Source organism: Coregonus clupeaformis, chromosome 4, assembly GCF_020615455.1.
Source record: "Coregonus clupeaformis isolate EN_2021a chromosome 4, ASM2061545v1, whole genome shotgun sequence".
Classification (NCBI taxonomy): domain Eukaryota; kingdom Metazoa; phylum Chordata; class Actinopteri; order Salmoniformes; family Salmonidae; genus Coregonus; species Coregonus clupeaformis.
In genome coordinates this window covers 4,588,182-4,654,390 of record NC_059195.1, presented here as the reverse complement: position 1 = coordinate 4,654,390, position 66,209 = coordinate 4,588,182, and the positions used below count along the sequence as shown (strand labels likewise).

General features: G+C 43.0%; 2 protein-coding genes and 2 long non-coding RNA genes across 4 annotated transcripts in view; all 4 read right to left on the bottom strand.

Annotated features, from left to right (window-relative positions):
• The window catches only part of LOC121555677, a 1,797-nt gene extending 626 nt beyond the window's left edge, over positions 1-1,171 (bottom strand). Inside the window, exons 1-2 of the long non-coding RNA XR_005997980.1 lie at positions 448-1,171; positions 1-222 (exon numbers count right to left, since the gene is read on the bottom strand). The exon at positions 1-222 is cut by the window's left edge and continues 130 nt beyond it. This is a non-coding gene — a long non-coding RNA (uncharacterized LOC121555677). The remainder of the gene's footprint in view (positions 223-447) is intronic.
• Positions 1,172-1,593: 422 nt separating this feature from the next.
• On the bottom strand, positions 1,594-2,858 carry LOC121555683. The gene is made up of 3 exons (XR_005997981.1): positions 2,818-2,858; positions 2,665-2,688; positions 1,594-1,700 (listed from the first exon to the last, which is right to left on the bottom strand). It is a non-coding gene; the product is annotated as an uncharacterized LOC121555683 (long non-coding RNA).
• A 19,953-nt stretch (positions 2,859-22,811) lies between these two features.
• LOC121550775 (COP9 signalosome complex subunit 8) lies at positions 22,812-48,625 on the bottom strand. The gene is made up of 7 exons (XM_041863136.1): positions 48,513-48,625; positions 44,451-44,521; positions 44,297-44,345; positions 42,675-42,807; positions 27,280-27,387; positions 26,977-27,039; positions 22,812-23,284 (listed from the first exon to the last, which is right to left on the bottom strand). Exons 1-7 carry the CDS (start codon positions 48,582-48,584, stop codon positions 23,205-23,207), a joined length of 576 nt encoding a protein of 191 aa, XP_041719070.1. The 5' UTR covers positions 48,585-48,625; the 3' UTR covers positions 22,812-23,204.
• Positions 38,560-40,927, bottom strand: LOC121550766 (E3 ubiquitin-protein ligase TRIM63-like). The gene has a single exon (XM_041863128.2). The coding sequence runs from the start codon at positions 40,159-40,161 to the stop codon at positions 39,109-39,111; it is 1,053 nt and encodes a 350-aa protein (XP_041719062.1). The 5' UTR covers positions 40,162-40,927; the 3' UTR covers positions 38,560-39,108.
• Positions 48,626-66,209: the final 17,584 nt, after the last annotated feature.

Genomic DNA, 66,209 nt, shown 5'->3' with positions numbered 1-66,209 from the left:
TTTGCAATGAAGCCCCCTGTTGGTTCCGGTCACTAAAATTGCAATATTAATCTGAAATACAGCCTAGATACAGACAGCTTTCTTGCGTGCCTGGTTTAGTGGTTACCCGTGAGTCTCGGTCATCTCTGCTGTGAGAATATTAATCATCTTTCGTCTGGTGCCATGAGTCAGCCCTTTGGTTCGAGAGTTTTCTTTGATGACAAGATCGCCACCAAATTTCTTCTTCAGTATGTTATGGATTAACAATGAAAAGAAAATGATCAAGGACAATCTAGAACCTCCCTTACCCGCTCTTATCGGACACTGCAGGTAAAAACGTATGCACTGGATTACAGCTCCCAACTATCAGGGGGGTAAGCTAATATACGGAACATTAGTTAAGAGAAAGAGAGGTTAGCAATTAATTATTCTAAACAGAGGCTCATTACATTACACTCAGAAACATACATGTTTAGCTTCATCCTCAGCTCTCTGTCGTTTTCTTGAAGGGCTCCCATCATCGCTCAGAATGACAGTATCATCCGACTCAGTGGACGAGATCTCCAACAAGGAACTGGCAAAGGAGGAAGTCATCTGGGAAGATACTGTCCCACAAAGTGGTTGATTATTGCAAAGGTTTTTACAAAGACAGACATTCCAAATCAATGTGATAAAGCAACACAGCTCTATGCAAAGTGACTATCCCCAAGGGAGAGGCTGACAGTTAAACCCTCCTCTAACTTTAGTACTGTGAAAAACCAACACCAGTATCAGTATCGTTGTCCAGTGTGATTGTAAAAACACCAGGACTTGGTGGTGTCAGCACCTCCTCAAACACTTCTCCAACAACTTCAGTTCCCGACTCATCATACAGCTTTGTATTCGTTTGGCTGGCGACTGGTACGTCAAATTTCACGAATGCTGAGACAAAAAAATTACCGTTAGTGGGGGAATTACACTCAATTGTTCTGTTCGTTGTTCTCCAATCCATTCTATAGATGGTTTCAAAATAATCATCACTATGTGAGTTAGAGTTTAACAGCAATCCTATAGCAAAACTGTGAAATGTTTGCATTTGATATTTTATTGATCCCCAAGGGAAAATTCTGTTGTTATACCGTCAGTTAAAGGGGAAGTTAACACATTTTTACATGTTCTATTTTCCCCCTTTCTGTGCTTGTAGTTGATTACCCAAATCGTTTTTTGATATGGTATTTCTGAAAATTGGTTGTCACTTTTGCTGAATCATCACTTTCCATTGACTGAATGCATTATGAAAATGTGTCTATAAAACACTCCAAAACCACTAATATTACATATTTTGTTTCCATTGTCCTATAACTCAATATTTGCATATTTAGGTTGCATCTTTCAAGCATGGATTAATGGCACAGTGGAAATAACATATATAAAGTGAAAAATAAGGCCACCCAAAATTCAAATGGGTGAAGTTCCCCTTTAACATCAGCATTAGGATGGCTGTGAAACTCATATAATGATATGAAGCCATATGGACTCAAGAGAAACAGAAACATTTGTGGAATTCCCCTTTAACGGAGAAATGAATCTTTTGCAACTACAGTGGTAAAAGACAATTCAATTTTAATGGTCAACTTAAAAGCTTACAGTACCTTCATTCAATAAGTCACTCAGCCTCAGGTCAGTGAGTTTGACACATTTTTGTTCACCCTTCAACTTCACTTTGATCAGCGTTGTTGGATCTGAGGATAGAGACAGAAAGAGACATTGATTTAAATATTCAAACAAGTCAAGTTCTGTTGATTCGTTTTTGAAGATAGGCTACCATGAACATAGCGTCTGCTAAATGACGTAAATGTACATGTAAATGTAATCCATAACCATAACTGTATGAGATTAACTCTACAGCACAACAATATTCAAATACTGATTTGTGACTCACAATTGGCCTACCTTGTGAGTCACAAATTGGCCTCACACCAACTTCACTGAAACAGACAAACTGGTTCAGTACTGTAAACTAATTAAATTTACAAGAAAGGAACTAAAATAGTCTAAACAACCCATTTCACATTAAGCAGCAATGAGGCTGCATATATGTGACCTTGTTTCAAAACTCCATCCCTGGCAGAATCCATCAAACCTCCTTCTGGGAGTTAGCCTAGGTCTAACATTAATTCAATGCTTTGATTCTCGTTGGTGAATTGACTAATGTTTATGTTAGGCTATTACCACATCATTAGCACCCTGCTGTAGACCTATGGCTATAGAAAGTGGACGGATTAAGAACTGATTAATTAACATAGCTAGGCAACAAATCATTAAGTCTAACACAACTTTCTATGAAGGACAGAGGAACAGCTCTGCCAATGTCTGTTTCCATCCACACAGCAATATGCACTGAACTACCGCAACAACACACGTGTCCTTGCGTTTCCCCTCACCCATCGGTGTTGTCAATGAAAGCAGTTGAGAGCTGCCAACCCGGAGCAATACAGTAATTTGACTATGAGGGGCACGACAGGTGGAGAGGAGACAAGCATAATTTTTTCCCTCTGCACACGGCTCAAATTAGCACGTTAGAAAGAAAATAGCTTTGATTCTCTTCAAACGGGACAGCCACCAATGGCGGTTGCCATGTACACTTTGTCACAGCCCCCCACTGAATGATTAGTTAACATTGGAAATGAACAGCAGACACATTACCTTTAAGAAAGACTGCCAGAGAAGCTGAAATTACAAAGAAGTTGCATTATTTAGCTAGGCTAGCAAGCCAGTCACTGACTTGACATTATTGCAGAAATAATTAAATTAACTAGCTAGCCAATGCTATTATGCAAGTTGTCTATAATTACTCACCTTTATCAGATTAGTCCGCCACATAAAAGGAGCTGGAATTTAAAGAACAAACAATGGCATTCACATGAAGTCTTGTTGGCTAGTTAGCTAATTTGGCCAACAAAGCATAGAAACTGTGGATAGTCGTCGGCAGCGAGCTGTGCTAGATAGAGTGCACTGCACGTGGTGGCAACGGCTAAAGAACGCAAGGTGGTAACTAGCGAAATTCACCAGCACAACACTCAAAATGTATTACAAATTAGTTTTAAGAAGCATTAGCTCGCTAGCTTGACTAAATAATAATTTAGTCACGTTTGTTTGAAACTCATCTTGCTGCAAAGTACTAGTGCTGCCTTCTGTAATGGCATCCACAAGAAAGTAAATCTTGAAAGCGTCAAATAAAATTGGTGGGTGGAGTTACAATGTTTCTTACACTAATTAGAGTGAAAAATTACACCTAGCATTTAACTACAGTTATCAACACCAACACTAGGGGTCGTTTTACACTGCATGTTGTTCAATCAAATCTAAGGGAGTCAATCACTTTTGACACTGCAAATTTAACACTGGTGATTTTACTGTTTATGGTTTGAGTATAGTCAAATAAAACATTACCAATAATCCCAATCTGTCCTTTCAAGACCTCCACTCTAGATTTCTCTTGCAGTCGGGCCAATGGCCTGATCTGACTAGATACTAATGAACTTGGCATATGGCCGTCTTGTTCACATTAAAGTCAAACACGTCTCTCCATGAGAATAAAACAAACCGATGTTATGCTCACTCAAAAATGACTACTTTCATTAACTGCAGCAGGTAGCCTAGCGGTTAAGAGCGTTGGGCCAGTAACCGAAAAATTGCTGGTTTGAATCCTTGAGCTGACAAGGTGGACAAATCTGTTTTGCCTTTGAGCAAGGCAGTTAACCCCCAACAACTGTTCCCCAGGCACCGATGACCTGTGACGTCGATTAAGGCAGCCCCCCACTCCTCTGATTGGGTTAAATGCAGAAAACACATTTTGGTTGAATGCATTCAGATGTGCAACTGACTAAATCAAATCAAATTGTATTGGTCACATACACATATTTAGCAGATGTTATTGAGGTTGTAGCTAAATGCTTGTGTTCCTAGCTCCAACAGCGCAGTAGTATCTAACAATTCACAACAATAAACAAATCTAAAAGTCAAAGAATGGAATTAGGATATATATAAATATTAGGACAAGCAATGTCAGAGTGGCATTGACTAAAATACAGTAGAATAGAATACAGTATATACATATGAGATGAGTAAAGCAGTATGCAAACATTATTAAAGTGACTAGTGTTCCATTATTAAAGTGGCCAGTGATTCCATGTCTATGTATATAGGGCAGCAGCCTCTAAGGTGCAGGGTTGAATTGCCGGGTGGTAGCCGGCTAGTGATGGCTATTTAACAGTCTGATGGCCTTGAGATAGTATCTGTTTTTCAGTCTCTCGGTCCCAGCTTTGATGCACCTGTACTGACCTCGCCTTCTGGATGATAGCGTAGTGAACAGGCCGTGGCTCGGGTGGTTGATGTCCTTGATTATCTTTTTGGCCTTCCTGTGACATCGGGTGCTGTAGGTGTCCTGGAGGGCATGCAGTGTGCCCCCGGTGATGCGTTGGGAAGACCGCACCACCCTCTGGAGAGCCCTGCGGTTGCAGGAGGTGCAGTTGCCGTACCAGGCGGTGATACAGCCCGACATGAAGGTCTCAATTGTGCATCTGTAAAAGTTTCTGAGGGTATTAGGTGCCAAGCCAAATTTCTTCAGCCTCTTGAGGTTGTCTGTGTGGGTGGACCATTTCAGATTGTCAGTGATGTGTACGCAGAGGAACTTAAAGCTTTCCACCTTCTCCACTGCGGTCCCGCCGATGTGGATAGGGGCGTGCTCCCTCTTCTGTTTCCTGAAGTCCACGGTCAGCTCCTTCGTTTTGTTGACATTGAGGGAGACGTTATTTTCCTGGCACCACTCCACCAGGGCTCTCACCTCCTCCCTGTAGGCTGTCTTGTCATTGTTGGTAATCAGGCCTACTACTGTTGTCGTCTACAAACTTGATGATTGAGTTGGAGGCGTGCGTGGCCATGCAGTCATGGGTGAACAGGGAGTACAGGAGGGGGCTGACCACGCACCCTTGTGGGGCCCCTGTGTTGAGGATCAGTGAAGTGGAGGTGTTGTTTCCTATCTTTACCACCTGAGGGCGGCCCGTCAGGAAGTCCAGGACCCAGTTGCACAGGGCGGGGTTCAGACCCAGGGCCCCAAGCTTAATGATGAGCTTGGAGGGTACTATGGTGTTGAAGGCTGAGCTATAGTCAATGGTATCCCCTTTCCCTTAAATAATCAAATCAAACTATTGTTAGAATAGTACAGTATGTAAGAATATTTAATGGGTTTGGAAATGACTCTGACCTGTTCAGGAGGAGTCCTGGATGGACCGCGTTTGATCAATTACTGACGTTAATTTTCGAACTCAATGTGAAGAGACTCGAAAGGACCAGCCTGGACGTGAATGGCGATTGGCAGGTAACTGGCCTTAATCTGTCTTGGCAGAGAACACTACCACTTTAGCTTCTCCAACTCCTGAAGGAAATCTCCTGGACTTGAGATGTGAGGGTGCGGAGCCCATGGCAATAGCAATAGCTTGGAACTCTTGGAAGGAGACTCACAACACAGAAAGACAGCTGGATCTAAAACTGCATCTAATTCTTTCTCCTTGAGAATTTAATCTTGAGTTGGGTTTCGGGTTCTCTGACCCTTGTTTTGGCATGCAGCAGGGACTGAACTGGTGAACATATTTTGTCCTGATATTTTCCTGGGGTTTTCATGAGCAGCTCTAACTGCAGTATTTCCTGCATTAACAGGTGTTATCTCTTTATGGCCCAGTACACACCCAGTTTCTACAAATGATGTACAACATATTTGACAAAACAGTTGTGATCAAATGACTGGGTTGTCTGTACAAACGTTTACACAACCATTGTTGACAAACCCTCTGTTGCAACACTAAAATATTTGTTGTATCACAACCATTGTGTCAAATGTGTTGAATATCGGTAGTACAACCTGAGTGTGTAGTCTCGTCTCTCACTTTGCATGGGTAAATAACTGCTACAAGCCTTTTTTCAACCCAAACAGTGTAAACGTTTTCTTTATACACCAGTTGTCAGGTTGTTGTAAACCACTAATGCGCGGACAAACATTTACAGGGCCTTACAGGCTATTAGGTAACCTACAGGTAACTGCCAAAATAAAGGAACACTGACATATAGTGTCTTAATAGGGCGTTGGGCCACCACGAGCCAGAACAGCTTCAATGCGTCTTAGCATAGATTCTACAAGTGTCTGGAACTCTATTGGAGGGACGCGACACCATTCTTCCACAAGAAATCCCATAATTTGGTGTTTTGTTGATGGTGGTGGAAAACGCTGTCTCAGGCGCCGCTCCAGAATCTCCCATAAGTGTTGAATTGGGTTGAGATCTGGTGACTGAGACGGCCATGGCATATTGTTTACATCGTTTTCATGCTCATCAAACCATTCAGTGACCACTTGTGCCCTGTGGATGGGGGCATTGTCATCGTAAGCGGGCATAGCTGGGGAGAACGAGTGCCCGCTCCCACAGAAGTTCAAGGCCGTCCGCGGTACTGCAGGCATTGTTTCCAGAAAAGAGGATCCCCCATGATATTGAATGGAAAAATGGCAATCTTCGTGGTCAATCTTCGTGTAAATAAAAAAGTTTTCGAAGACAATCATGGTACCAATAATTGTTTCTAATAGATCATATGTACAGTGCCTTCAGAAAATATTCATACCCCTTGACTTGTTATACATTTTGTTGTGATACAGCCTGAATTCAAAATGAATTAAATCATTTTTTTTCTCACCAATCTACACACAATACCCCATAATGACAAAGTGAACACATGTTTTTAGAAATTTTAGCAAATTTATTGAAAATGAAATACAGCAATGTCTCATTTATATAAGTATTCACACCCCTGAGTCAATACTTTGTAGAAGCACCTTTGGCAGCGATTACAGCTGTGAGTCTTTCTGGGTAAGTCTAAGAGCTTTCCACACCTGGATTGTGCACATTTTCCCCATTCTTCTTCTTCAAGCTCTGTCATATTGGTTGTTGATCATTGCTAGACAACAATTTTCAGGTCTTGCCATAGATTTTCAAGTAGATTTAAGTCAAAACTATAACTCCGCCACTCAGAAACATTCACTGTCTTCTTGGTAAGCAACTCCAGTGTAGATTTGGCCTTGTATTTTAGGTTATGAAAAACTCCCCAGTCCAAAACGATTACAAGCATAGCCATAACATGATGCAGCCACCACTATGCTTGAAAATATGGAGAGTGGTACTCAGTAATGTATTGGATTGGATTTGTCCCAAACATATAACACTTTGTATTCAGGACAAAATGTTTCTTTTCTGAAATATTACTTTAGTGCCTTGATGCAAACGGGATGCATGTTTTGGAATATTTTTATTCTGTACAGGCTTCCTTCTTTTAACTCTGTCAATAAGCTTAGTATTGTGGAGTAACTACAATGTTGTTGATCCATCCTCAGTTTTCTCCTATCACAGCCATTAAACTCTGTAACCGTTCCGAAGTCACCATTGGCCTCGTGGTGAAATTCCTGAGCGGTTTCCTTCCTCTCCGGCAACTGAGTTAGGAAGGACGCCTGTATATTTTTCTACTATTGATACACCATCCAAAGTGTAATTAATAACTTCACCATACTCAAAGGGATATTCAATGTCAGTTTTGTTTTTACCCATCTACCAGGCATTGGAAAACCTCCCTGGTCTTTGTAGCTGAATCTGTGTTTGAAATTCACTGCTTGACTGAGGGACCTTACTGATAATTGTATATGTGGGGTACAGAAATTAGGTAGTACATTTTTACTCCTGAACTTGTTTAGGCTTGCCATAACAAAGGTGTTGAATACTTATTGACTGAAGACATTTCAGCTGTTAATTTTTAATTAGTTTGTAAAACATTTTAAAAACATAATTCTACTTTGACATTATGGGGTATTGTGTGTAGGCCAGTCACAAAAAATCTCAATTTAATCAATTTTTAATTCAGGCTGTAACACAATAACATGTGGAAAAAGTAAAGGGCTGTGAATACTTTCTGAAGACACTGTCGTTTTTTAAATCGCACACAGAAGAAGTTGTAAGGATAATTTAGTTGCTAATGGCAGCCTGCAGTACCCCCGGTCAGTCTTCAACTTCAGTTACTCAATGAGAGGGGTCAGCACTTAGCTAGCCTGCAACGTCACTTCCTGAAGTAGCTCAAACTGCACATGTTATGTCTCCATGAGACGCCATCTTAACCGACTTAATTTGGCTTCAATGCGCTACTGAGTCTTCACATAGGAATGAATGGTGTCACGTGATCGATAGATTTGTCCATTCATATATACAGTCATCGTGGCATAGCCATGGTAGCCAAAAATAATGGCCTGCACAGCCTTTTTATACATGACCCTAAGCATGATGGGATTATTATGATTGCTTAATTAACTCAGAAACCAAACCTGTGTGGAATCACCTCCTTTCAATACACTTTGTATCCCTCATTTACTAAAGTGTTTACATTATTTTGGCAGTTACCTGTATGTTGTAATGACCAAAACTATATAAGAAAATGCCTCTCCAGTGAAAATCACTCTCAAGAGTTTGGAAGTAAAACCTGGTATTTCAAGGCCCTTTAGCGAGTCCCTCATACTCACTTGTTGTGCTTCTACCGGGCTTCTACCCAAGATTGTGCTTCGTTACCCTGTAAACAATGACTACAGATGTTAATTTGGGATAAGTAAAACAAAAGTAACAAGGCAAGGCAGTTTTGGCTAAAAACAATTTATTTTTGTTTTGCTTTGTGCAACATCTGCATTGGTTAAAGTGGAAGACTTCAAAGATCCTGTTACACACAGTGCACAAATCTCCCCAGCCAGAACCAACTGCTCCCTTGGATTACGGCCATATAAAACTGCCCCAGTTGCAGCTTTGAGGCCAATGAAGTCCTGCTACTCCCACTCCCTCTCTCTCCATCTGTCATTCTCCTTCCACTATCCCAATCAGTGACAGTCTCTCTCTCTCTCTCTCCCTCTCTCTCCCTCTCTCCCTCTCTCTCCCCCTCTCTCCCTCTCTCCCCCTCCCCCTCCCTCCCCCTCTCTCTCTCCCTCCCTCCCTCTCTCCCTCCCTCTCTCCCTCTCTCCCTCTCTCCCTCCCTCTCTCCCTCTCTCCCTCCCTCTCTCCCTCTCTCCCTCTCTCCCTCTCTCCCTCTCTCTCTTCTCATCATCTCTCCATTTCCAAACTCCCACATCCTCTTGGACTCTTTGTGGTCCCAGTCTCAGCATAGCCTATGACTCACCATCCCACATGGAAACAGTTTCACTTCGGATGTGCAGGGTCTTTTTTCTGATTAACAAAAAATTCAACAAAACCTTCCACTCAGGCAGACCTAGGGAAAACACAAAAACAGTGCTTTCATAGGCTTGCTCCTCTTACAATGGGGTCAGAAATTATTGACAGCATTGATAAAGGTGAGAAATAATGACTGTATAAAATAAATAATTCAAATAGTGAGCTATATTGTGTGCAAAAAAAAGGGTGACATTCTATTATTTTATACCAATACAATTGCTCAGAGAAAGAGATTTGGTTTAACAAGTGATAAAAAATGATCTCAAAAAGGTAGGGGTCAAAATTATTGACACTCCTAAATATTCTTATAAATAAAGTAGTCAAAAGTGTAGTATTTGGCCCCAAACTTGTTGGATGCATTTGCAGTTCATTTTGGTTGTGTTTCAGATTATTTTGTGCCCATAGAAATTCATGGTAAATAATGTAGTGTCATTTTGGAGTCACTTTTATTGTAAATAAGAATAGAATATGTTTCTAAACACTTCTACATTAATGTGGATGCTACCATGATTACGAATTAACCTGAATCGTGAATAATGGTGAGTGAGAATGTTATAGAGGGTCAAAGATAATCCTGAATGAGGGTCAAAGATCATACCCCCAAGACATGCTAACATGTTATTGGTAATGGTGAGAGGTTAGCATATCTTGGGGGTATGATATTTTTTCCCAATTTCGTGATATCCAATTGGTAGTTACATTCTTGTCCCATCGCTGCAACTCCCCTACGGACTTGGGAGAGGCGAAGCTCGAGAGCCATGCGTCCTCCGAAACACGACCCTGCCAAGCCGCACTGCTTTTTGACGCACTGCTCGCTTAAATCCCCATGGATAGATGATGATTTGTTACATTAAATCATTCAGCAATTCAGGCCCAAATCCCCGACAATCGAAGGAGGAAGAGGCGGCGTTATAGAGACCAGCGTTCGGGATACCTGACAAGACTACATTGGCTGAGTGGATGAACCATCTCTACCCTCCGTCCTTTTGGCGAACGTGCAATCATTGGAGAACAAACTGAATGAGCTCCGTTAGACTATCCTATCAACGTGATCTTAAGAAATGTAATATTGTTGTGGCTGAAAATATAAATCTAGCTGGTTTTTCTATACATCGACAGGACAGAACGGCAGCATCGGACAAACTCAAGGGGTTGGTGTGTGTCTCTTTGTTAACAACAGCTGGTGCGCAATCTCTAATATTAAGGAAGTCTCATGGTTCTGCTCGCCTGAGTTGGAATACCTCATGAAAAGCTGTAGACCGTACTATTTACCAATATTTTTCGTAGCTGTTTACTTACACCACAAACTGATGCTGGCACTAAGACTGCACTCAACCGGCTGTATAGGGTCATAAGCAAACAAGAAGATTCTCACCCAGAGGCGGCGCTCCTAGTGGTCAGTGATTTTAATGCAGTAAACTGAAATTAGTTTTACCTAATTTCTAACAGCATGTCACCTGTGCAACTAGAGGTGGAAAACTCTAGATCATCTTTACTCCAAACACAGAGATGCATACAATGCTCTCCCTCGTCCTCCATTTGGCTAATATAACCATAACTCTATCCTCCTGATTCCTGTTTACAAGGAAAAACTAAAGCAGGAAGTACCAGTGACTCGCTCAATAAGGAAGTATTCTGATAAAGTTCATGCTAAGCTACAGGATTGTTTCGCTAGAACAGACTGGAATATGTTACGGGATTCATCCGATGGCATTGAGGAGTTTACCACATCAGTAACCGGCTTCATTAATAAGTGCATCGATGACGTCCTCCCCACAGTGACCGTACGTACATATCAACCAGAAGCCAGGGATTACAGGAAACATCCACACTGAGCTAAAGGCTAGAGCTACCGCTTTCAAAGAGTGGGAAACTAATCCGGACACTTATAAGAAATCCAGCTACGCCCTCCGACGAACCATCAAACAAGCAAAGCGTCAATACAGGAATCCTACGACACCAGCTCTGACGCTCGTCGGATGTGGCAGGGCTTGCAAACTATCACAGATTACAAAGGGAAACCCAGTGACGCGAGCCTACCAGATGAGCTAAATGCCTGCTGTGCTCGCTTCGAGGCTAGCAACATTGAACCACACATGAGAGCAACAGCTGTTCCAAAAGACTGTGTGATCACGCTTTCCATAGCCGATGTGAGTAAGACCTTTAAACAGGTTAACACTCACAAGGCTGCAGGGCGATTACCAGGATGCGTACTCAGAGCATGCACTGACCAGCTGGCAAGTGTCTTCACTGACATTTTAAACCTCTCCCTGACTCAGTCTGTAATACCTATCATGCCTTCATTTACATTTATATTTGAGTCATTTAGCAGACGCTCTTATCCAGAGCGACTTACAGTTAGTGAGTGCATACATTTTTCATACTGGCCCCCCGTGGGAAACGAACCCACAACCCTGGCGCTGCAAGCGCCATGCTCTACCAACTGAGCTGGTCATCTGCAGCTATTTGTTGAGTGAGCTGAGACTTTGCCAAGGTCCCTGGCCAACCACGTGAGAGCAGAGCAGACTGAGCATTCAACAGACCTCCCTAAAGTCGCTGGATGCAGGGGCTTGCGGGAACTGGGTGAGCAGTGTTGGCAGAGATCAGTTCCGGCCGGATGAAGCTCCCGCCAAAGGAGTGGAGCTGCTGCAGGGGACCGGAGTGGCTGCCAATGCTCCATTCTGGGTGTGCACAGGAGGCCTTGGTGTGGCTCCTGTTGCAGGGTTGGGGCTGCCATGGGGGGCAGTAGTGTCCCAGACCTTTCCTGGGGATGGGAGTAGGGAGGGTAACCAAAATTAGCCTGGGAGGGAGGTTGTGGGGGAATTGAGGAGGGTGGTGCGGAGGGCAGTGTAGCTGGCAAAGCTCCTAACTCTCAGCATATGAGGGCTGATGATGTGAATGATACATGGTGTGGACTGCATCATGTGGTGCACTACCATCAACAGTGTTTTGCCAGACCCTAGGGTAGTGGTCGGTGCAGTGTACAGCTGGGCTGAGTTGATGCGGGCCTGGTTTGGTAACATTGGAGGGAGGTTGTGGGGTGAATTGAAGAGGGTAGTGTGGAAGGCAGTGTCGCTGGCGATGCTACAAACTGTGTGGGGCCACTGTGACTGGCTTGGGCATAGCTCAGTGTATCTGCATGCAGTTCCTGGGAGAGAAGTGGTGGCGGGTGATGTGGGGGGCAGTGTTGCTGGCTGTTCTCCAGTCTCTGTGAGGCGCCATCAGATGCAGGTCTAAAGGAGCGTCTGATTAGTCTCAGGGAGTTGGTGGCTGGTCTGCTGCTCCTGGCCACCCAGAGCAACATCCTTTAACGTCCTGGCGAAGGTGGGGACAGCCTCTTTGAACAAGTTAACATTAGTCCAGACTAAGGGTGGGATGGTGGGTCAATTTTACATTTGGTCATTTAGCACAGTTCCAGGGGACGCTGGTATTTATTCTCTCGATGGTGGCATTTATTCTCTCCATCACCCTCCCAAGTGATGTGGCCACCTTTTCCTGTTGAGCACGCAGGTCATTGGTTCCAGTATGTACAATGATGAGGCTCGGTGAGCCAAACTGGGCCACGGTCAGGAGCTCCATGGCTCTCTCAGATGTGGGGCACCAACTCTATTTTCATGGTCGTTAATAGATTTTCCATTGGAGTCCAAACAATGTCAGGCTTCTTCTCAGGCCTGTGGAGGATGGCAAGAGTGGGAGCAACTGGGGTGGAGGGGTCAGCTGGGTTGGTGGATTGGTTGGTTGGGTTGGTTGGATGGTTGGGTTGGATGATGGGTCCTTGTTCAACAGTTTGCTGGGTCCTAGGTTTTTACTGGCTGGTGGGGGCTGACCAATTCCTGCCTTAGAACTAGTAGCTCCTTCTGCAGGCCCTGGAGATGGCTTATATTGACTGTGGTAGACAGTTCCTCTCGTACTCTGCACACTTCCATCCTGAGGTACTGGTTGTTCTCCTCAACGCACCTGATGGCATACTGCAACTTCAGGTTTTCATCCCTATGCTGATGCACCAGGCTGATCTCCTCCTCTCTGAGATGCTGTGATACTGCAGGTGTCACATGTGAGAGTGGCATGCTGAGCGCTATGTCTGATGCAGGTGGGGGAAGGAGAGGGGCACTGGGGACTACATCCTGTTTGTCTTTGTCCTAATTCTTCTTGTTGTCCTTGTTGGGTTTACAGTCCCCGAATCCCATTAGTGCCTTGTTTTGCCTGAAGATTCAGCAGATTAGCCTTGCCAAAACCAAGTCGACAAATCTCTCAAAATCTCTCAAAATCAAACTATTTCCACAAAAGAAAAGTATCTTCCGATTCCTCTAGATGTGCAGAACACAGCAATGCACTAAAATAACTAAGCTGTTCACATATAATAAAAAATTTAACAAAACATTTAAGGAGGGGCTGTTCTGAAGTGCTGATGCTCATGAAATAGCATCCTTCAGAAAGTATTCACACCCCTTGATCATTTTCAAATGTGGTTGTGTTACAGCCTGAATTTTAAATGGAATAAATTGAGATTTTGTGTCACTGGCTACACACAATACCCCATAATGTCAAAGTGGAATTATGTTTTTAGAAATGTTTATAAATGAATACAAAATTCAAAGCTAAAATGTCAAGTCAATAAGTATTCAACCCCTTTGTTATGGCAAGCCTAAATAAGTTCAGGAGTAAAAATGTGCTTAACAAGTCACATAATAAGTTGCACGGACTCACTCTGTGTGCAATAGTAGTGTTTAACATTATTTTTGAATGACTACCTCATCTCTGTACTCCACACATACAATTATCTGTAAGGTCACTCAGTCGAGCAGTGAATTTCAAACACAGATTCAACCACAAAGACCAGGGAGGTTTTCCAATGCCTTGCAAAGAAGGGCACCTATTGGTAAATGTACACCCACAACTGCTTGGTCGCGCACGACTCCAACAACATCAAGTTTGCAGATGACATGACAGTGGCAGGCCTGATCACCATCAATGATGACACAGCCTATAGGGAGGAGGTCAGAGACCTGGCAGACCGGTGCCAGGACAACAACCTTAACGTCAGCAAGACAAAGGAGCTGATCGTGGACTAAAGGAAACGGAGGGCCGAGCATGCCCCAATTCACATCGACGGGGCTGTAGTGGAGCGGGTCGAGTGCTTCAAGTTCCTCGGTGTCCACATCACTAAGGACCTATCATGGTCCAAACACACCAACAGTCGTGAAGAGGGCGAAACAATGCCTCTTCCCCCTCAGGAGGCTGAAAAGATTTCGCATGGGCCCTCAGATCCTCAAAACATTCCACAGCTGCACCATTGAGAGCATCTTGACTGGCTGCATCACCGCTTGGTATGGTAACTGCTTGGCATCCGATCGTAAGGCACTACAGAGGGTAGTGCGTACGGCCCAGTACATCACTGGGGCCGACCTCCCTGCCATCCAGGACCTCTATACTAGATGGTATCAGAAGAAAACCCTTAAAATGGTCAAAGACTCCAGCCACTCAAGTCATAGTGTTTTCTCTCTGATACTGCATGGAAAACGGTACCCAAGTCTGGGACCAAAAGGTTCCTGAACAGGTTCTACCCCCAAGCCATAAGACTGCTGAACAGTTAATCAAATGGCCTCCCTGACTATTTGCATTGACCCCCTTTTCATTTGCACAGACTCTCTTGCACAGGCTCTCTCTCTCTCACACACACACACACACACACACACACACACACACACACACACACACACACTACATACGCTCACACACACACTTTCACACTCTTCACATATGCTGCTGCTACTCTGTTTATTATCTATCCTGATTGTCTAGTCACTTTTACCCCTACCTACATGTACATATTACCTCAATTAGCACAACTACCCCGTACCCCTGCACGTTGACTCGGTACCAGTCGTGGTCAAAAGTTTTGAGAATGATAAAAATAAAAACTTTCACAAAGTCTGCTTCCTCAGTTTTGATGATGGCAATTTGCATATACTCCAGAATGTCATGAAGAGTGAACAGATGAATTGCAATTCATTGCAAAGTCCCTCTTTGCCATGAAAATTAACTTAATCCCAAAAAAACATTTCCACTACATTTCAGCCCTGCCACAAAAGAACCAGCTGCCATCATGTCAGTGATTCTCTCGTTAACACAGGTGAGAGTGTTGACGAGGACAAGGCTGGAGATCACTCTGTCATGCTGATTGAGTTAGAATAACAGACTGGAAGCTTTAAAAGGAGGGTTGTGCTTGAAAACATTGTTCTTCCTCTGTTAACCATGGTTTCCTGCAAGGAAACACGTGCCGTCATCATTGCTTTGCACAAAAAGGGCTTCACAGGCAAGGATATTGCTGCTAGTAAGATTGCACCTAAATTAACCATTTATCGGAGCATCAAGAACTTCAAGGAGACAGGTTCAATTGGTGTGAAGAAGGCGTCAGGGCGCCCAAGAAAATCCAGCAAGCGCCAGGACCGTCTCCTAAAGTTGATTTAGCTGTGGGATCGGGGCACCACCAGTGCAGAGCTTGCTCAGGAATGGCAGAAGGCAGGTGTGAGTGCATCTGCACGCACAGTGAGGCAAAGACTTTTGGATGATGACCTGGTGTCAAGAAGGGCAGCAAAGAAGCCACTTCTCTCCAGGAAAAACATCAGGGACAGACTGATATTCTGCAAAAGGTACAGGGATTGGACTGCTGAGGACTGGGGTAAAGTCATTTTCTCTGATGAATCCCCTTTCCGATTGTTTGGGGCATTCGGAAAACACCTTGTCCGGAGAAGACAAGGTGAGCGCTACCATCAGTCCTGTGTCATGCCAACAGTAAAGCATCCTGAGACCATTCATGTGTGGGGTTGCTTCTCAGCCAAGGGAGTGGGCTCACTCACAATTTTGCCTAAGAACACAGCCATAAATAAAGAATGGTACCAACACATCCTCAGAGAGCAACTTCTCCCAACCATCCAAGAACAGTTTGGTGACGACCAATGCCTTTTCCAGCATGATGGAGCAATTTTTCATAAGGCAAAAGTGATAACTAAGTGGCTCGGGGAACAAAATGTCAACATTTTGGGTCCATGGCCAGGAAACTCCCCAGACCTTAATCCCATTGAGAACTTGTGGTCGATCCTCAAGAGGCGGGTGGACAAACAAAAACCCACAAATTCTGACAAACTCCAAGCATTGATTATGCAAGAATGGGATGCCATCAGTCAGGATGTGGCCCAGAAGTTAATTGACAGCATGCCAGGGCGGATTGCAGAGGTCTTGAAAAAGAAGGGTCAACACTGCAAATATTGACTCTTTGCATAAACTAAATGTAATTGTCAATAAAAGCCTTTGACACTTATGGAATGCTTGTAATTATACTTCAGTATACCATAGTAACATCTGACAAAAATATCTCATAACACTGAAACAGTGAACTTTGTGAAGACCAATACTTGTGTCATTTTCAAAACTTTTGACCACGACTGTAGTCTCATTATTGTTATTTTATTGTGTTACTCTTTTATTTTTTTAAACTCTGCATTGTTGGGAAAGGGCTCGTAAGTAAGCATTTCACAGTAAAGTCTACAGCTGTTGTATTCGGCGCATGTGACAAAAACAATTTGATTTGAAGACTCGAAAAAATGATGGCAATCAATTTTTTTTGCCAGTAAGAAATTGCTAGTGATTGGCTGCTAACAGCTAAGAACTGCTAGCTAACTGGCAAGCACAAAAGCAATCAACAACTAAGGGAGTACAGACCCATAGAAATTGTGCACTTCAAAGAGGAGAATAATTATTCTGTCAAGGAAAAGTTTTTTTTAATGATTTTTTGATAATAGCGGCATACCAAGACAAAGAAAACGTAATACAGTGTGTAACTAGCTAGGTTTCCATCCAATTGGCCACAGACTTTCATGCAAATATTCTAGAATCTGCTTAAAGAAATCATGCAAATTTCCAACCAGTGGTATGTTTCCACTAAACGGACTTGTTACAGATAAAAGTCAGTACGTGATGACGTAGTGCACACAAAATGTACTTTTTCGCCTAAGTTTTCATGTACCGAATAAAATGTTCAATGTGTTTCCATCGCATTTTCAACTCTACAGATAGTTTTGTCACAAAAACTGTTGGGTTAAATAGCAACTGTGCTTACTATTGTCTTGGCACCTGCGCTCTAGCCAACAGCTCGCAGATACATGCAGGTAGATAATTATGGATAATGCTGGATGTGAATGCTGAATTTAAACAATTAACTATGCAAATGAGCAAAAGCTGGAAATAGACGCCTGGCTCAAATAAGTGCCTGTTGTGTTCAGTGATTTAAGCAAATAAATAAACACCCAGGCTATTAATTGACGTTTTCCGGTACCTGCGCTTTTACGCGCGATTTGTGGAGGCGGAATACTGTCTTAACAGAGTTGGAGAAGTTGTTGGGTTGTTATTTTTATCGTGAATGAAAATATGCTAGCTAGTTATGTTCTGAAAATAGTCTACATTACCCCCTCTACATTTTCTAATATATAAATGCCTATCATATTCCTATCATACCCATATGTTAAGAACAGACAACCTTGTGAAATATTTTTGTTGACTGTTATCCTCGACAACCTTCTAAGGTAGAAACATTCTGAGACAGTGTAATGTGTTTTTTATTTATTTCAGATGGCTGTCTATCCTGTCTTTCTGTTTATAATCTAATGCTAAATTGCAGGTTTTGTAAAATATATTGTTGACTGCAAAGAGTGTCCCAGCGAGATATTGGCGCACTCTTTTTTCAAGCGATATTCTGATTTTGAATGGTTTTCTTTTTTGGTTGCATTTGTATTTGTTTTTATTAGGGATCCACATTAGCTGCTGCCAAGGCAGCAGCTACTCTTCCTGGGGTCCAAACACATTAAGGCACTTACATCACACATAAAACAAAAGATAAAACAGGACACCATATAACATTATTACACCACTACATATCTACAATACAAAATGTATAATACCACCATAAAACACAATTTCAATGTACGTGTGTGTGCAGTTCAAATTAGGCTACAGATGCAATAAGTTATGATGAACTTCACAGGGTGGTGAAAGTATATGGTATGAGCTTGATGTTCCTTTCCAATAAATGTCAAGGGTCTTATTCTGGCGACATGATGATCGATGCTTGACTGCCATTTTGACAAAGAAAAATATTTTTGCTCTTATCCATAATCTCATCATGTAGACTAGACTACCCACACTGTATCTGCGAGCTGTTGGCTAGAGAGCACGTGCCAAGACCAGAGTAGGCACATTTGCTATTAAACGCAACAGTTTTTGTGACAAAACTATCGGTAGAGTTGAAAACATGACGGAAACACATTGAACATTCAAAAAAATTTCTGTACATGAAAATGTATGCAAAAAAGTACATTTTATGCACACTGCGTCATCACACACTGATGTTTATGTGCAACGAGTCTGTTTGGTGTAAACATCATTGGTGGGAAAATTCGCATCTTTTCTTTATGCAGATTATTTTATATTCGCATGAAAATCTTTCGCCAATTGGATGGAAACCTAGCTCATTGAAACGTGTATTTTTTTGTTTTTTTGTCTTTGAACCCATTGAAGCCTAGTCCTAAACTAAAAAGCACTTTCAATAGGGAATCTCCATTGAGCATGCTTTTCAATCCAGGAAACCAGCCAAAAATGTACCTTACCAACATGTCATATCATCTCATTCAGTCATCTTATTCTGACATCTCATGTCATCCTCATATTATGATATGAGAGGTGTCCAACATGGTCTACAGAGGTGAGTACCTGGTCACTGCTACATTGGTGTAGAGAAAAATAAAATCTGACAGTCTGCACCATAGCTACGGGAAGTAGGGGTGCTGAGGATGCTGCAGCACCTCCTGATACATCACAATTACACCCTGATAAATTACCCAAAAACATATTCCCGCAGCCAGGGTCTGCAGGTCTGTGAACTCTTGACCTCTGTGTCCTCACTTCAAAGCCTCTCCCCCAGCAGCTTCACAACATCTGCATTCCTTTCAGGTTTCCAGTATGTGTTATGGTGCAGTAAACCTGGGTTGGCCCATCCACAATCATCCAATTATATCACAAAGGAGTATCTGACAGGGTTATGATTTTGGAAACACCCCGGAATACACTGGGAATAGTGAGTTGAATGTGTGGAGGTTAGTGTGTTTTGAGCTTTCTGGCATAAAATGGCTGCCGTGGCATCCCCCAACTGGGTGCTAAGCATTGGTAGGGGATGAGGTAAGTTTCCCCCACATACAATGTAAAGCCTTTTGAGCACCTGGAAAAAGTATAAATCCAACCCAGTCACATTACAAGTCAGTCTAGACTCCTGTCATCACTGCACAATTTGTTCAGCTGTCATTGTAAACACACCTGAGGTCAATGTAAATAGGCTAGGCCATAGATTACATTCACAGGGCATAGGTGAATGGTGTGTGCCTGTGTCCGCAGATCTCCAAATTCATTACTGTTTACAGTGTTGCAAACAACAGCTGTGCCCATTGTAAGCGGCCACGTTTTTTTGTTGTATCTTCAATCAAAAAGAGCGACACAGCTTGAATTTGTCCCCACGCCGCTGTTGGTCTAACATTGATTCCAAAGTTCTAAAAAGGTCCAGGTTGCACCTGTTGATATTGAGTTTCGGAAATGATTTATGTTATAAGCCACACACCGTTTTAACTGTTGTGAGTCATGGCAATAATGCAGAGCTCCATTGCAAATACTTTTCAGCAAGTGTAATGACCGTAGGCATAACTTTATCATAGGACTGGGCTTCCCCATGACCATAGCTGCTAAACCTCTATATTAGCCTACTAACAAACTAAACAAAAAGGAAGAACATGGATGACAGCAACTCAGAAAATGATCTTTAAATTCAATGCCAAAGAACGCATGTCCACAAAGGGGTATTATTTGCATTAATTCCATATGTGAAGAATTAGTAGTTTACCGTTGTTGATTATTTTCATTTGATGTAGTGGTGTCCAAAGGCTTTATGTGGGAAGAATAACAGTAATTACTTTGTCCCATGTCAAAATCTCCCCTGTTCATCATTACAAGCATATTAAGGCAAGTCATTACTTGCCATTAGCAAAATAAGTAGTTCACACATTCATGGTAGTCAGCTTTATCTCACACCGCTCAGAAACGACCCACTCTTTGTCTACCTTCTCTGTCACCAAGTTCAAATACAGTGACGCTTCATTGCCCAATATAACTTTATGGCTGGTCCCCATGTGGATGGCGAGCACTGTTGATATGCATATCAGACAAGGCAGGCAGTAACAGATTCACTCAATAATAAGTGATCGGGTCCAGTTACCACCAGCCTGACTGACACACCACAAACAGGATCATAGGGGTATCCTACAACGCAGTATCAATGAGTTAGCCAGCTAACTTTGATAAATAACCAGAAATAACTATAGATTTTCTGGTCCATTAAGAAAGCTAAACTTAGATATGTATTTTTGGTTATTCAGTCAATTAGATCATGCCCATTTCAATCTTATCTTTAAAAAAAAAAAAAAAGTTATTTCACAAATGTAGGCAAGTTAGCTGGCTAACTCATTGATCCTGCTTTGTAGTATACCCTTCTGGTGTTGTGGCTGCTGCTGTGTCAACAGATGCATGGACATTCTGCTATACGTGTCTGTATAGAGCATGCATTGCATACAACCACATAGGACAAAGCTATACAGACGGGGAGCACACAGACGGAGAGCACGCACACATTACCCCGGTTTTAAGGTCTCTGCACTGGCTGCCTGTGAGTTTTAGAGTTCATTTTAAGATTATTCTATTGGTTTTTAAACCAATCCACAATTGCGCACCCCAATACATGTCAGACATCCTTTTAAGTTATGTACCCAGTAGGTCCCTCAGGTCCTCTGGCACTGCCGTTTTAACTATCCCAAAGCCTAGGACCAAGAGGCATGGAGAGGCAGCCTTTAGTTGTTATGCCCCCAGCCTCTGGAATAGCCTGCCAGAGAAACTGAGGGGGGCCGAAACTGTGGACATACTGTATTTACGAGATCTTAAAACACACCCTTTTTTAGCTTTGCTTTACCTTAGGGTGCTTTTTAGTCATTCCGTTTTTATTGTTATCCTCATGTTTGTGTAGTAAATATTTCTGTTTTTATTTTAATTGTTTTTCTTGTTTTGTTTTGTTTAACCTGTGAAGCACATTGCATTGCATTCCATGTCTGAAATGTGCTGCATAAATAAAGCTTGATTTAATTTGATACAATCAACAGGAAAAAAGCACTTCTAAATGTGTCTATGGAGACTAGAGCAGCGTTTTCTAATTACTTTTATAGGGGTTTCAAGTTTCTCTGCTCCTCATTCTTTTGAAGAGGATTGAAAAAAACACCACTCTTATAGTATTTCATAGAGCCGATGGTTGCCAGATTCACCAAAAGGATTGTTATGGGGAGGGAGGGACATCTATGCTATGTTGTCTAGGCCACATTTCTCGTGGCTCTCACAGACAACACTAGTCACCTTTTTTGTTTGCAGGGACTTCCCCCCCAAAAACCACCAAGTTCAGAATTAGAAACAAACCATACCATTTATTCACGAGTCAAAACACAAACAGTAATTCAAAAGCAAAGCCTATAGATGGAAGGGTGTTGTTGGAGAGATGGGCCTACATTTTCTAAATAGCCTGACGAGTCATCTCTTACCTGAAGAATGTATATTGAGGGACAACTTTTAAGTGCTCAGGTACTCTACATAAATAGGTCGATTTATATATTTGGTACTGTGTAAAACGCAGTGCAGTGTCTTACTATGATCAGGTTCACTCCACTCTTTTGAGAAACCATATAAATGCATGTAGCTATGAGGTGCATACTCAAATACTATACTGAACAAAAATATAAACAACAATTTCAAAAGATTATACTGAGTTACAGTTCATATAGGGAAATCAGTCAATTTAAATAAATAAATTAGGCCCTAATCTACGGATTTCACGACTGCGCAGGGGGCGCAGCCATGGGTGGGCCTGGGAGGGAATATAGCCCCAGCCACTGGGGAGCCAGGCCAAGCCAATCAAAATGAGTTTTTATTACAGACAGAAATACTTATCCGTTTCATCACCTGTCCGGGTGGCTGGTCTCAGACAATCCCGCAGGTGAAAAAGCCGGATGTGGAGGTCCTGGGCAGGCGTGGTTACAAGTGGTCTGCAGTTGTGAGGCCAGTTGGACAAATTCTCTAAAACTAAGGTGGAGGCAGCTTGTGGTAGAGAAATTACCATTCAATTATTTGGCAACAGCTATGGTGGACATTCCTGCAGTCCAGCATGCCAATTGCACGCTCCCTCAAAACTTGAGACATCTGTGGCATTGCGTGACAAAATGGCACATTTTAGAGTGGCCTTTTATTGTCCCCAGCATAAGGTGCACCTGTGTAAAGACAATGCTGTTTAATCAGCTTCTGGATATGCCATACCTGTCAGGTGGATGGATTATCTTGGCAAAGGAGAAATGCTCACTAACAGGGATGTAAACAAATTTGTGCACCATATTTGAGAGAAATAAGCTTTTTGTGCGTATGGAATATTTTCGGGATCTTTATTTTAGCTCATGAAACATGGGACCAATACTTTACATGTTGCGTTTATATTTTTGTTCAGTATACTTTCAGAATGTGCAAGTTCACATGGACTAGGCAATCACAATAAAGTGCAAAATAATATGAAACATAATGAATTGGGAAGTCACAGTAATTTACTAAGGAATACCCCAAAACTGAGTTAGTGGGCGTAGAAACTGTATCGTAAGTCCGAGGCCCATCTTTGTGAAAACATGGTGCCTAGCTTGCAGAGACATGACCACAATCATGCACAAGGGGGGTCAGTTTGAGGTCCTGCGTGTGTGTCCATTTAAGCTCGGGAAGAGGGGCGTTCTGGTGTCCTCCTCACAGAAGACAAACAGGGCTGAAGGAAATGTATCAGTTCTCAAGGAAAGCCACGTAGTCAGTGAGTCTGGCCAGCTGCTGCTCGTTTGGAACCAGCGAGACAGGGGGAGGATCTGTTGAGAGAGAGAGAGAGAGATCCTCTGTAGCTCAGCTGGTAGAGCACGGCGCTTGTAACGCCAAGGTAGTGGGTTCGATCCCCGGGACCACCCATACACAAAAATGTATGCACGCATGACTGTAAGTCGCTTTGGATAAAAGCGTCTGCTAAATGGCATATTATATTATTATTATTATTATTATTATTAGAGAGAGAGTGAGTAAGAGAGGGATTCCTCATAGAGCCAAGTCTTCTACCATGTAGCATCCTCCATCTGTGTGTGTGTCAGGGTTTCCGTTATGAAAATGTGGTGCAGGACATTTGACCAGCAGCATTTACCAGACATTTTCTAAATTTACTGGAACCATAGGGCTATGCACTGGGTGCGTAACCTGATTATGGCATTCACCCACGGTGATCAGAATGACAGAAATCACATTTAGATTATAGTGAATTAGTCTCAACAGAACATGTAAGTCGAGGATGCAATGACTTGTGTCTTACTGACCGTGCACTTTGTAGATGTTAGAATAACTGTCGACATTTACATTTCCTCAGCCAACAAGACGAGTAACGAAAAGCAAAATCACTAGCCTAGGCGGTGCGTGATTTTTGGGGGAGCTAATTTTCACCATAACAATGCAACTGTATAATAAAACATTCCATGCATCATCGCATTTGCAGACTTACAGTGGGGGAAAAAAGTATTTAGTCAGCCACCAATTGTGCAAGTTCTCCCACTTAAAAAGATGAGGCCTGTAGTTTTCATCATAGGTACACGTCAACTATGACAGACAAAATGAGAAAAAGAAATCCAGAAAATCACATTGTAGGATTTTTAATGAATTTATTTGCAAATTATGGTGGAAAATAAGTATTTGGTCAATAACAAAAGTTTCTCAATACTTTGTTATATACCCTTTGTTGGCAATGACACAGGTCAAACGTTTTCTGTAAGTCTTCACAAGGTTTTCACACACTGTTGCTGGTATTTTGGCCCATTCCTCCATGCAGATCTCCTCTAGAGCAGTGATGTTTTGGGGCTGTCGCTGGGCAACACAGACTTTCAACTCCCTCCAAAGATTTTCTATGGGGTTGAGATCTGGAGACTGGCTAGGCCACTCCAGGACCTTGAAATGCTTCTTACGAAGCCACTCCTTCGTTGCCCGGGCGGTGTGTTTGGGATCATTGTCATGCTGAAAGACCCAGCCACGTTTCATCTTCAATGCCCTTGCTGATGGAAGGAGGTTTTCACTCAAAATCTCACGATACATGGCCCCATTCATTCTTTCCTTTACACGGATCAGTCGTCCTGGTCCCTTTGCAGAAAAACAGCCCCAAAGCATGATGTTTCCACCCCCATGCTCCACAGTAGGTATGGTGTTCTTTGGATGCAACTCAGCATTCTTTGTCCTCCAAACACGACGAGTTGAGTTTTTACCAAAAAGTTCTATTTTGGTTTCATCTGACCATATGACATTCTCCCAATCCTCTTCTGGATCATCCAAATGCACTCTAACAAACATCAGACGGGCCTGGACATGTACTGGCTTAAGCAGGGGGACACGTCTGGCACTGCAGGATTTGAGTCCCTGGCGGCGTAGTGTGTTACTGATGGTAGGCTTTGTTACTTTGGTCCCAGCTCTCTGCAGGTCATTCACTAGGTCCCCCCGTGTGGTTCTGGGATTTTTGCTCACCGTTCTTGTGATCAATTTGACCCCACGGGGTGAGATCTTGCGTGGAGCCCCAGATCGAGGGAGATTATCAGTCGTCTTGTATGTCTTCCATTTCCTAATAATTGCTCCCACAGTTGATTTCTTCAAACCAGGCTGCTTACCTATTGCAGATTCAGTCTTCCCAACCTGGTGCAGGTCTACAATTTTGTTTCTGGTGTCCGTTGACAGCTCTTTGGTCTTGGCCATAGTGGAGTTTGGAGTGTGACTCTTTGAGGTTGTGGACAGGTGTCTTTTATACTGATAACAAGTTCAAACAGGTGCCATTAATACAGGTAACGAGTGGAGGACAGAGGAGCCTCTTAAAGAAGTTGTTACAGGTCTGTGAGAGCCTGAAATCTTGCTTGTTTGTAGGTGACCAAATACTTATTTTCCACCATAATTTGCAAATAAATTCATAAAAAATCCTACAATGTGATTTTCTGGAGAAAAAAAATCTCAATTTGTCTGTCATAGTTGACGTGTACCTTTGATGAAAATTACAGGCCTCTCATCTTTTTAAGTGGGAGAACTTGCACAATCGGTGGCTGACTAAATACTTTTTTTCCCCCACTGTATTTGGGCTGCAATGTCAGAGGCTGGTAACTCTAATGAACTTATCCTCTGCAGCAGAGGTAATTCTGGGTCTTCCATTCCTGTGGCGGTCCTCATGAGAGCCAGTTTCATCATAGCGCTTGATGGTTTTTGCGACTGCACTTGAAGAAACTTTCAAAGTTCTTGAAATTGTATGGATTGACTGACCTTCATGTCTTAAAGTAATGATGGACTGTCATTTCTCTTTGCTTATTTGAACTGTTCTTGCCATAATATGGACTTGGTCTTTTACCAAATAGGGCTATCGTCTTTATACCAACCCTACCTTCTCACAACACAACTGATTGGCTGAAACGCATTAAGGAGGAAATAAATTCCACAAATTAACTTTTAACAAGGCACACCTGTTAATTGAAATGCATTCCAGGTGACTACCTCATGAAGCTGGTTGAGAGAATGCCAAGAGTGTGCAAAGCTGTCATCAAGGCAAAGGGTGGCTACTTTGAAGAATCTCAAATATAAAATATATTTTGATTTGTTTAACACTTTTTTGGTTACTACATGATTCCATATATGTTATTTCATAGTTTTTATGTCTTCACTACTATTCTACAATGTAGAAAACAGTAAAAATTAAGAAAAACCCTGAATGAGAAGGTGTGTCCGAACTTTTGACTGGTACTGTATGTGCCACAGATGCTCAGCATGACAGTCTGCTGATTAGAGAGAGAGGGGCTGTTACACTGCCCCAGACACAGCCCGCAAAATGTTTCCATAAATAAATACGTCTCGTACAAGACTGATCAACAAGCCACCCACTGGGCTTGTCAACAGTTAGGATTGGAGGGAAAAGAAGGGCGGATGAGGTGATGTGAGTTGAGGGGAGGGGGAAGAGGAGGGAAGGGAGGAGGACAAGGAGCGAACAACGAGCGAGCGCTTCGATGGTTACGAAGGGGATGAAAGAGAACACGAGTGGGGGGGAAGAAGGAAAGCATGATGTGTGAGAAATAATAAGAGGGATATCTGATGTTGCTCTTTCTTGGGACCTGTTTTTTCCCAGTTACACAGGGACAGAATGTCTCAGAGGTAGGCCAGCCAAAGGAAACAGAACAGTAATATGGGGGTGAAAATGTGCGGAGAAAAAGCTATGAGAGCCCACGAATACACGAGAAGGACAGAGATGAGGGGAAAGTAAGGGCGGTGAGGAGGAGTGGAGTCAGCGCCTAAGCCAGTTATGAATGACCCCATAATTCACAGCTCTGGACCCAGTGCTCTCACACACGGCATATGGTTAAATGGAGCGTATGGGAGAATGACAGTCTGGTGGAAAGAGCTATCAGCCCCGGAAGAGGGCGTGATTGGGCAAAGTCGGGAAAAGAGGCTCAGGCATGACAAACAGCCTATTGACGGGAGAAAAGAGAAGGGCAACAGCTCCACCTACCTGGCTTTTGGGGCATCACCATCCTGCTGGCAGGGTCCGCCTGCCAACCCTGGCTCACCACCCCTGTGGGAGGGAGAAAGGGAAAGGGAGAAAAGAGAGAGGAGGGTTGTGTGGAGAAAAGGAGGACAAAATAAGCGGAGAGAGAGGAAAAGGGAAAAGTTAGAGACCCTATTTACCGGTTTAAACTTGAAGTCACATGAAGAGATTAGGGATATACAAAACGATGGTATTCGACTGCGTTATTGATCCGGTAGCCAGATGGTAGTGAGCATAGATTAGGTTTTTTGCATGGCAACTGCTTACCCTTCACGGCTTCCTCCACGGAGTAGCCCACAAAGGCAGCAAAGTCTTCTGCCATGATGGAGGTGTATACCTGGGCCACCAGGCCATACGCCCTCCTACGAGTGGTCTCTGTGGGAGTAAAGATGGGTACACACGTGAGATGTTTGCATTTAAGAGAGAGACACTTTCGGTCTTTCAAACATGCGAAAAAATATAATGCCTAATTTAAACTGCACAACGTGGAGTCCTGCCCCATGGTCAAAAAGTAATGTTATTGTACTACTCATGTAGCAGTGCTAATAACAATTTGGCTATACTTGGATTGAGAAATAGCAAGTAAAATAGGCCTACAGTGCAAGGCGGAGGTAAGGAAAAGTATAGCACAAAACAAGGTCAGAGTATGATTTTGTCATGAGTCAAGAGTGGGTCAAATGCTGCTTATGGGGTCAATGGCGCCGAAGGAGATGGCTGCCGTTTTATGGGCTCCTAACCAATTGTGCTATTGTGTGTGTTTTTTCGCGTTATTTGTAACTTATTTTGTACATAATGTTTCTGTCACCGTCGCTTATGACCGAAAAGAGCTTCTGGATATCAGGACAGCGATTACTCTCCTTGTACTGGACCCCCAAAAAATCTTTAACGAGTCGGAAACTAATACTTTTTTTCAAACACCTGACAAAAGCCCAAATCCCCGTCATTCGCATGAGAAAGAGACGGAGATAATGGGGATGTAGGTCGGGGTGCCTTGCAAGGATCTGACGGCGAGTGCGTAATCTGCCTCTACCATCTGTCCTATTAGCCAACGTACAATCATTGGATAAAAAAATTGACAAACTAAGATCACGGATATCCTACCAACGGGACATTAAAACCTGTAATATCTTGTGTTTTATGAGTCGTGGCTGAACGACGACAGCTGGTGGGATATACGCTGCATCGGCAAGATAGAACAGCTGAATCCGGTAAGACAAGGGGTGGCGGTCTGTGTATATTTGTAAACAACAGCTGGTGCACAAAATCTAATATTAAGAAAGTCTCGAGGTATTGCTCACCTGAGGTAGAGTATCTCATGATAAGCTGTAGACCACACTATTTACCAAGAGAGTTTATCTATATTTTTCGTAGCTGTCTGTTTACCACCACAAACTGATGCTGGCACTCAATGAGCTGTATAAGACCATAAGCAAAAAGGGGTGCTCATCCAGAGGTGGCGCTCCTACAGGCCGGGGACTTTAATGCAGGGAAACTTAAATAAAATCAAATAAAATCAAATAAAATAAAATAAAATCAAATCAAATTTTATTGGTCACATGCGCCGAATACAACAGGTGCAGACATTACAGTGAAATGCTTACTTACAGCCCTTAACCAACAGTGCATTTATTTTAAACAAAAAAGTAAGAATAAAACAACAAAAAAGTGTTGAGAAAAAAAGAGCAGAAGTAAAATAAAGTGACAGTAGGGAGGCTATATATACAGTAAAATAAAGTGACAGTAGGGAGGCTATATATACAGGGGGGTACCGTTGCATAGTCAATGTGCGGGGGCACCGGCTAGTTGAGGTAGTTGAGGTAATATGTACATGTGGGTAGAGTTAAAGTGACTATGCATAAATACTTAACAGAGTAGCAGCAGCGTAAAAAGGATGGGGTGGGGGGGGCAGTGCAAATAGTCCGGGTAGCCATGATTAGCTGTTCAGGAGTCTTATGGCTTGGGGGTAGAAGCTGTTGAGAAGTCTTTTGGACCTAGACTTGGCACTCCGGGTACCGCTTGCCGTGCGGTAGCAGAGAGAACAGTCTATGACTAGGGTGGCTGGAGTCTTTGACAATTTTGAGGGCCTTCCTCTGACACCGCCTGGTATAGAGGTCCTGGATGGCAGGGAGCTTTGCCCCAGTGATGTACTGGGCCGTACGCACTACCCTCTGTAGTGCCTTGCGGTCAGAGGCCAAGCAGTTGCCATACCAGGCGGTGATGCAACCAGTCAGGATGCACTCGATGGTGCAGCTGTAGAATTTTTTGAGGATCTGAGGACCCATGCCAAATCTTTTTAGTCTCCTGAGGGGGAATAGGCTTTGTCGTGCCCTCTTCACGACTGTCTTGGTGTGTTTGGACCATGATAGTTCGTTGGTGATGTGGACACCAAGGAACTTGAAGCTCTCAAATCCGTTCTACCAGCATGTTAAACGTGCAACCAGAGAAACAAAAACAAAAAAACTCTAGACCACCTTTACTCCACACACAGAGATGCGTTCAAAGCTCTCCCTCGTCCTATATTTGGCAAATCTGACCATAACTCTATCCTCCTGATTCCTGCTTACAAGCAAAAACTAAAGCAGGAAGAACAAGTGACTCGCTCAATAAAGAAGTGGTCAGATGACGCAGATGCTAAGCTACAGGACTGTTTTGCTAGCACGGAACTCTAACCCGGACGCTTACACAAAATCCTACTATGCCCTCCGACAAACCATCAAACACGCAAAGCGTCAATACAGTACTACACCAGCTCCGACGCTCGTCGGATTTGGCAGGGCTTGCAAACTATTACAGTCACGAGCTGCCCAGTGACACAAGCATGCAAGACGAGCTAAATTACTTCTATGCTCGCTTCGAGGCAAGCAACACTGAAGCATGCATGAGAGCATCAGCTGTTCCGGAAAACTGTGTGATCACGCTCTCCGTAGCCGATGTGAGTAAGACCTTTAAACAGGTCAACATTCACAAGGCCGCAGGGCCACGGATTACAAGGACGTGTACTCTGAGCATGCGCTGACCAACTGGCAAGTGTCTTCACTGACATTTTCAACCTGTCCATGACTGAGTCTGCAATACCAACATGTTTCAAGCAGACCACCATAGTCCCTTTGCCCAAGAACACTAAGGTAACCTGCCTAAATGACCACTGACATCTGTAGCCATGAAGTGCTTTGAAAGGCTGGTCATGTCTCACAACACCATTATCCCAGAAACCCTACATCCCCAACCCAATTTGCATACCGCCCCAACAGATCCACACTGCCCTTTCCCACCTGGACAAAAGGAACACCTACATGATAATTATATTCATTGACTACAGCACAGCGTTCAACACCATATTGCCCTCAAAGCTCATCACTAAGCTAAGGACCCTGGGACTAAACATCTCCCTCTGCAACTGGATCCTGGACTTCCTGACGGGCCGCCCCTAGGTGGTAAGGGTAGGTAACAACACATCTGCCACACTGATCCTCAACACGGGGGCCCCTCAGGGGTGCGTGCTTAGTCCCCTCCTGTACTCCCTGTTCACCCATGACTGCATGGCCAGGCACGACTCCAACACCATCATTAAGTTTGCCGACGACACAACAGTGGTAGGCCTGATCACCGACAACGATGAGACAGCCTATAGGGAGGAGGTCAGAGACCTGGCCGTGTGGTGCCAGGATAACAACCTCTCCCTCAACGTGATCAAGACAAAGGAGATAATTGTGGACTACAGGAAAAATAAGAGGACCGAGCACGCCTCCATTCTCATCGAAGGGGCTGTAGTGGAGCAATTTATAGCCTAGCAACAGTCTGTGTACCAACAACCCCCCATTCGTAACAGTGTTACCGGCAGAAACATAACTGGGACAAGTGGAGACAGCTGTGAGGGCGGGCGCAGTGACTGTCCAGGGTTTTTCCCACTTTCTTCTCCCCAAAGAGCTTCCTGTTATCAATGTTACTTAATTTTCTGAACAAATGCCACATTGGGTTTTACCTACAGGCACTTGTTAAGGTGAGAATGAAAACAACTTTACAATGGAATCTGAAGGCATGATGTAAGAGAGCCGTAAGAGTACTTGTGAAACTGGCCAACTAGGACTAAGCTGTAGTGTGTGTGTATGTGTGTTTGTTGTCACGCCTCTTCCAAATAAACACATTGTTCTTCTGAGTACTACAGCAGAGCAAAAATAAATGAGAAAGACAACGCCCATGGCATTGGCCCAGAATAAAATGAAGGAAACTCAACCAATATCCTTCCAACCCCATTATGCAGCCTACTGTATAACACAATTGAGAGCCAGAGCATTATCAACTGGTGTGCCCGAGTAATATATCTGAAGTGTGTTGACTCGTCCTGCCTTTTAAAGTAGACCTACAAAATGCCCAACATGTATCATGAGCAAGGCGAATGCCCCACCCACCTGAGGATCTATCTTTTTCAGCCATCTACAGTGCATTCGTAAAGTATTCAGACCCCTTGACCTTTTCCACTGTTACATTACAGCCTTATTCTAAAACTGATTAAATGTGTTTTTCCCCTCAATCTACACACAATACCCCATAATGACAAAGCAAAAATAGGTTCTTAGAAACTTTTGAAAATTTATAAAAAATACAAAACTTAAATATTACATTTACATACGTTTTCAGACCCGTTACTCAGTACTTTGTTGAAGCGCCTTTGTCAGCGATTACAGCCTTGAGTCTTCTTGGGTATGACGCTACAAGCTTGGCACACCTGTATTTGGGGAGTTTCTCCCATTCTTCTCTGCAGATCCTCTCAAGTTCTGTCAGGTTGGATGGGGAGCGTCGCTGCACAGCTATCGGGTTCAAGTCCAGGCTCTGACTGGGCCACTCAAGGACATTCCGAGACTTGTCCCGAAGCCACTCCTGCGATGTTTTGGCTGTGTGCTTAGGGTCGTTGTCCTGTTGGAAGGCAAACATTCGCCCCAGTCTGAGGTTCTGAGCGCTCTCTGTACAGTGCTCCGTTCATCTTTCCCTCGATGCTGACTAGTCTCCCAGTCCCTGCTGCTGAAAAACATCTCCACAGCATGATGCTGCCACCACCATGATTCACTGTAGGGATGGTGCCAGGTTTCCTCCAGACGTGATGCTTGGCATTCAGGCCAAAGAGTCCAATCTTGGTTTCATCAGACCAGAGAATCTTGTTCCTCATGGTCTGAGAGTCTTTAGGTGCCTTTTGCAAACTCCAAGCGGGCTGTCATGTGCCTTTTACTGAGGAGTGGCTTCCGTCTGGCCACTCTACCATAAAGGCCTGATTGGTGGTGCTGCAGAGATGGTTGTCCTTCTGGAAGGTTCTCCTATCTCCACAGAGGAACTCTGGAGCTCAGTCAGAGTGATCATCAGGTTCTTGGTCACCTCCCTCACCAAAGCCCTTCTCCCCCGATTGCTCAGTTTGGCCGGGCAGCCAGCTCGAGTCTTGGTGGTTCCAAACTTCTTCCATTTAAGAATGATGGAGCCCACTGTGTTTTCAGGGACCTTCAATGCTGCAGACATTTTTTGGTACCCTTACCCAGATCTGTGCCTCGACACAATCCTGTCTTGGAGCTCTACGGACAATTCCTTCGACCTCATGCCTTGGTTTTTGCTCTGACATGTGGGACCTTATATAGAGAGGTGTGTGCCTTTCCAAATAATGTCCAATCAATTGAATTCACCACAGGTGGACTCCAATCAAGTGGTAGAAACATCTCAAGGATGTTCAATGGAAACAGGATGCACCTGAACTCAATTTCGAGTCTCATAGCAAAGGGTCTGAATACTTATGTACATACGTTTATTTTTTATTATAAATTAGCAAAAAAATAAAAAAAATCTGTTTTTGCTTTGTCATTATGGGTTATTGTGTGTAGATTGAAGAAATTGTTTTATTTATTCTATTTTAGAATAAGGCTGTAACGTAACAAAATGCGCAAAAAGTCAAGGGGTCTGAATACTTTCCGAATGCACTGTATTTCCTGTGTTTGAGGGGTGTAAAATCCATGTCACTTAAATCTCGCTCGATTGATTGAGTTCATTTTACTCTTGCGCCTCTTTCATACTCTTGCTTGTGCCTCTCGTTTTTTCCCGTTAATGTTATGACCATGGAAATGTTTGTAAGGTCAAACACACTCCGTTAATGGCTGAAATGGACTCAATGGAATATATTGTCTTTATGTTGAATCTATAAGAACGCTAAAGCTTTGTCAGTGATTTAACGCATAACCTTATTTAGCTGGGTGTAAAAAATATTATTATTATAAATACGCTGAATTGAAAGCTACCTCGGAAAATGAACACTCGGATTATAGTGATACAGTGGCTTGCTATTTTGTTGCCTTACAACCAGGAATTAAAATTGATTTTGGTGGGGGGAGGGGGGAGGGGGGGGTTGTATCATTTGATTTACACAACATGCCTACCACTTTGAAGATGCAAAATATTTTTTTTGCGTAAAACAATAAATACAAAAAAACAGAACTTGAGCGTGCATAACTATTCACCCCCCCCAAAGTCAATACTATGTAGAGTCACCTTTTGCAGCAATTACAGTTGCAAGTCTCTTGGGGTATGTCTCTATAAACTTGGCACATCTGGCCACTGGGATTTTTGCCCATTCTTCAAGGCAAAACTGCTCCAGCTCTTTCAAGTTAGATGGGTTCCACTGGTGTACAGCAATATTTAAGTCATACCACAGATTCTCAATTGGATTCAGGTCTGGGCTTTGACTAGGCAATTCCAAGACATTTAAATGTTTCCCCTTAAACCACTTGAGTGTTGCTATAACAGTATGCTTAGGGTCATTGTCCTGCTGGAAGGTGAACCTCCGTCCCAGTCTGAAATCTCTGGAAGACTGAAACAGGTTTCCCTCAAGAATATCCCTGTATTTAGCTCTATCCATCATTCCTTCAATTCTGACCAGTTTCCCAGTCCCTGCCGATCAAAAACATCCCCACAGCATGATGCTGCCACCACCATGCCACTGTGGGGATGGTGTTCTCGGGGTGATGAGAGGTGTTGGGTTTGCGCCAGACATATTGTTTTCCTTGATGGCCAAAAAGCTCAATTTTAGTCTCAACTGACCAGAGTACCTTCTTCCATATGTTTGGGGAGTCTCCCACATGCCTTTTGGCAAACACCAAACGTGTTTGCTTATTTTTTTCTTTAAGCAATAGCTTTTTTCTGGCCACTCTTCCGTAAAGCCCAGCTCTGTGGAGTGTACGGCTTAAAGTGGTCCTATGGACAGATACTCCAATCTCCGCTGTGGAGCATTGCAGCTCCTTCAAGGTTATCTTTGGTCTCTGTTGCCGCTCTGATGAATGCCCTCCTTGCCTGGTCGGTGAGTTTTGGTGGGCGGGTTTGTTGTGGTGCCATATTCTTTCCATTTTTTAATAACGGATTTTTTTTTTTTATGGTGCTCAGTGCGATGTTCATATTTTTTTATATTTGTTTTATAACCCAACTCTGATCTGTACTTCTCCACAACTTTGTCCCTGACCTGTTTGTAGAGCTCCTTGGTCTTCATGGTGCCGCTTGCTTGGTGGTGCCCCTTGCTTAGTTGTGTTGCAGACTCTGGGGCCTTTCAGAGCAGGTGTATATATACACTGAGATCATGTGACACTTAGATTGCGCACAGGTGGACTTTAACTAATTATGTGACTTCTGAAGGTAATTGGTTGCACCAGATCTTATTTGGGGGCTTCATAGCAAAGGGGATGAATACATATGCACGCACCACTTTTCCGTTATTCATTTTTTAGAATTTTTTGAAACAAGTTATTTTTGTTAATTTCACTTCACCAATTTGGACTATTTTGTGTATGTCCATTACATGAAATTCAAATTAAAATCCATTTAAATTACAGGTTGTAATGCAACAAAATAGGAAAAAACAGCAAGGGGGATGAATACTTTTGCAAGGCACTGTATGTCTGATCTCACAAACAACGTAAAGTATGTATAGATACAGTGTGGAGAACAAGTATTTGATACACTGCCTGTAGAGGTCTGTAATGTTTTATCATAGGTACACTTCAACTGTGAGAGACAGAATCTAAAACAAAAATCCAGAAAATCACATTGTATGATTAAGTAATTATTTTGCATTTTATTGCATGACATACAGTAAGGAAAAAAAGTATTTAGTCAGCCACCAATTGTGCAAGTTCTCCCACTTAAAAAGATGAGGCCTGTAATTTTCATCATAGGTACACATCAACTATGACAGACAAATTGAGAAGAGAAAAATCCAGAAAATCACATTGTAGGATTTTTAATGAATTTATTTGCAAATTATGGTGGAAAATAAGTATTTGGTCACCTACAAACAAGCAAGAGTTCTGGCTCTCACAGACCTGTAACTTCTTTTTTAAGAGGCTCCTCTGTCCTCCACTCGTTACCTGTATTAATGGCACCTGTTTGAACTTGTTATCAGTATAAAAGACACCTGTCCACAACCTCAAACAGTCACACTCCAAACTCCACTATGGCCAAGACCAAAGAGCTGTCAAAGGACACCAGAAACAAAATTGTAGACCTGCACCAGGCTGGGAAGACTGAATCTGCAATAGGTAAGCAGCTTGGTTTGAAGAAATCAACTGTGGGAGCAATTATTAGGAAATGGAAGACATACAAGACCACTGATAATCTCCCTCGATCTGGGGCTCCACGCAAGATCTCACCCTGTGGGGTCAAAATGATCACAAGAACAGTGAGCAAAAATCCCAGAACCACACAGGGGGGCCTAGTGAATGACCTGCAGAGAGCTGGGACCAAAGAAACAAAGCCTACCATCAGTAACGTACTACGCCGCCAGGGACTCAAATCCTGCAGTGCCAGACGTGTCCCCCTGCTTAAGCCAGTACATGTCCAGGCCCGTCTGAAGTTTGCTAGAGTGCATTTGGATGATCCAGAAGAGGATTTGGGGAATGTCATATGGTCAGATGAAACCAAAATAGAACTTTTTGGTAAAAACTCAACTCGTCGTGTTTGGAGGACAAAGAATGCTGAGTTGCATCCAAAGAACACCATACCTACTGTGAAGCATGGGGGTGGAAACATCATGCTTTGTGGCTGTTTTTCTGCTAAGGGACCAGGACGACTGATCCGTGTAAAGGAAAGAATGAATGGGGCCATGTATCGTGAGATTTGAGTGAAAACCTCCTTCCATCAGCAAGGGCATTGAAGATGAAACGTGGCTGGGTCTTTCAGCATGACAATGATCCCAAACACACTGCCCCGGCAACGAAGGAGTGGCTTCGTAAGAAGCATTTCAAGGACCTGGAGTGGCCTTGCCAGTCTCCAGATCTCAACCCCATAGAAAATCTTTGGAGGGAGTTGAAAGTCCGTGTTGCCCAGCAACAGCCCCAAAACGTCACTGCTGTAGAGGAGATCTGCATGGAGGAATGGGACAAAATACCAGCAACAGTGTGTGAAAACCTTGTGAAAACTTACAGAAAACGTTTGACCTGTGTCATTGCCAACAAAGGGTGTATAACAAAGTATTGAGAAACTTTTGTTATTGACCAAATACTTATTTTCCACTATAATTTGCAAATAAATTCATTAAAAATCCTACACTGTGATTTTCTGGATTTTTTTTTCTTCTTTTTGGGCACTGGCCTACACACAATACCCCATAATGTCAAAGTGGAATGATGTTTAGACATATTTACTAATTACTTAAAAATGTAAAGCTGAAATGTCTTGAGTTAATAAGTATTCAACCCCTTTGTTATGGCAAGCCTAAATAAGTTCAGAAGTAAAAATGTGCTTAACAAGTCACATAAAAAGTTGCATGGACTCACTGTGTGCAATAATAGTGTTTCACATGATTTTTTATTATGACTACCTCATCTCTGTACCTCACACATACAATTATCTGTATGGTCCCTCAGTCAACCACCAATTCAACCACAAAGACCAAGGAGGTTTTCCAATGCCTTGCAAAGGGCACCCATTGGTACATGGGTAAAACAAAAAAGCAGACGTGAATATCCCTTTGCATGGTGTATCAATACACCCAGTCACTACAAAGATACAGGCATCCTTCCTAACTTAGTTGCCGGAGAGGAAGGAAACCACTCAGGAATTTCACCATGAGGCCAATGGTGACTTTTAAACAGTTAGAGTTTAATGGTTGTGACAGGAGAAAACTGAGGATGGATCAACAACATTGTAGTTATTCCACAATACTAACCTAATTGACAGAGTGAAAAGAAGAAAGCCTGTACAGAATAAAACATATTTCAAAACATGCATCCTGTTTGCAACAAGGCACTAAAAGTAATACTGCAAGAAATGTGGCAAAGCAATTTACTTTTTGTCCTGAATACAAAAAGTGGTATGTTTGGGGCAAATTCAATACAACACATTACTGAGTACCACTCTCCATATTTTCAAGCATAGTGGTGGCTGCATCATGTTATGGGTATGCTTGTAATCATTAAGGACTGGAGTTTTTCAGGATAAAACAAATAAACCAAATGGAGCTAAACACAGGCGAGTTAGTTTACTTAAATCCATTTGAAAATCTATGGCAAGACCTGAAAATGGTTGTCTAGCAATGATCAAACAATTTGACAGCGCTTGAAGAATCTTGAAAATAATAAAATGGGCAAATGCTGCACAATTCAGGTGTAGAAAAGCTCTTAAGAGACATACCCAGAAAGACAAACAGGTGTAATCACTGCCAAAGGTGGTTCTACAAAGTATTGACTCAGGGGTGTGAATACTTATGTAAATGAGAGCGTATTTCTGTATTAAATTTTTTATAAATTAGCACAAAAAAATACTAACATGTTTTCACTTTGTCATTATGGGTATTGTGTGTAGATGGGAGGAAAACAATTTTATTTATGCAAATTAGACACTTTTCTGTATTTTTACATATTTTTCGATTTTCTAATACCATTAGAAAATGTATACGAGTGCATTCTAAGAAAAAAGTGAATTTTGACAATAAACGTAATAATTGAATTCCCACCAAAATCCCTGGATAAAATATTACAACCAATTCTAAAGGAATTTGGGGACTATAAGAACAGATGGCAGAAGCCATTGAACCAGCTGACTGACAGGGTACTATCCAAAGATGACTCGTCATGTGGGCCGGCCCCCTCCAAATGCCTCCCCTGCAGCTCTTCAGAAAGGAGTTGGTAGTTGCTGAGCAAGTCGGTCTATGACAGGAGGGGGATGGTACTTAATAGAGGAGAAATAGGACCCCCACCTGACCTTCACTGACACTCTATTGCAGGGCCTCTGTCATTTATCACCATCTTACCTTTTAAAAATAGCACCCCAATCTTCACCAGCAAAGGCTTGCCACTGAGGACTTAGCAAGGGCTTTTATTTTTAAATGCTGGTACATGCCAAGTGAGAGCAACAACATACTGGGACAACTCCCACATTATTGTTCTCTTGCAAAACCATTTTGTTTTGAACTTCAAACTGATTTGCTAGGTATGCATGTGTGTTTCGCTGTACCTTGAATAAAGGAGGAATGAAGGGCAATCTTGAAATAATCGGAATCTGATAAAAACAAAGATAAATCTGCTAGAGTAATTTGAAGCACCCTTTATTTCAGGTTGCGACGAAAACAGATCTGTTGAAATATTCTGCTGCCAGTTGAGGGCACGCAATCAATTCAAGCATTTATCCGTTTGATACAACCACAGGCATTCTAGATGCAGATGAGAAATCACAAATCAAAACTCTATTCCCATCTCAATCTGTACACATGATAAAGTCTTCAAGTGTAAACAATCAGAGGATATTCAACCTAAAGTACATAAGAAATAGGTCAGAATAAATCTGATATGGAAATACAAAAGTATAAAAAACGCTATAGTTTACAAAATGGCAAAGTTTTTAAGAGTACAAAAACCTAAATATTGCACTCAAAACTGTGTTAAGCCATTGTATATCCACTTCAATCAACTCCTTACGAAAACATTCTGAAGCAACCAACTTCTTCCTTACTCCTAAATTCTCTTAATATCTCTGAAACATTGAAACTAGAGTCTCTGCCATGAACATTCAGGTTAAAATAACCTTCAGAAGTAGTAAATAGTTTGTTAATTTGTTCAGTTCGTATATTTTCAAGTTCCATCACTCCTCCTCTTCGTCCCCTTCCGCATCCTCAAACTCGTCATCGTCGACCATTCCAAAGTCCATCTTGGCCAGGACGACCTCCACATGCTCCGTGGATAGTGTGAAGTGGTCCATCTTCTCGAAGCCCGGCTCGGGCCTCTCCTCGCCCAGGGAGCTCTTGGCGGTGTCCTTGGTCTGTGTAATCAGGCCCTTGGAAGCCAGCAGGAACTCTGCAGCACCGCTCTGCTCCAGGGCCTGTACTGCAGTGTCAGTCAGCTCTGAGCCTGCCTGCAGTCGCTCGCCATAGCGCTGGGCAAGCGCCCTTAACGCTGTCACCTTCTCGTCCTGCTCCTTGCCGATCTGTTCTAGCAGAATGCCCTTACGCTCCTCCAGCACGGCGTAAAGCAGGTCGAAGCGCTCGCCCAGACTTTGCTTGGCGCGCTGTGCGTTGTCCTGCACCGCCCGGCAGGCGTCCTCCATCTGGTTGAGTAGGGCCTGAAGGCGCCCATTGCCAGCCACCAGGGCATCGATGGCGTTGCTGAGCTCGCCCTTCTGCACCTGGTAGACACTGGCCAGCGGGGACACTTCACAGTCCTTGTGCTGGCCAAACACCTTGCACATGGAACAGGTGGGTGTCTGGCAGGTCACGCAGTAGATGTTGATCTTCTCCTCCTTGTGCTCCTGGCACATGGGTTCCTTAGAATCCTTGGGCTTCAATGTAGTCTCTGTGCTGTCTCTGCTGCCACTACCCCCGCCGCCCTCCTGCTGTTGCTTGTAGATGTCGATTATGTTCTCCACCAGCAGGTTGCGTTGAAGGCCGTGCACGCCGTGGCGGTCCAGGACCACCTCGAAGCGGCAGGTGGGGCAGCGGAAGACGCCGCCCGAGAAGCGGTAGGGATTGCGTGAGTCGTAGAGGTCACTGGCACAGCCACGGCACAGGTTGTGCTGGCAGGGCAGGATGACCACGGGCTTAGTGAACATTTCCAGGCAGATGGGGCAGCTCAGCTGCTTCTCCAGGCTCTCCATGGGGCTGGGTGGACGCACCACCGAGCCTGTTCTCTGGACATCCATGCTGAAATAGGCTTCTCCTTGATGTTGGGCTAGAAAAGCTGAGTCTCTTTTTCGACAGAGCCTTCTCAAACTTCACAGTGGGTCTTGGATGACTGCTTCTTCTCCTATAGGCCAGTAACTAGAGGATGGGGGCTGAGCCTCTCTCTTTGGTAGCTGCTTCAGAGTCTGCTGAAGTGCTGACATCTGTTCTGACTGGGGAATAGCAGCCCTGTCCTTTATACCAGCCCTTCACAGCCAGCGACACCCGATCTCTCCCACCAACCAGGGAACACATTCCTCCCTGCTTGTTTGCCAGGCTCTTTTCGGAGAAAATGGCCCCCACCCACTGGCTGCTGCATGTGTCATATGTTACACAAGGAGCCAGGTCCCCTCCCGCAGTGACAGAAATCTGCCAGGGGTACATTCAGCAGGGATAAAGGACCCCATGTGACTGTCCCGGAGCAGTCGCACCTGAGGGAGGTTTCCTTAAGGGTAAACAACATGCCCTGTCACATCAACACAACCCTGACTGTTTACCACAAGCTGGTTTTCCAGGAGTATTACGACAAAGCCAGCCTAGGCTTCATAAAGCTGACCACCTTTCTCGCTGGTGTAGCCTACTTATCGACTCTGGTCATATCAGAGCACTTCAGTGGATTAAATAAAACTCTTAGCAAGCATTCACAACAAGAACCTCTGTGGTAGACCCCCAAACCTACTGTTTGATGTTTAATGCTCATGACATGCATTGCATCATCCTATAAATAGGCAAAAAAAATATATATATATTTCTATATAGTTTTTTGCCCCTTCTACATATGCCCACTGAATAGTGTTTTGAATCCAACATCTTACTCGATAAACTGTCCCAACAAATCAAGCTGGATAAAATCGCTCCCAGTGAAATTTCTTTGGATTGATTGCCATTATATTACACGAGAGGTCAGCTATAGGTTAAACCCCAGATCATGGAAATTAAGATGTCTTGAGTAACTCTTCTGTGAATGTGTAGCACATTCCATGATGTTAAAAATTATCAAAATAAAGAACAGTGAGCACCAGGGATGAGCAATTCTTAACCTTGCCCGCATGAGTGACTTCATGTGTGGGCCTACCAGGTTCCAAAAGTTAGTGGTGTGAGCAGTGAAGGTCATAGGTGTTTCCATATGGTTTCCATATGACATTATCTTATCTGCAGAGGCATGAGCTTACTGATGGATATTTTAGTGTGATTTAAGAAGACACCATCTTATCGGTCCATTTCATAACCTTGTGACAATACCTTTGTAATATACTCATTATCTATATTGACTACTGTCATTTTGAGAATCAAGAAAAATGATCTGTTTTGAACAATTGTGGTAGGCTAAATGGTGTGATGCTGCTTATGGTTTAGAGGGCTAGATTAAACAAGGCAAACTGTATCATATCATGCTGTGCTACAATGGGACAATTTGTGAGTGGACAAATAGCCTATTAATTTTCAATGAGGTATTACAAAAGCTTTTAAAGATAGAATCCGCAGTATGGGGAAACAGCTCCACTGTCCGCCCCACGGCCGTTATTGTTTTGTTGACGAAGCAGAGCTGGGGAGCGTCACACATCGTAAATATACATATGCTGCTGTCGCGTGTGCAATGAGGGGGGGGGAAACTGTTTGTTGTTTGCAGTAACTTCTTTGTTGTTCTTATAGATCAAATGGACATGGCAGTTTCACCATTCAGGATTCCAGCTTTAAGCTCCAATTGTTGTATTTATGTTTGCCCTCCATTAACACTTCACAGCTGGAATACAATGTAGGCCTATGTAGGATGCAAGTGGCGCCCTCTTTTGATCATCAAGAACCCTCAATAGGCAGCAGACTTCAATGTGAAAGACATTGCTACATAACAATAGTGTGGGGCCACTCTTTTCATAATGTAAGTAAGAATACATGTTTAGTGTCCATTCTTACATCAACTACCGAACATATTTTATTTCATCCTGCTACAAATTGTCCAAAGCAAATTCTAACATGAAAAACATGGAGCTGCAAATTGTGTGAACCGCTAAACATCTTACAAATCTATCCTTATCCAGTGTATTTCTTCTTGTCTAGCCTCAGGTTTAGGCTATGAATACAGTAAGTTAGTGAGAGACCAAGCCTAAGCAAGAGTTAAGTCAGTCTCAACAGGTCAATACAGTGAGCCTCAAACAAGTCTGCAGTCAATCAATCACTTAATGTGTAGCATTACTCTCTGGAGCCTATTCAATAACATCCAGTAACAGAGTCACCAGAATGTGTCAAAAAAAAATATTTTTCTCACCAGAAGACATACACAAACAAAACAGCATGCATATTCTTAGATCCTCTGCAGGACTAATGTTAAATTTGACAACCTGGAAACACAGTCACAAAACCATGTGATCAGTCACATTGTGTTAGAAATGCATGTTGAGCCACATATGTGTGTAGGGTGTGTTTTAAATGAAAGCCATCATTCAGGTCAGGTGTGTGCAATTGGTCACAGAAAAGTGCACGGACATGACAGTACCTCGCAGGGCCTCCATGACTGGCAGGATGTTCTCAGACCACTGGTGAGCTGCGATGGCCAAGTAGATCCCTGGGAAGTCTCGCTGCCATATACGCTGACCCACGGCCCACACGGCCGTCAGCTCTAGGTTTGCCTGCACACACCACATGTTTCAACCCACTTCACCAACATTACCATACATTGGGGCCTAGACTATACTGAGAGAAATGCAGGCTAGGAGTCTTGTTGCTAGTGACACATTGGACACACTCATTCTCATTTTTCTACCATAATTTTCAACGTGGGAAATTATACAATGAGTACCTATTCAATAGTTACAGGGTTCCCAGTATAGCTTTAACTCATGTTTGCCTAACAACTAGGGATGTTAACAGATAACCGTTAATCAGTTAGCTGCTGAAAATACATTTGATCGGTCATGCTTATCAGTCTATAGGTTAAATTGCATAATTTAGTGGAATTAAATTGGCACGTGTGTATATTCATTAGTTGTCATGTATCTTACCACACCTGCACAGCATAAAGCCTAGTTTCAGGAGCGGAATGGCCCATCACCCTGTTCCTTGAGTGATGCAGGTACTGCAGGAATTTGTTTCAACTAGGCACCACACCTGACCAACTGAGCTAACTGATCAGTTCAGTGATTGCCTAAATTCAACACACCTGGTCTTCCTGCAACACTCCAGGACCAGGGTTGCCTACCCCTGGCCTATCACCTGTCAGACAGCGCGAGAGCAGCTCATTAAACAGCTGGAGTGAAGTGCGTGCTTTTATAAGCCCAGTCATTGCGCAACAAATAACAATTCTAAATGCAATTGCTTGTTAACTGTTTTTGATGGCCACAATTAAGAGCTACCATTTTAATTTCTCAAACTCAACTCAACTAATTAAAGCGTGCCTCCCATTCAAGTACATAGGCTAGTCAACAATAGGCAGGCTATCATCGCGTCACCCACCACTTTGCAATGTGAGCTTGAGGCAGTATAATTGTTTGAAACCTGAAAGTTTTATTTTGGTTAAAATAATGAGGCATGTCTTTACTTGCTTCAACTTGGAGGTAATTATTTTATAAAGACTTCATGCCATTGGTTTTCATATCAACTTTCCTTCATTGTCCAGAAGCCAAAGGCAAAATCCTAGTCATATTAGCAACCCATCCTAGTTGTTGCTATTAGATTACCCTCTTTCTATGATTGAGATTTTCATCTCAGTCACATATGGAACCACTCACATTTGGTGCACTGTTTAGAACAGTGTTTTCCTGTTAATTGCATTTTGGAAAATGTTTGAAAATGAGGATTTATTAACTGCTTCATTACAGAATTTGCATGTTCAATAATAGGCTATAGCCTTTCAACTGTAAAACAATAGCCTTGCTATTGTTGCATGTTTCCATTAAACTCTTGATGAAAAATGTCTTCCTTGTGTGCATGCATTATATTTTGGTCAGTCATTTGACTGTTTGGAGAGAAAAAAATCTGTTTGTTGACCGGTTAATGGGGGTCAGTTAGTCGCAGGAAAATTGACCGAAATTTGCATCCCTACTAACAAAAATATGCTTTTGACACTAAGACATTTACAAACATTTACAGCTAAGTATGAGAAATTCTAACCCTTCTCACCGTTTTAATGGCTTGAGGAATTCGCTTCCACAGGTACCTTGCATTATTCCTGTAAAAATAGTAAAAGTCATCTGACAATTAATTCCAGTCATGTCTCAGTGGGCAGAAAACCTTATCTTTAGATGGGCTTTAAGAAAGGCATAGCCTGACTTGCATGTCATTGTGCAGTAGATAGAGCGCCAACAGCTGGGCATACACTTGAGGGGTAGCAATGCCACCTGGAGCCTGGCAATAAGAAAAGCATGAATTAGACGATGTCTATGGTCAGACCATTCTAGCTAATGACTCATAAAGTTCCAAACTTGGTAGCACACTCATGACTTAGGTTAGCCCAATAATGGACTAAAGGAGCCTACGTTACTCCTTACATGTTCTGTTTAAAGGCGAATTGGCTCTGGAAGTCAAAACAGCCAAATATTCCATCTAATCCTGAATCGATTGTCAACTGCGGTACGGTTCTAGAATTAAATCCCTCTACTTTTCATATCACATCAAACATTTCACAAATGCAAAATACACTTACTGTACATTGTTTTAACCGGTTTTAACAGTTGCAGCCAACGATATATTTCAGTGACATGTTTTTAAAAAATGATTTCTCGCAGATATGATATAAGGTCCTTAGGGTTCCAAAACCGTCCCGCAAGCGATGCGTGTTAAGCTTCATGTCCACCAGATGCGTCAAACTCTTTGCGTTCTGGCGTAAGTCATTAATTGTCAATGGAGCAGTCCGCAACGCTATGTTTAGGATGCCGCACTAGGCTGCGGTGCTTTCTGTGTACCGCATGCGTTCAATATTTTCAACTTGTGCGTTGCATTACAATGCGGTGGTAGAAACTTAAGTTTGTAAAAGTTCTCATGGCAGGGGTGGAACCATACAGAGGCCAAATTATGACTATTGTGTAGTTAGAGATGAGAAGATACCGGCTGAATGACTGGAAATTTGTCTCAGGTAAGAATGACATTGGGACAATTCATCATTACTACATTTGGGTAGTGCGCCCTGTTGGCTAGTTTTCCCGAAACCAGCTAACAGAATGGCTTGCAAAATGAATATGCACAGAACTGTTCTGAGCATAATTTTTTCATTCCATCATGCAGGACGACCTAGTGATTTGAAATCAGTACTCTATATGGGAACAACCAGAAGCCATGGATTACAGGAAACATCCGCACTGAGCTAAAGGGTAGAGCTGCCGCTTTCAAGGAACGGGACTCTAACCCGGACGCTTATAAGAAATCCCGCTATGCCCTCCGACGAACCATCAAACAGGCAAAGAGTCAATCCAGGGCTAAGATTGAATCGTACTACACTGGCTCTGACGCTCGTCGGATGTGGCAGGGCTTGAAAACTATTACAGACTACAAAGGGAAGCACAGCCGCGAGCTGCCCAGTGACACAAGCCTACCAGACGAGCTAAACCACTTCTATGCTCGCTTCGAGGCAAGCAACACTGAAGCATGCATGAGAGCACCAGCTGTTCCGGATGACTATGTGATCACGCTCTCCGTAGCCGATGTGAGTAAGACTTTTAAGCAGTTCAACATTCACAAGGCCGCAGGGCCAGACGGATTACCAGGACGTGTACTCCGAGCATGTGCTGACCAACTGGCAAGTGTCTTCACTGACATTTTCAACATGTCCCTGACTGAGTCTGTAATACCAACATGTTTCAAGCAGACCACCATAGTCCCCGTGCCCAAGGACTCTAAGATAACCTGCCTAAATGACTACCGACCCGTAGCACTGACGTCTGTAGCCATGAAGTGCTTTGAAAGGCTGGTCATGGCTCACATCAACAGCATTATCCCAGAAACCCTAGACCCACTCCAATTTGCATACCGCCCCAACAGATCCACAGATGTTGCAATCTCTATTGCACTCCACACTGCCCTTTCCCACCTGGACAAGAGGAACACCTACGTGAGAATGCTATTCATTGATTACAGCTCAGCATTCAACACCATAGTGCCCTCTAAGCTCATCACTAAGCTAAGGATCCTGGGACTAAACTCCTCCCTCTGCAACTGGATCCTGGACTTCCTGATGGGCCGCCCCCAGGTGGTAAGGGTAGGTAACAACACATCTGCCACGCTGATCCTCAACACGGGGGCCCCTCAGGGGTGCGTGCTCAGTCCCCTCCTGTACTCTCTGTTCACCCATGACTGCATGGCCAGGCACGACTCCAACACCATCATTAAGTTTGCCGACGACACAACAGTGGTAGGCCTGATCACCGACAACGATGAGACAGCCTATAGGGAGGAGGTCAGAGACCTGGCCGTGTGGTGCCAGGACAACAACCTCTCCCTCAACGTGACCAAGACAAAGGAGATGATTGTGGACTACAGGGAAAAAAAAAGAGGACTGAGCACGCCCCCCATTCTCATCGACGGGGCTGTAGTGGAACAGGTTGAGAGCTTCAAGTTCCTTGGTGTCCACATAACCAACGAACTATCATGGTCCAAACACACCAAGACAGTCGTGAAGAGGGCACGACAAAGCCTATTCCCCCTCAGGAGACTGAAAAGATTTGGCATGGGTCCTCAGATCCTCAAAAAATTATACAGCTGCACCATCGAGAGCATCCTGACTGGTTGCATCACCGCCTGGTATGGCAACTGCTTGGCCTCTGACCGCAAGGCACTACAGAGGGTAGTGCGTACGGCCCAGTACATCACTGGGGCCAAGCTTCCTGCCATCCAGGACCTCTATACCAGGCGGAGTCAGAGGAAGGCCCTCAAAATTGTCAAAGACTCCAGCCACCCTAGTCATAGACTGTTCTCCCTGCTATCGCACGGCAAGCGGTACCGGAGTGCCAAGTCTAGGTCCAAAAGACTTCTCAACAGCTTCTACCCCCAAGCCATAAGACTCCTGAACAGCTAATCATGGCTACCCGGACTATTTGCACTGCCCCCCCACCCCATCCTTTTTACACTGCTGCTACTCTGTTAATTATTTATGCATAGTCACTTTAACTCTACCCACATGTACATATTACTTCAACTATCTCAACTAGCCGGTGCCCCCGCACATTGACTCTGCACCGGTACCCCACTGTATATATAGCCTCCCTACTGTTATTTTATTTTACTTCTGCTCTTTTTTTCTCAACACTTTTGTTGTTTTATTTTTACTTTTTTTGTTAAAAATAAATGCACTGTTGGTTAAGGGCTGTAAGTAAGCATTTCACTGTAATGTCTGCACCTGTTGTATTCGGCGCATGTGACCAATAAAATTTGATTTGTTGCTATAGATGAGTGACTGGAGAATAGAAACAAACTATATTAATTGTTATAATGCGCCAGGCTGTGGGTAGGTCTGCCCGCCTATGAAACCAGTAGGTAGATAGGAGAATAACTTTGATCTGTTCTAATAATTAGCTTTGGTTGAACAGGGCGAAAATGATCTTCTCCATGCAAACCGTTCTGCAGCCTTGCGAAGCACATGTATCAAGTAAGGAAAATGCGGGCTAGACATATGGCAAAACGCATGTGCATTTGGTGGACATGTGCATCTGGTGGACATCTGGCATTAATGTTCAGGTGCCAAGCTAAGAATGTAGCCTTTAAAGCCACTAGTCTGAATTATGTAACTAATATACCAAAGAGTAGCATACATTTAGAACCTTTGTTTAAAACCGTGTCTGTGCATACCATCAAAGAGTAGGCCACCAACACAAAACTTACGGTTAAACGATGGACCAAATGCAAGCACTAGCCAACTGACGTACTAGGTACTTTACGCACAGCTCATTCGATTAATTGCCGCGTTAGTCAATTTCATGTTATGAGCTAGCTAGTTAGATGTGTTGTGTTCGCTACCTAACGGTGCAATTATCCATTCACGTGTGTGGATGGATAACTACTTAGCTAGCTAGTGAACTTAGCAGCCAGCTACACCAAACGTAAACAATGGAGCAGATGCAAAAGCACTAACGTTAGCTATAACTTTAGCAACATCAGAACTAGCGAAGTTAGCTAATTACGGCCGGGTAACTAGCTACTTTCACGCACAGCTCCTGCGGTGTTCAATTTAATGGTATGATGTAGCTAGCTAGCGAGACATGTTGTGTTCGCTCCCTAACATTAGTTAGTGTGTGTGGTCCGGATGGGTAACTTAGCTAGCTACAACACACAAACCAAAGCGATTATCTTCGCGAACACCGAAATACATTTAAATTATACAAGTTTGAAGAAATACTTATATAACTACCTCAAGTTCCTGTGTTTCGCACTGCTCTAAAAGTTTATCATAATTTTCACCCATTATCACTGCGGCAGGCATTTTGTTTGCCTCCCAGATCAGTCATTCGACCAGAGAATGGGTTTCCAATTCCACTAGTAGTTACCACAGCCACAAAGTCCAAATGGCTATGTCTTAAACATTTATACAAACAAACACTTTTTTTGCTCTTAATTTAAGGTTAGGCACACGGTTTGCAGTGTGGTTATGGATAAAATCACATTTTAAGATGAGTAATTGTAGAAATAGACGGTGTTTATGACTTTGTGGCTGTGGTAACTAGTGCCGACCCAGATACTGGGTCTCTTCTTCTTCTTCAAATTTGTATTGGTTGATCGCAACCAAGTGAAAGATGTATACACCGCTACCTACTGTATTGGAGTGTGAGGCCCCTATTCATCTATTTCTCTTATCTAGCTGTGTTTTTTTTTTAGCAAGAGCGACTTACAGTTAGTGAGTGCATACACTGTTCTGGAGTGTGAATTCACTACAATTTGTGACACAAAAAGAGAAGGGGAAACTTTTTTTTTTTTTTCCCCTACCAACTAACCCTACACTCATTTAAACCTCACCACTATTCCACTACTTGGCTGATCCTACACCAGGCCGGCAGCCTGGAAGGACGGGACACTCATTCAACACACCTTGTAACTCTTCTTCAGTAAAATCTTGTACACCCAAGTACTTCTCTGCAGCTACCACCACAACATTTATGTTCTGTATTTTACTTTTGATTTCTGCAGTACAGTTCATAACCATGGCTATGAACGCTAAGAAATCAACGTGATAGCTGAAGCACGTTATTCCTATCACTCTCTATTGGCCTCGACCTACTCACAGGGAGCCTCTTAGGATCCCTCGCCCTGCATACAACACTTTCTGTACTACTCTGATCCTGGCAACCTCAACCTGCCTTTCTCTCACCGGACACTTCTTATCTCCAGCACCATGGATACCCCTACAGTTAAAACATAACTTTTCCCACCGATACTACACATTCCTTTGTCTCATGCCCTCCTGCACACTTCTCACATCTAGGAATCTCCCTCCTACAAACTACTCCAACATGACCATAAGCTAAAACACCGTAATGGGTTCGGGACAAAATCACTGGATAACTTTGTCGGGTATGACTCTGCATCAAAATTCAGCAGGACAAAGGGCCTCCCGAGTGGCGCAGCGGTCTAAGGCACTGCATCGCAGTGCTTGAGGCGTTACTACAGACCCGGGTTCGATCCCAGGCTGTGTCACAGCCGACCGTGACTGGGAGACCCATGAGGCGTCGCACAATTGGCCCAGCGTCGTCCGGGTTAGGGGAGGGTTTGGCCGGCAAGGATTTCCTTGTCCCATTGTCCCATTGTGCTCTAGCGACTCCTTGTGGTGGGTCGGGCGCCTGCAAGCTGACTTTGGTCGCCAGCTGGACGGTGTTTCCACCGACACATTGGTGCGGCTGGCTTCCGGGTTAAGCGAGCAGTGTGTCAAGAAGCAGTTCGGCTTGGCAGGGTCGTGTTTCGGAGGACACATGGCCCTCGACCTTCGCCTCTCCCGAGTCCATAGGGGAGTTGCAACGATGGGACAAGACTGTAACTACCAATTGGGGAGAAAAAGGGGTAAAAGTAAATTAAACAATAAAATTCAGCAGGACAGACCGTATCTTCTCTGTTTCACCACGCTCTCCACTGGGTCTGCATCTCACCAAACAGAGGGCATCACAGACACCGGGAATCTTCCATTTCAGTTGATCCTCCTCAACACTTAACGCCACCCCAGTTATCACTCCTTTCACTGGCACCCTGCTCCAGAGAGCAAAGCAAGTCACAGTTCTTGTCCCTAGGCGGGTGGTGTGGAGCGCCCACTCCCTCTGGATGGAAGAAACGGAAAAGATCATCACAAGTCCACTTCAAGTTACTTTCATCGACTCAACAGTAGCCAACCTCATCTCCACCCAACCTGACACCACATATGGATCAGCCAGAAGGTAAGGATTCATTCTCTCAAAATCTCACTCTCACTGGCCCAGAATCATCTTTGTCATCATCAGGACGAGGCTCTAACTCGGCGGTCTTCACCGCACCTGCCACAGCAGGTAATTCATCCTCACTCTTGTCAGGTTCAATTTCTGAGCTACTGGAATACGTTTTTTTCTTTTTGTACTTGACGCCAATCTCCCTCACCACATCGCTTCCCTCTACACTCAGCTCCTTTCTTTCTTCCTCGCTGTCCATTTCCACATCGCCACGCTCTTTCCACTCCTTCATCCACTGTAGTAAAAAACTGTTCAAATGGTTCTTGTATCTTGAATTTGGCGCAATATCACGTCGACTCAAAAAGCTCTACCAGCCGCCATTACTCCCGTGTTACTACCGAACTGGGTCATGTCTAGATGGGATCCAGCTTTTGTCAAATTTAGTGCATTCAGAAAGTATTCACACCTCTTGACTTTTCCCACATTTTGTTGTGTTACAGCCTGAATTTAAAATGGATTAAATTGCGATTTTTGGTCACTGGCCCACACACAATACCCCATAATGTCAAAGTGGAATTATATTTTTACAAATAAATGAAAAGCTGTAATGTCTTGAGTCCATAAGTATTCAACCTCTTAAGTTCAGGAGTAAAAATTTGCTTAAAAAGTCACAAAATAAGTTGCATGGACTCTGTGAGCAATAATAGTGTTTAACATGACTTTTTTAATGACTACCTCATCTCTGTACCCCACACACACCATTATCTGTAAGGTCCCTCAGTCAAACACAGATTGAACCACAAAGACCAGGGAGGTTTTCCAATTTTGTATATATATATTTTTTATTTAACCTTTATTTAACTAGGCATGTCAGTTAAGAACAAATTCTTATTTACAGTGACGCCTCTAGCACTGAGATGCAGTGCCTTAGACCGCTGCGCCACTCAGGAGCAATGCCTTGCAAAGAAGGGCACTTATTGGTAGATGGGTAAAAAAAGAAAGCAGACATTGAATATTCCTTTGAGCATGGTAAAGTTATTAATTACACTTTGGATGGTGTATCAATACACCCAGTCACTACAAAGATACAGGCGTCCTTCCTAACTCAGTTGCCAGAGAGGAAGGAAACTGCTCAGGGATTTAGTGAGGCCAATAGTGACTTTAAAACAGTTACAGAGTTTAATGGCTGTGAAAGGAGAAAACTGAGGATGGATCAACAACATTGTGGTTACTCCAAAATACTAACCTAATTTACAGAGTGAAAAGAAGGCAACCTGTACAGAATAAAAGTATTAAAAAACATGGAACAAGGCACTTAAGTAATACTGCAAAAACTGTGGCAAAGAAATGAACTTTTTGTCTTGAATGCAAAGCGTTATCTTTGTGGCAAATCCAACACATTACTGAGTACCACTCTTCATATTTTCAAGCATGGTGGTGGCTGCATCATGTTATGGGTATGCTTGTCATCGGCAAGGACTAGGGAGTTTTTTAGGATAAAAATAATCGGAATACAGCTGATTCAGTCTGCTTTCCAACAAACACTTGGAGATGAATTCACCTTTCAGCAGGACAATAACTTAAAACACAAGGCCAGATCTACACTGGAGTGGCTTACCAAGACGACACTGAATGTTCCTGAGTGACCCTGTTACAGTTTTTACTTAAATCGGCTTGAAAATCAATGGCAAGACTTGAAAATGATTGTATATCAATGATCAACAATCAACCTGACAGAGCTTGAAGAGTGTGCAAAGCTGTTAGCGACTTACCCAAAAAGACTCACATCTATAATCACCACCAAGGGTGCTACTACAAAGTATGACTTGGGTTAATTTTTTTTTAACGTGTTTTCACTTTGTCATTATGGGGTATTGTGTGTAGATGGGTGAGTATATTTGATACATTTTGAATTCAGGCTGTAACACATCAAAATGTGGAATAAGTCAATGGGTATGAATACTTTCTGAAGGCACTGTAGGTCCCTCAGTCAAGTATTGAATTTGAAGCACAGATTCAGCTACAAACACCAGGGAGCTTTTCTAAAGCCTCATAAAGAAGGGCAGTGATTGGTAGATGGGTAACAATAACAAATCAGACATTGAATATATCAAGTTAATAATTATGCTTTGGATGATGTTTTAAACCACTCAGACACAACAAAGATACAGTCGTCCTTCTGAACTGAACTGAGCTGCAGGACAGGAAGGAAACTGCTCAGGGATGTCACCATTAGGCCGTTGCTTGAAACAGCTACAGAGTTCAATGGCTGTGAAGGGAGAAAACTGAGGAAGGATCAGCAACATTGTAGTACTCCACAATAATGACCTAAATGACAGTGAAAAGAAGAATACAAATATACAGAATAAAAATATTCCATATCATGCATCCTGTATGCAACAAGGCAATAAAGTAATACTGAAAAAAAAAAACATGGCAAATTAATAAACCTTTTGGCCTAACTGCAAAGCCTTATGGGATTCGAAACCGAAAGCCAATCATTTTCTTAAAAAAAAAAAAGAAGTGTTTTTATTCTTGTTTTTCTACTTCACAAACTGCATACCACAAAAAACAAAAACAAAACGCCCACTATACAAAATATTCTCCAAGGTGATCAACATTATGTCCTCCAAATTTGGTAAAATATCTGTTTTTTGTTTAACTTTATAATATACCATATCTATAGGGATGTAACTATATAGATAGTTCTGTCCTACAGTTTGTTATACGAGGCTTTCCAATTGATGGCTATATATATTTTTGCAACAATGAAACCTAGATTACAAAACTATTTTACTTTTTTAAATTACTGGGAATCCATCATAACCAGGCGATTTCCCATTTTGTAAATTATTGATGGTCTCCAACAATTCACCTGGAGTAATGTTTCTATCCATATGCATTTTCTCTGGTTCACTTATACTTAGAACTTTTGTTTTCAGATTTATATATTTTAAAGACTGAATTGAATTCAGAAGGATCCATTGTTATGCTACCATCTGGGGTTTGAATGCTATGGATGGTACGTTCCTCATCCTCTTTCTTCATTTGCCAAGAAAGCATTTTCCCTGCACATTGACCTTGCTCAACATATTGTTGCTTGGATTTCATAGCAGCAATCTCTGCAGATCGGGTGTTTATTGTGTTATATTTGAGCTTCAAAGTGTTCAACTGTTGAAGGGTGTCAGCATTTCTACCTAAACTGTTTTCTTTCTAAGTCGTGGATTTTCTATTGTAATATTTTATTTTTATTTTATTTATTTTATTTCACCTTTATTTAACCAGGTAAGCCAGTTGAGAACAAGTTCTCATTTACAACTGCGACCTGGCCAAGATAAAGCAAAGCAGTGCGATAAAAACAACACAGAGTTACATATGGGGTAAAAAACATAAAGTCAAAAATACAACAGAAAATATATATACAGTGTGTGCAAATGTAGCAAGTTATGGAGGTAAGGCAATAAATAGGCTATAGTGCAAAATAATTACAATAGTATTAACACTGGAATGCTAGATGTGCAAGAGATTATGTGCAAATAGAGATATTGGGGTGCAAAAGAGCAAAATAAATAACAATATAGGGATGAGGTAGTTGTGTGGGCTAATTTCAGATGGGCTGTGTACAGGTGCAGTGATCGGTAAGGTGCTCTGACAACTGATGCTTAAAGTTAGTGAGGGAGATAAGAGTCTCCAGCTTCAGAGATTTTTGCAATTCGTTCCAGTCATTGGCAGCAGAGAACTGGAAGGAATGGCGGCCAAAGGAGGTGTTGGCTTTGGGAATGACCAGTGAGATATACCTGCTGGAGCGCAGACTACGGGTGGGTGCTGCTATGGTGACCAATGAGCTAAGATAAGGCGGGGATTTGCCTAGCAGTGATTTATAGATGGCCTGGAGCCAGTGGGTTTGACGACGAACATGTAGTGAGGACCAGCCAACAAGAGCGTACAGGTCACAGTGGTGGGTAGCGTATGGGGCTTTGGAGACAAAACGGATGGCACTGTGATAGACTACATCCAATTTGCTGAGTAGAGTGTTGGAGGCTATTTTGTAAATGACATCGCCGATGTCAAGGATCGGTAGGATAGTCAGTTTTACGAGGGCATGTTTGGCAGCATGAGTGAAGGAGGCTTTGTTGCGAAATAGGAAGCCGATTCTAGATTTAACTTTGGATTGGAGATTCTTTATGTGAGTCTGGAAGGAGAGTTTACAGTCTAACCAGACACCTAGGTATTTGTAGTTGTCCACACACTCTAGGTCAGACCCGTCAAGAGTGGTGATTCTAGTCGGGTGGGCGGGTGCCAGCAGCGTTCGATTGAAAAGCATGCATTTAGTTTTACTAGTGTTTAAGAGCAGTTGGAGGCTACTGAAGGAGTGTTGTATGGCATTGAAGCTCGTTTGGAGGTTTGTTAACACAGTGTCCAATGAAGGGCCAGATGTATACAAAATGGTGTCGTCTGCGTAGAGGTGGATCTGAGAGTCACCAGCAGCAAGAGCGACATCATTGATATACACGGAGAAAAGTGTCTGCCCAAGAATTGAACCCTGTGGCACCCCCATAGAGACTGCCATAGGTCCAGACAACAGGCCCTCCGATTTGACACACTGAACTCTATCTGAGAAGTAGTTGGTGAACCAGGCGAGGCAGTCATTTGAGAAACCAAGGCTATTTAGTCTGCCAATAAGAATGCGGTGGTTGACAGAGTCGAAAGCCTTGGCTAGGTCGATGAAGACGGCTGCACAGTACTGTCTATTATCAATCGCGGTTATAATATCGTTTAGGACCTTGAGCGTGGCTGAAGTGCACCCATGACCAGCTCGGAAACCGGATTGCATAGCGGAGAAGGTACGGTGGTATTCGAAATGGTCGGTGATCTGTTTGTTAACTTGGCTTTCAAATACTTTCGAAAGGCAGGGCAGGATGGATATAGGTCTGTAGCAGTTTGGATCTAGAGTGTCACCTCCTTTGAAGAGGGGGATGACCGCGGCAGCTTTCCAATCTCTGGGGATCTCAGACGTTATGAAAGAGAGGTTGAACAGACTAGTAATAGGGGGTTGCGACAATTTCGGCGGCTAGTTTTAGAAAGAAAGGGTCCAGATTGTCTAGCCCAGCTGATTTGTAGGGGTCCAGATTTTGCAGCTCTTTCAAAACGTCAGCTGTCTGAATTTGTGTGAAGGAGAAGCGGGGGGGGCATGGGCAAGATTCAGCGGAGGGTGCAGAGTTGGTGGCCGGGGTAGTGGTAGCCAGATGGAAAGCATGGCCAGCTGTAGCAAAATGCTTGTTGAAATTCTCGATTATTGTAGATTTATCGGTGGTGATAGTGTTTCCTAGCCTCAGTGCAGTGGGCAACTGGGAGGAAGTGCTCTTATTCTCCATGGACTTTACTGTGTCCCAAAACTTTTTGGAGTTAGTGCTACAGGATGCAAATTTCTGTTTGAAAAAGTTTGCCTTTGCTTTCCTGACTGCTTGTGTATATTGGTTCCTAACTTCCCTGAAAAGTTTCATATCGCGGGGGCTATTTGATGCTAATGCAGTACGCCACAGGATGTTTTTGTGCTGGTCAAGGGCAGTCAAGTCTGAGGAGAACCAGGGGCTATATCGGTTCTTAGTTCTGTATTTTTGAATGGGGCATGTTTATTTAAGATTGAGAGGAAATTACTTTTAAGGAACAACCAGGCATCCTCTACTGATGGAATGAGATCTATATCCATCCAGGATACCTGGGCCAGGTCAATTAGGAAGGCCTGCTCGCTAAAGTGTTTTAGGGAGCGTTTGACAGTGATGAGGGGTGGTCGTTTGACCGCGGACCCGTTACGGATGCAGGCAATAAGGCAGTGATCGCTGAGATCCTGGTTGAAGACAGCTGAGGTGTATTTAGAGGGTATGTTAGTCAGGATGATATCTATGAGGGTACCCATGTTTACGGATTTAGGGTTGTACCTGGTAGGTTCGTTGATAATTTGCGTGAGGTTGAGGGCATCTAGTTTGGATTGTAGGATGGCCGGGGTATTAAGCATATCCCAATTTAGGTCACCAAGCAGTACGAACTCTGAGGATAAATGGGGGGCAATCAATTCACATATGGTGTCCAGGGCACATCTGGGGGCTGAGGGGGGTCTGTAGCAAGCGGCAACAGTGAGAGACTTATTTCTGGAAAGGTGGATTTTTAGAAGTAGAAGCTCAAACTGTTTGGGCACAGACCTGGATAGTATGATAGAGCTCTGCAGGCTATCTCTACAGTAGATTGCAACTCCACCCCCTTTGGCAGTTCTATCTAGATGGAAAATGTTATAGTTGGGGATGGAAATTTCAGAAATTTCAGAAAACATGTCCAGGCCCGTCTGAAGTTTGCTAGAAGTGCATTTGGATGATCCAGAAGAGGATTGGGAGAATGTCATATGGTCAGATGAAACCAAAATAGAACTTTTTGGTAAAAACTCAACTCGTCGTGTTTGGAGGACAAAGAATGCTGAGTTGCATCCAAAGAACACCATACCTACTGTGAAGCATGGGGGTGGAAACATCATGCTTTGGGGCTGTTTTTCTGCAAAGGGACCAAGACGACTGATCCGTGTAAAGGAAAGAATGAATGGGGCCATGTATCGTGAGATTTTGAGTGAAAACCTCCTTCCATCAGCAAGGGCATTGAAGATGGAACGTGGCTGGGTCTTTCAGCATGACAATGATCCCAAACACACCGCCCGGGCAACGAAGGAGTGGCTTCGTAAGAAGCATTTCAAGGTCCTGGTGTGGCCTAGCCAGTCTCCAGATCTCAACCCCATAGAAAATCTTTGGAGGGAGTTGAAAGTCCGTGTTGCCCAGCGACAGCCCCAAAACATCACTGCTCTAGAGGAGATCTGCATGGAGGAATGGGCCAAAATACCAGCAACAGTGTGTGAAAACCTTGTGAAGACTTACAGAAAACGTTTGACCTGTGTCATTGCCAACAAAGGGTAGAAAACAAAGTATTGAGAAACTTTTGTTATTGACCAAATACTTATTTTCCACCATAATTTGCAAATACATTCATTAAAAATCCTACAATGTGATTTTCTGGATTTTTTTTTTCTCATTTTGTCTGTCATAGTTGACGTGTACCTATGATGAAAATTACAGGCCTCTCTCATCTTTTTAAGTGGGAGAACTTGCACAATTGGTGGCTGACTAAACATTTTTTACCCCCACCATTTATTTCCAAAAACATGTCTATCTGTGTGTTGAGATACGAGGTAAACTCCTTATCTCCAGTCAAAAGTTTGGACACACATACTCATTCCAGGATTTGTCTTTATTTTTACTATTTTCTACATTGTAGAATAATAGTGAAGACATCAAAACTATGAAATAACACATGGAATCATGTAGTAACCAAAAAAGCTTTCAACAAATCAAAATATATTTTATATTTGAGATTCTTCAAATAGCCACCCTTTGCCTTGATGACAGCTTTGCACACTCTTGGCATTCTCTCAACCAGCTTCATGAGGCAGTCACAATATTACAATACGGAAAATGTCAAGAACTTTGAAAGTTTCTTCAAGTGCAGTCGCAAAAACCATCAAGTGCTATGATGAAACTGGCTCTCATGAGGACCGCAACAGGAAAGGAAGACCCAGAGTTAACTCTGCTGCAGAGGATAAGTTCATTAGAGTTACCAGCCTCAGAAATTGCAGCCCAAATAAATGCTTCAAGTAACAGACACATCTCAACATCAACTGTTCAGAGGGGACTGAGTGAATCAGGCCTTCATGGTCGAAATGCTGCAAAGAAAACACTACTAAAGGACACCAATAAGAAGAAGAGACTTGGTTGGGCCAAGAAACACAAGCAATGGACAATAGACCGGTGGAAATCTGTCCTTTGGTCTGATGAGTCCAAATTTGAGTGTTTTTGGTTCCAACCGCCGTATCTTTGTGAGACTCAGAGTAGGTGAACGGATGATCTCTGCATGTGTATTTCCCACCGTAAAGCATGGATGAGGAGGTGTTATGGTGTGGGGTTGCTTTGCTGGTTACACTGTGATTTATGTAGAATTCAAGGCACACTTAACCAGCATGGCTACCACAGCATTCTGCAGCGATACGCCATCCCATCTGGTTTGGGCTTAGTGGGACTATCATTTGTTTTTCAACAGGACAATGACCCAACACACCTCCAGGCTGTATAATGGCTATTTTACCAAGAAAGAGAGTGATGGAGTGCTGCATCAGATGACCTTGTCTCCACAATCCCCCGACCTCAACCCAATTGAGATGGTTTGGGATGAGTCAGACCGCAAAGTGAAGGAAAAGCAGCCAACAAGTGCTCAGCATATGTGGGAACTCCCTCAAGACTGTTGGAAAAGCATTCCAGGTGAAGCTGGTTGAGATAATGCCAAGAGTGTGCAAAGCTGTCATCAAGGCAAAGGGTGGCTATTTGAAGATTCTCAAATATCAAATATACTTGTATATTTGTTTAACACTTTTTTGTTTACTACATGATTCCATATGTGTTATTTCATAGTTTTGATGTCTTCACTATTATTCTACAATGTAAAAAATAGTAAAAAATTAAGAAAAACCCTTGAATGAGTAAGTGTGTCCAAACTAATTTTGTCAGTCATTTTCATTACAAGTTAAAGCGTAGCTAATGTTAGCTGGCTGGCTGGCTCGCTAGCTTACATTACGTGTATGATCTCTGTAGTAATATTATTTGTATCTCAGAGCCATTTGCATTGCTAGTTATAGCCTAATGTTTGCTAGCTAGCTAACATTGAACCTATGCTGAACAAAAATATAAACGAAACAAGTAAAGTGTTGGTCCCATGTTTCATGAGCTGAAATAAAAGATCTCGTAAATGTTCGATACGCACAAAAAGATTATTTCTCTCAAATTCTGTGCACAAATGTGTTTACATCCCTGTTATTGAGCATTTCTCATTTGCCAAGATAATCCATCCATCTGACAGGTGTGGCATATCAACAAGCTGATTAAATAGCATGATCATTACACAGGTGCACCTTGTGCTGGGGACAATAAAAGGCCACTTTAAAATGTGCAGTTTTGTCACACAACACAATGCCACAGATGTCTCAAGTTTTGAGGGAGCGTGCAATTGGCATGCTGACTGCAGGAATGTCCACGAGAGCTGTTACCAGAGAATTTAATGTTAATTTCTCTACCATAAGCCGCCTCAAACATTGTTTTAGAGAATTTGGCGGTACATCCAACGGCATCACAACCGCAGACCACGTGTATGGGCGAGCAGTTTGCTGATGTCAACGTTGTGAACAGAGTGCCCAATGGTGGCGATGGGGTTATGGTATGGGCAGGCATAAGCTACTCACAACGAACACAACAGCATTTTATCGATGGAAATTTGAATGCACAGAGATACGGTGGCAAGGCAGTGGCACGACGACCAGGCTGAGGAGTAGAAAAGGAAAGGTCTTAGAGCTGGACCTATCCAGGATATGCTGCAATGTTTCAAGTTCCTTACTCTGAATGTCCAGCTCAGACATTTATTCCTCAATAAGCTGACAGTTTCCACATGAGGACAGTGTCCACATTGGACGTTTGGTCGGCAAATATTATCCCAGAACTGTGCAAAATAGATGCAGCTCCTACATGGGATTAAACTTTCACCTTAGTCACTGAAGGTGGTAGCCACCAATCTGGAGAAAGTCAGTTTCCCTGTAATGGCGGAAAGTGGTAGAATGTATGGCGGAAAGTGGTAGTTAAAATCCACACAAATAAATCAAATAGGTTGGTGAGGAATCAGCTAAAGGTCAATCAATCCACACAGTGTGATAGTTAGTTATATTGAATCACAGTTTGTAGGATCACCACAGTTATAAGCAGCAAGCCAGAACCCAACCACAGACTAGAAAGAAGCCAGCACTAGGACCCACAATAAACAACCAAGGAACAAAACTCACCAGCATAACAACAGCAAGGAGAAAGCGGCGACTTACTCAATGAGATTTAAATGCTGGGGCCCCATAAAAACAGCAACGCAATGGTGTTACCAGTATGATAGCGAGAGGCAAGTACTACACCGGTCAGCGGGAGAGTCAAAAAGAGTACATCCAAGTAGGCTAAACCAATTGGAGTTCAAGTTTGGCAGTAGTCCAAAACATCCAAAGCACAATGTCAAGTGGAAGGATGAAAGCAGCAGTAGGCATGTGTCTGCTCAGATAATGCCCTCGTGCAGAGTAGGGTGCCCAGGTATATCCAGTTTTGTATGTCTCCTTATAAAAACGCTGTGTGCAATACTGACCTGCATTGTTGGTGCTTGGAGCATCATACTTTTTCTGTACCCTGCAAATATATCTACGACCCTGTGCGTGTGACTAATAAACTGATTTGATAAAATACAAGGAGTGGTTCAATTACATTTTGGGTGCTGAGACAGTTTTGCCTTCCTGGCATTCTTTAGCTTGACAATGTTCTCATCTATAGTTTTTTCAGTAAGCTACAAGTTTCTTTTTGGTGTCCCTTCTTTCAGACATTTTTTCTTTCTCATCCACAGTTTCAGATTCAATAATCCACATTTGCATACACAACAGTGTTCATCCGAGATGAGAACACTCTGCAACATTTGGACTTCACAAACGGCACCCGGTTGCATTTACAACATGTCAGTTTCGGTTCACAGATGCAAAATAGCGTGGGACGTGTCAATCAACAAAACAAGCGGCAGTGCAATGGGAGGGCCGTGGTACGAGCAATCACAGTGTGGCAAAGCCAGTGACAACACATATGTCCACAATCATCAATCCACTTCAAATCCACAGTACGCCTTTCATTCGACACTTCACGTGAATCGCAATGAAAGCACAATTTCACGTGAATCGCAATGAATGCACAATTCCACCACAATCCACAATCAACTCCACAATTCCAATGCAAGTTTGAAACGATACAATGCAGTTCAATATTTGTGCGTGAAGGTGCTTACACATTTGGTGCTTTAAACAGCTATGCTGACTGGTCAGGATCGAGGGAAAGATGAATGGAGCAAAGTACACAGAGATCCTTGATGAAAACCTGCTCCAGAGCACTCAGGACCTCAGGCTGGGGCGAAGGTTCACCTTCCAACAGGACAACGACCCTAAGCACACAGCCAAGACAACGCAGGAGTGGCCTTGAGTGGCCCAGCCAGAGCCCAGACTTGAACCTTATCGAACATCTCTGGAGAGACCTGAAAATAGCTGTGCAGCGACGCTCCCCATCCAACCTGACAGAGCTTGAGAGGATCTGCAGAGAGGAATGGGAGTAACTCCCCAAATACTGTGTGCCAAGCTTGTAGCGTCATACCCAAGAAGACTCGAGGCAGCAATCGCTGCCTAAGGTGCTTCAACAAAGTACTGAGTAAAGGGTCTGAATACTTATGTAAATGTTATATTTCCGTTTTTTTATTTTATAGATTTGCCAAATTTCTAAAAACCTGTTTTTGCTTTGTTATTATGGGGTATTGTGTGTAGATTGATGAGGGGTAAAAAACATTTTAATCCATTTTAGAATAAGGCTGTAACGTAACAAAATGTGGAAAAAGTCAAGGGGTCTGAATACTTTCCGAATGCACTGTATACCAGAATAATCTCAAGTGTTTGACTTCTTTTTTTTCCTGCGACCAGATGAGGTTCGTCCATGGAGGAGGAGGAGGATGGTCCTTCTCATTTCATTTCATTTCATTTTTTTTCAAAATACGTATTTGTCAAAGATATTAATATGGATGTAGAATTTCGATCTGTTAAAGTCCACAAAACTGTTGTTAACAAGCTTTTACAACACAGAAGAAGGCCATATCCCTCCCACTTTTCGGTTAAAAAGTATACAGCAGTGGAGGCTGCTGATGGGAGGACGGCTCATATTAATAGCTGTAATGGAGTCAATGGAATGGTATCAAGCATATGGTTTCCATGTGGTTGATACCATTCCATTGACTCTATTCCAGCCATTACTATGAGCCGTCCTCCCCTCAGCAGCCTCCACTGCTGTATACTTTTTAACCGAAAAGTGGGAGGGATATGGCCTTCTAACTTGAAATAAATAAATACTGCAATGTATTACTGAAGCAATTCAAAAGCGATAATCCAACACTACACCACCATTGAAATGCTGCCAGTGAAACATTTAGCATCCTAATTAGAAATTGCACCAATAAATGTCATTCTTATTCACACTCCATGCAGCATCTGTTGTGCCCCTGTAGAATCTCACCCCGCTGTTCTTACAGAGCACTTGACCCCTTCCAAAACAAGACAAAACCCCCTTGGCCTTTACACTGACGTCCCAGGATGCGACGTGTTCGATCTTATCTTGTATCCCCTGCCCTGACATCTAGTGCAGCTCCGGAGTGCCACTTTCTAATTACATTAGTTAGACATTATAGCGAGGCGGTCTACTGTTTTTACAGGCTGCACTGAATGCATGATTTCCTATAGGCTTTGAGGGTTGCTGTTTTCCAACATGGTATTAGTGAAGTTCAGATATTGATTTATTCCTACACCCTTCCCAAATCTACCACCAAATCTATAGGTAACATTTACACCAGTTAATGGACAGACATTCATCTCTGTAGGCAAAATCATTGCTTTGAATGGGAAGATAGGTGCTGGTTGAGATAGATTTGTGTATTTTAGTGATAATAGACCATACCAATGAATAATCTCGATTAATATGCAATGCCCATTGTTTCAGATCTGCATACGCTGAGGCTGCGATTCAAATCGGATAAAATATGCATTTAACCTTTGTTTGTTTGGTGTTCGGAGAATACCCAATGCTCTCTCATCAGAGTAATAGCCAAAAATACTCCCTGTGATTGGAATCCAAAATGCTTTAATTTCTATTCAAGTGAAGTTGCAGTTAACTTTGCAGCAACTCCACCGTAATCAAGTTGGTGAAATGAGTGAATCCTTGTCAAATATGTTAGTTAAAAAAATAGAAGGGAGTACAAAGCCCTACAAAAGTCTAGGTGAAAGATGACCTAAAATATTGAGTCTCTGCATTACAGATGCCACTGAAGTTCAGTTGATTGATGAAGTCTAAATTTACGGACGCTGTCAATGTTTAAAGCCCTTCCTCATCTAAATGTGATTAATGGGCAACCTCAGCACTGCTTCCAAAGGCAGAACACATACAGTGGGGAAAAAAAGTATTTAGTCAGCCACCAATTGTGCAAGTTCTCCCACTTAAAAAGATGAGAAAGGCCTGTAATTTTCATCATAGGTACACGTCAACTATGACAGACAAAATGAGAAAAAAAATCCAGAAAATCACATTGTAGGATTTTTTATGAATTTATTTGCAAATTATGGTGGAAAATAAGTATTTGGTCAATAACACAAGTTTCTCAATACTTTGTTATATACCCTTTGTTGGCAATGACACAGGTCAAACGTTTTCTGTAAGTCTTCACAAGGTTTTCACACACTGTTGCTAGTATTTTGGCCCATTCCTCCATGCAGATCTCCTCTAGAGCAGTGATGTTTTGGAGCTGTCGCTGGGCAACACGGACTTTCAACTCCCTCCAAAGATTTTCTATGGGGTTGAGATCTGGAGACTGGCTAGGCCACTCCAGGACCTTGAAATGCTTCTTACGAAGCCACTCCTTCGTTGCCCGGGCGGTGTGTTTGGGATCATTGTCATGCTGAAAGACCCAGCCACGTTTCATCTTCAATGCCCTTGCTGATGGAAGGAGGTTTTCACTCAAAATCTCACGATACATGGCCCCATTCATTCTTTCCTTTACATGGATCAGTCGTCCTGGTCCCTTTACAGAAAAACAGCCCCAAAGCATGATGTTTCCACCCCCATGCTTCACAGTAGGTATGGTGTTCTTTGGATGCAACTCAGCATTCTTTGTCCTCCAAACACGACGAGTTGAGTTTTTACCAAAAAAGTTCTATTTTGGTTTCATCTGACCATATGACATTCTCCCAATCCTCTTCTGGATCATCCAAATGCACTCTAGCAAACTTCAGACGGGCCTGGACATGTACTGGCTTAAGCAGGGGGACACGTCTTGCACTGCAGGATTTGAGTCCCTGGCGGCGTAGTGTGTTACTGATGGTAGGCTTTGTTACTTTGGTCCCAGCTCTCTGCAGGTCATTCACTAGGTCCTCCCATGGTTCTGGGATTTTTGCTCACCGTTCTTGTGATCATTTTGACCCCACGGGGTGAGATCTTGCGTGGAGCCCCAGATCGAGGGAGATTATCAGTGGTCTTGTATGTCTTCCATTTCCTAATAATTGCTCCCACAGTTGATTTCTTCAAACCAAGCTGCTTACCTATTGCAGATTCAGTCTTCCCAGCCTGGTGCAGGTCTACAATTTTGTTTCTGGTGTCCTTTGACAGCTCTTTGGTCTTGGCCATAGTGGAGTTTGGAGTGTGACTGTTTGAGGTTGTGGACAGGTGTCTTTTATACTGATAACAAGTTCAAACAGGTGCCATTAATACAGGTAACGAGTGTAGGACAGAGGAGCCTCTTAAAGAAGAAGTTACAGGTCTGTGAGAGCCAGAAATCTTGCTTGTTTGTAGGTGACCAAATACTTATTTTCCACCATAATTTGCAAATGAATTCATTAAAAATCCTACAATGTGATTTTCTGGATTTTTTTTCTCTCCATTTGTCCGTCATAGTTGACGTGTACCTATGATGAAAATTACAGGCCTCTCTCATCTTTTTAAGTGGGAGAACTTGCACAATTGGTGGCTGACTAAATACTTTTTTTCCCCACTGTACATTTCCAGAAGTGTATGGACATCCAGTAACTGGAAGAGGAGGAGGAGTGGAAGAGGAGGAAGAGGTGGAGGAGAGAAAGAGGTTAAAGAGAGGAAGAAGAGGAGCAGAGGAAGAGGAGGAGCAGAGGAAGAGAGGGAGGAGAGTAAGAAGAGGAAAGGAAAAGGACAAGGAAGATAGGGTGGAATATTGCAGATTAATGTTAACAGTTAAAGTTAGGAATAGTACACATACTAATGCAATTTTCACACAATTGTGTCAACCCACACAATACTCTACTGGCTCTGATACTTTTTCTTTAAATAAAGATTGATATCCACATAATGTTGAATGCTCCCACTGTTTTATTGAATGCATCGTTTTGATCCGAAAGCCTCTGTCAGCCTGACAAATATGTTTGCAGAACACATACATCTCGAACCAGGGCTTACTCCACACATAAGGCCCCACAACCCAGAACAATGCCAGTCACTGGACAGTGGACAATGTCGCTGAGAGTCAACAGTATGCAACAACACACACTTGCTCTACTGACCACTTAATGCTATTTGAGAGCTGCTTTGCTCTGATATCATGAGGTCATTCAGCAGCCAGTCCTTTGAAAGTAATGAATTGCCTGTATGAATTACCGTTAATAATGCAGACTCTATGGTACACACATGATCTACCTCAAATCACAATGTCTAAGAATAATGCAACAGGAAGGAGTCTTTTGGCCTGTGTTTTTAAGTAATGAGGACAGAGGGATGCATTCATGTCGTAAGGGTCTCGCTCTCTCTCACTGTTCCCCTGTTAACCACAATGCATTTTCCTAACATATTTTTATCTCTAGGTTAGGAAATAATAAACATGATACCCATTAAAATTAAAATAAATTGACAACACAATCAAATACTGCTGGCCACTCAATAAATGTGTATCCCACTTTGCTTGGTTGATAGTGCCAAACAGTGGCTGATACTTGATGCCTTGAA

Bases quoted from the DNA above. Each gene is read 5' to 3' on its own strand.
- LOC121550775 (XM_041863136.1), bottom strand. From the start codon at position 48,584: ATGCCTGCCGCAGTGATAATGGGTGAAAATTATGATAAACTTTTAGAG. The intron at 44,522-48,512 runs GTAGTTATATAA...TCTTATTGCCAG, and splicing joins GCGAAACACAGGAACTTGAG to GCTCCAGGTGGCATTGCTAC. The intron at 27,388-42,674 runs GTACTGTCATGT...TTACTCCCACAG, and splicing joins AGTCATGGAGGCCCTGCGAG to AGACCACTCGTAGGAGGGCG.
- LOC121550766 (XM_041863128.2), bottom strand. From the start codon at position 40,161: ATGGATGTCCAGAGAACAGGCTCGGTGGTGCGTCCACCCAGCCCCATG.